This window comes from Wyeomyia smithii, chromosome 2 (assembly GCF_029784165.1).
Source record: "Wyeomyia smithii strain HCP4-BCI-WySm-NY-G18 chromosome 2, ASM2978416v1, whole genome shotgun sequence".
NCBI classification, from domain to species: Eukaryota; Metazoa; Arthropoda; class Insecta; order Diptera; family Culicidae; genus Wyeomyia; species Wyeomyia smithii.
The window spans coordinates 201,056,519-201,117,651 of record NC_073695.1 but is presented as its reverse complement, the minus strand read 5'-3'; the positions used below and the strand labels follow the sequence as shown (position 1 = coordinate 201,117,651).

The 61,133-nt window shown below is 41.2% G+C and overlaps 3 protein-coding genes across 6 annotated transcripts; 1 reads left to right on the top strand and 2 right to left on the bottom strand.

Moving 5' to 3' along the window:
• Positions 1-2,329: 2,329 nt before the first annotated feature.
• On the bottom strand, positions 2,330-27,586 carry LOC129721649 (eukaryotic translation initiation factor 4 gamma 2). Of its 4 annotated transcripts, none has more exons than XM_055674444.1 (6): positions 27,403-27,586; positions 7,549-8,108; positions 6,576-7,468; positions 4,534-6,457; positions 4,304-4,469; positions 2,330-4,240 (listed from the first exon to the last, which is right to left on the bottom strand). In XM_055674444.1, exons 3-6 carry the CDS (start codon positions 7,316-7,318, stop codon positions 4,056-4,058), a joined length of 3,018 nt encoding a protein of 1,005 aa, XP_055530419.1. In that variant the 5' UTR covers positions 7,319-7,468; positions 7,549-8,108; positions 27,403-27,586; the 3' UTR covers positions 2,330-4,055. The 4 variants fall into 4 exon arrangements, with proteins under 4 accessions (XP_055530419.1, XP_055530418.1, XP_055530421.1 ...); XM_055674443.1 differs by lacking the exon at positions 27,403-27,586 and adding an exon at positions 26,684-26,922; XM_055674446.1 differs by lacking the exon at positions 27,403-27,586 and adding an exon at positions 26,851-26,894.
• Positions 27,587-31,010: 3,424 nt separating this feature from the next.
• LOC129724750 (zinc finger protein ZFP2-like) lies at positions 31,011-33,260 on the top strand. Its single transcript, XM_055679897.1, has 2 exons — positions 31,011-31,336; positions 31,394-33,260. The coding sequence occupies exons 1-2, from the start codon at positions 31,119-31,121 to the stop codon at positions 33,243-33,245; spliced, it is 2,070 nt and encodes a 689-aa protein (XP_055535872.1). The 5' UTR covers positions 31,011-31,118; the 3' UTR covers positions 33,246-33,260.
• Positions 33,261-34,968: 1,708 nt separating this feature from the next.
• Positions 34,969-36,659, bottom strand: LOC129724751 (filamin A-interacting protein 1-like). Its single transcript, XM_055679898.1, has 8 exons — positions 36,608-36,659; positions 36,370-36,554; positions 36,184-36,313; positions 35,951-36,129; positions 35,681-35,895; positions 35,458-35,616; positions 35,207-35,398; positions 34,969-35,147 (listed from the first exon to the last, which is right to left on the bottom strand). Exons 2-8 carry the CDS (start codon positions 36,520-36,522, stop codon positions 34,976-34,978), a joined length of 1,200 nt encoding a protein of 399 aa, XP_055535873.1. The 5' UTR covers positions 36,523-36,554; positions 36,608-36,659; the 3' UTR covers positions 34,969-34,975.
• Positions 36,660-61,133: the final 24,474 nt, after the last annotated feature.

Here is a 61,133-nt window from a genome sequence, read left to right as displayed (position 1 = left end):
AATCCTAGTGAACACATTGAATCGGGTAGGCTTCCACTTCTCCACATCAGCTCTAATGTCTTCGAAATCAGGACATGTCTTCACATTTGGCATCCCTGTCATAACACTCGTACCAGGGTTATATTTCCACAGGCCAGCAGCATTTATGTCACTTTGTGCTCTGTCAGGGTTAAATTTTCCATAATCCAGCAGCAGAAATAGACCTTTTTACGTACGAATGTGTTAGTGCCATTAGTTGAGGAAAATATTTACGAATGGCTGTTTTGTTTGCAATGCTATGTTTTAGCAGTTGGACAAATATTCAGTTGAACACTCATTATGTGTTTTAATTTTGTTTCTGAATAAATGTTTTCATTCGTGTTCAGAAATCGGAAGAAGCTGCTGAACATAATCGGCCAAAAATAGTAAAATGTGATAAAAGTCGAAGCAACGAGATGCGATGATTTACAGTTTGGAGGAACCAAAAGCAACTTTACACGGGTTTACCCGTTTACTAGTGTGCGTAGGTGAAAAGTCACTTATCTCTATAGACCTTTTTACGAAACGTTTCTGAACTCAATTCATTAATTTAATTTTGACAGAAAGCTCGGAACCGCTGACACAACGCACGTAAAAGCAGCATCAATATCAGCAGGATCCGTGACACCTGTCAGTTCGTAAAATGGTCTATATCATTTTGTGCTCTACCAGGGTTACATTTTCCAGCAGCAGAAATGTCACTTTGTTCACTACTTGCCAGTAGGGGGTTTTAATTTGAAAAAATACCTGCTTTTTCTTATACTTATCGATAGCCGACCTTCCAGTAGGCTTTACCTAATTTGTCTTAGATCTCTACGAGTTTTCTTTGATTTTAAAATTGAAAAATTATATTTGTTTTAAATTTTCACTAACTGGCAAGTAGTGCACAGAGTGACATTGCTGTTGCTGGCTTTTGGGGAATATAACCCTGATAGTAAGCAAAATGACATTTCTGCTGCTGGTAAACCACTTAGAGTTGTTAAAATTCGAAATCGATTTTTTCAATAGTTTTGCTGTTTAAATTAAGAAAAATCAGTAGAAATGTTTTTATGTTTTTTTTTTATTAATTTTGTGTAATATTTTCATTTAAGCGTCTTAAAATACTTCTGTACTTGGGAGAAAACGACGTAATAATTCAATTTCTATCGAGAAAAAAATTGTAAGAAATTAATTCGAGTGAACTCATGAAATTATCACAATAAAACGTGAAATTCAGACAAATTTTATAAAAACTCGTAGATCTGTGAAACTTGACGAGTTAGAATTTTTTTTTGAATTCCGGAAATCGATTGTTCAAACCCTGAGAGCCCCAATTATTTCGTTCCGCTAGATTCCATTCCTGGCCTAGTGTGCATTGTAGCGATTTAGAGATTTTTATTCTTCATTTAAAAATCGAAGGACAATGATATAAAATTTTAAAAACATCACGTTTTGCTCAGAAAATTACACTCTTTTAGCTGATATATAAAAATCAGAAATCCTAACCCAATTAGCGAAAAGTTACATTAAACGTAACAAATTGTGATTATTCTTTATTGAAAAAGTTGCGGAAGCAATTCGTAATATTTCAAAATTTGCATGACAGAGCTATTTTTGACTTTTGTGTTTTGTGCAGAGCACTATGACTTCTTTCTAAACTTTAATTAAATTGAACACAATAGATTGATGGTTTGGAGGTTTGTCGAATTCGTGATTTTATTTTTATTTTTTTTTATATTTTTCTACTTTTTTTGTTGATTTTCTTTCTTTTTTTCACCTGCTTTGAAACACGTTTTTTGCGGCTGACTTCGCCGTGTTCAATATTTAACTATCGATTGCTGATGCAGATTTTACAGATTATTTTCTCCTTTCTGTTAATCTTTCTCTCGTGATTGGACGTTCAGCTTGATCTCATGAACGTGTACATAGACATTTTTGTGTTACTTTAGCGTAAGATCGTCGGATATGCTGAAAACGCTCCTCCACCTGGTGGAAAAGGTGAACGGTATGCAGGAAGAGCATTGTCTTGCAAAGTATCAGGGCTATATTCGCGTTACGAATAGTTTCGCTAACTATTGATACGCGGTTTAAATTATATTACCCGGTGCTTTTTGTTTTGTTGTTTTGGATATTATACAGCATATTGATGGATTAGTAATTTTGTTTGTTTTGCTGTTGTACATTATCATTTAGAAAAAAATAGATCCACAAAAGTGATACAAGAAACAGAAACTGGAACTTGTGGGATGCATGGATTTAAAACATTAGATGGCCGTTATTAACTAACTCATGTTTGACTGTCATAGTCGTTCTACATATGTCGTTCTACATATTTTGGTAGAGATCGATGATGCTAAGTTACATTACCTCTGTCGTTATGCGACTGAATGCGCCAAAAGTTCTTTTTTGATAATATGTGAACAAGCTTGTGTTGCATGAAATCACAATAATTTGTGATTCGTCTTTCCCGTAGAATGTTGAAATCGGATGAAATTCTGGTTTGATCGAGTTTGAATAAATTAGTACATACACGCAGGGAAGTGGTTTCTGATCCTAACAGAATGGTTTTTGTCAACGTGCGCATTCCTACTAATGTTAACAGTGAACTATAAGTTTTCTGTTACGATAATACTAACACTCACGTTTCTTTTATGATTTTGTTTGAACCTCCATGATGAAAGCTTGCTCGAGTTTGATGCTGCTTTGGAAATGCCGCTTTGTAGGTTGGAAAGTTGTCAAACTTATTCCGTTTATTTAATTTGCTAGATACATAATCATATTTTAATCTATCTACGAGCTACACTGTCTCAATTTAATCGATTTCCCTTTATGAACGTAATTTCATCTGTTTGCTTTTCAGTCTTCTTTTGGCAATCAACTCTTAAATGACTGAACGAGCTTCGGTCAGTGTAGGAGATCCGCACCTTTCACTTGCAAAGAAGACTTGTATAATTGCATATAAGACGCACGTTTTGCGATTGTTTTGTATGACTGTGACGTGTTGATGGTTACTCTCCAGTTTTTTTTTTACTTTCTTGAGGAATTTTAGAGTAGGCACACAAGCACTGGTGTGTTGCTCAGTTGCAATTAGATTGGCGATGATAGATTAGCTGCTTTTTAATTTATGTTACTTCCTATTCCTCTCGACGCTTTTATACGCGTGTTTCTGTGTGTGTCATTGTGGGTACTAGTGTGAACGAGTAATATTCAACGGTGCAGGACAAATAATCAAATTCTAACTTGATACTGTTTTACTACCACATTAGTTGTAATGTATTTCCTGTGCATGTTTTGCAGCATGTACAGAAGTTAAACGATAATGGCTTACTACTACTGCTACAAACACGAACACTCAAAAAAATAGTTACCAGTTCTATTTATTAAAACAAGCACATTTTAAACGCATCCGATCACACTTATCTCTTACAAATTCCTGTTTTGAAGAGCTTCAATTGCACTGTCATTCATTTACTGTATGTCCCAGTTTTATACACTGATCTCAATCACAGCAGAAAAACTAAATTGATTCTACTACTTAATTTTTGCGCAGTTTGCAAATACAAATTGTTCTATTTATTTTATTTTATTTTTATTTTTCATAACGTCACATCTTTAGTGACAGTCTGATAACACTATTATGTTTGCAATTATAGCTCTATTTGATTATAGGTTGAGTTCGACTGTTTATATTGTTCTATTATTAAGACTGCTGCTATCGTTAATTGTGTAGCTTTCCGTGTTTCTGAATCTGTAGAGTGTATGTATGGTGGATCCTGTTACACAACCTTCTCAAACCAAATTTAAAATATGATGCACTAGAGACTGTTTCTTTGTCACTCGAGAAAAAAAAAAGATACCGGACCAATGTACAAATAACAACTGCTTCAATTTGTATACAAAACATTTTGATTAATCTTTGTCCATGGCAAAAAAATGTATCCAAAAGTAAATAAAACAAAACAATTTCAGTTCACAACAAAATAAAAAATAAGCCACTTGCTACTAAATTTTTAAAATCGTTATAACCGCTAATTCTACCAGGACGTTATATCGCGCTCTTACTCATCATCCTCCTCGTCCTCATCTTCGGCCTCCGCTAGCCATGTGAGCCACTGATTCACCTGGAACAAGGCCTTACCCTTGCCTGGATACATATCGGTGACGTCTTCCTTGTAGCGCAAGAAGGCATCCTCCTCGATGACACTCAGTTCGTAGAACTCGCGGAACCAACGTAGCAGGATACCTATTGCGAGATAAATAAAAATAAATGCTCATAAAATAGGAGTAGTTCGTTAGGGTAACGCACCTTTCGGGAAATCGATGCTGTACCAATACACCTGCATGGCATAAATTGCTATTAGCTGCAGGTCGTTGTTTCCGTGTAGGAATGCGTTCAACACCGGGCAGTACTTCTTTAGGATCTCTTTCTCCTTTTCGACCGATTGTTTCTCATCCGCACATTTGGATGATTCCTGTAGAATTTGATTTAAAGAATGTAAAAAATGCCATCAAATTCCAAGGCTCATCGAACATTACCTGCGTAATATACTTCAGAAGAACCGTCATGACCGCGGTAATGAAACCCGGATCCGTGTAACAGGTGGTTTCAACGTTCTCCTTGATCCATTTGTAGAATTGCTGCGGGTTAGCATCGGCCTGAATTTGCTTCCACAGTTCCGCCTGTACCCGTAGCAGTGGATACAGGAAACTCAAGTTGCGATCTTCTAGGATTTCAGCCATCCGGTCTTTGGTGCGGTCACTCTCCGGAAGACTGCTCATCAAGTTAACCTTGCTTTGAGTGAACATTTCATGCAATTTTTGCTTGCCTAGCTGCTTGTGGAGCTGCTGTAGCACCAGCAAAAACAACGGATAGTGCTGACCATTGTCTGTGTAGTTAGAAATGTCAGAAAGTTTGCACAGCTTCGCGTTAACGGCCCGCGATAGCAGCGATGCTACAATGGTGGTAATTTTCGGGATGGTTTTCTCTTTTTCATTCATTGAGTTAACTAACGATTTGAACGATTCTAGCATAGCTCCGTTGGAAAGTTTGTTCTGTTTGCGCAATCGCTGCAAAAACTCAATGATTTTTTCGTGGAATGGGTCCGATTTGTCAAGCACTTCGTTCACAATCTTGCTGATCGAGTCACGCATGAACTTTTCCGGCACTTTTAGTTCACCAAATTCGCGTACCAACGTTTCCATGAGAGACTCGGTCGGCGTTGTCGTCGTCTGTTTATCTGCATCTTCGGATTTCATTGTCTCTGAGCCGATGTCGACTTTCTCGGAAGATTTGTCATCTTCTGACTTCTCTTTGAGATCAGCCTCGTTTACGGTATCCGGGTTTAGAGTTTTATCAACAACCTCAACAAGCACCGCTTGAACAGCTCCACCATTTTCTATCGGCTTATTATCCTGGCTTTGCTGTTGCCGTTCCTCATCGATTTGCCGCTTCAGGTTGTCCAGCAACACTTCGGCGGCAAATGCTGTAACCTTCTTCATAAACTCTTCCTTGTTTGGACCCTTATCTTTTTTGCCCTTTTTCTCAGCTTTCTCAGATGAGGCTTGTTTGATAATGACCTGATCCTTTTGAAGGATATTATTTATAGGTGTGGTAGTAGAGACAGCAATACCACCGGATGTCAGTGGATTGCTAGATTGAGATTGATGATTGTTTGTGTTGCCGCGACTCATCGCACTCTGATGATTGGACATTCCAGGGCTTAAATTTCTAGGAGCAATTTGCTGACTAGCCGAGATTGAACTACCAAGACTACCAACATTGTTAGTAACTCCTACGTTTGAACCGCCTAGGGAATTTGTTCCATAGCTATTGCCTGTTGGCAATGAAGGTTGATTGTATGACATGCCGCTGTTGCTGCCGGCGTTTGCCCCAAAAGCACTATTGCCAGTAGCGGCTGCTCGTTGCTCGCTCAGAAGTGTACGAGTGGTCAATGGTGACGGGAAATCACCCAGCTGCGATGAACCGTATGCAGACTTGCTTGATTGTAAGGACGGCGTCTGCGAAATCGGCAGCTGCGTCTTAAGGTTCATGTTCTGCGTCTTGAATAGCAGAGTGTTTGACGTTGGCCGCATCTGCAAATCCTCCACCGGATTCTGGGGAGTCATCAGATTGCGCTTGAACCGTGGCGCTAGGTCCTTGTTGCTGTTCATTATACCATCCCGGTTGTTCTGGTAGGACGAATTGTGCGAATTGGGTCCACCACTGTTCTGGTGGTGGTGGTTCTGGCCACCGCCATCTCTACCATCCCGGCCGCCGTGATGGCTGTTGTGCTTGTTGTAGCGCATGTTGTTGTTGCCACCGTTGCCATGATAGTTGCCGTGTTGATTCTGACCGCCACCGCGGTTATTGTGCATGCGATAATTACCTCCGCCACCACCACCTCCGTTACCATTGTCACGGTGATCCCGGTTGCTGTAACCGTTCTGTGAAGATGAATACCTACGACAAAGCATAAAAACATTTTTGAGTGGGATGTCATCTCAACCCTGCTAAGTATTTCTTCTCTATTACAACAGACATCTGAGCTATTACTGTAGAGGTAAAAATCAATACTCACGTTGGTGGTATCAATGACGACGGGCTAGAGGCGCTCAGCAGGTTGAAGCTGTCGTTGAAATTCAGTGGATTCAACGAGAACTTGCTAATCCAATCCCGCTGGTCTCCGCGCTCCTGGTTGCGATAGTCGCGACCGCGCATGCCGAACGACGGTCGCAACACCAGGTCATCCTCGTTTGTGAGCTCCTGAATTGGAGCCGGTCCTTCCACACGTGCCACCTTTCTCGGTGTCCAGTTGTTTTTGCGCAGCTCGATCAGGTCGCGCAGCAGAAACCGGATACGCGGTGGAAATTTGCTCGACAGGGAATACTGTTCCATCCGGTCGAAGTACTGATCCATCAGCTGTTTTCCCAGCTCTGTATCCAGATTCTTTCCGCACGTCTTGATGAGCTGTGCCAGGCATTCCATATCTTCGCAGTTTTTCTCCGTCGTCGCGCCCGACTTGTTGGTAAAGAGCGAGCGTAACATCTTGTGCAGATGTGGCTCGCCGAGCATGTCGAGCTTATACAGTTCACCGATGAACTTAACATTACCCAGTATCTTCTGTTTGGCCACATTTTTCTTTTCCTCCAAATCATCGGTAAGAGCAAGTTCTGAGTTGATGATCTTCTCACTATACTGGACACGGTTTTCAAACTTATCGCGACAAACGTTTAACAGAATCTGCAGAAAGGTATTGGATTTGCTTTTGTCGATATCGACTTCTAGTTCCTTTTCGATTCTTTTGCACAACTGTGCATACATAGACGAGTACTTGGGTTCATCTAAAGCTTTATCGAATATTAACAAAATAACACCATTCAGAATCTTAGATGAGTTCAGATCGAGCTTCAACAGGTCATCACTAAGCTTTTGGAATTTCTCTGGGGTTAATTTATTCAGAATACCGCGTACCTATTGAGAGACAATAGAAAAGCAATAACGAAAAAAGGGTTAAAAAAAACTTCGCAGATTGGCAGTGCGTAAAAACCTACTTTTCGAAAAATCGAATCAATTCTGGCCTCTTCGGTGAGTCCATGGTGCGGCCTCAGTGATGGAGGGACCCAGCGTCGGCTAGCGGGGGGGACTTGATTTTCCCTCCCCGTGGCACGAGACTCTGTCCCCGTTTGCCTGGGGTCTTCCGTCTTGGAGGTTAGCAACGGACCACCAGCAGGATACGCGCTCCGCAACCCAGCCGACGACGGAACCGCTATCTTCTCTATTTTTCCGGGAATGGTGAAAGAAGAAACGGCAACCAGTGGTTGTGTAGGATAGTGCTGCTGCTCCTGGGCTGCCTTCAAGGGCTGCTTCCGAGCCGGTTCGAAAGAGTGATACGTTGAACGATGAATCCTAGCGGCTTTTCCGGGGGACGGTGCCCGCCTGTCAAGTGAGATTCTCTGCCCCAACAACAGACGGTCGCTTATGAATGGAAGAGAGTGCCGCCTTGTGCACGTGCGTGCGGTTCCGGTGAAGCACTGGTACACTGATCTACTGTTCGTTAAATTGGGATGAATTTAACGCTCAACTGCGATTCTGATCACGGTTGATGCGGAGTCTGCAAGGAATAGGTGGAAAAAGAGCTTTCATTAGCATGCTTATTTAATTGTTCGTTTGCGTGATTGGGCATAAGTTACCATATGACTGCATACAGTGGAAGATTTTCTTTGCAAAATAATAAATAAATTGAAGAAATGAAATGGATGGATTGTGTTACAAATTGAAGAAAACGATAAATAACTTCACGAACACTTTGTCCTGATTTAGTTTTTGGGATAAGCACTGATGAGGAAGAAATCGTCAAATCAGAATGCTATTTTGTAGTCAACACAACATATTGAGAGCTGGGATAAGAGCTAGATTGACATATTGTTGTATGTTGTAAACAAATCTTATGTTTATGTTTTATGCAATTAATATGCGGTTTTTAGTTTAAAAAAAAAGTAACATTATTTAACAACAATTTCCCGTTTCTGGGTATCCCTCAGTGCACTGTGCATATTTTTTTACTTCTATTTGCATTATTGTTGAGGAACAAACAGCTCTTAATCCAAACAAAATTGAATGAACCACGGTTTAACCCCGATACCGTCCCGTTTTTTTTTGCTTCAAAAGAACCCACACATACACGAAAATTATTCGAGTATGTGCTATAAACAAAGTTTACTAAGAATCAACAGCTGATAAATTCAAGCTTCGATGTCGAGTCGCGACTTAACGCTATTGACTAACGTCCCACACAGTCAAGACAAGTGGAAATGTGTAGAAAATGTAAAACGGAATAAGTTTGCTTGAACTTTGATGACTTGAAGATGTAAAGATGTTTACTGATATCTGCTTCAGTTCGTGTTATTGAGACGAAAGGAATATTTGTTTCGAATTTACAAACTGCATCATTATTATATGGGCAGCAACAATCAGAGTACGTCAGCGGAATCGTTTCCAAGAATATCAAAACGTTTTTCGTCGATTACCTATTTGTAATCCACGACTGTGTCAACTCTGTGTACACCTTCGAGAGCAAACTAGAAGCCATGAACAAGATCAACGACGCTTGGTAATGGTTTCGATTCATACATCAAACCGTGGGCCAATTATCCTTCATCTAAAAACCTTGTATCGAGTCATTTAAGATCCGTGTAAGGAAAGGGGGCGGCGAATCAGTTTCCTCAAGTGTGTCTTTACACTGTAGTAAAAAAAAAAGACTGTACGATGAAATAATGCCGAGTTAGCGTAGACATACAATGAGCCATCTGCAAACTACATAACTGCACTTTCAGCCAAGGCTACTCTCAAAACACGAGCCGGCCACTGACGGTGACGCGTGCAGCGACGGCGGTGCAATATAACCACGTACGCAGTCCATCAAAACACAGGTCTGCTGCGCTGGGAGGTTTGTGGTTTTGCAAAAAAAAAGTAGAATGCGCGTTGCACACAAAACCAACCTTGAATCGTTCGCTTCGTATAGAACCACTTCTCACTAACTGGCTCTGTCGATACGTCAATATAATAAAAAAATCCAACTGTACAGGCGCAATAGATCGACTGTTAAGTCGCAATGGTTATATCACTTCACTTCCTAGTTTCAATATGTACTACAGAGTCTTCTGTGAGTGTATCAATTGATACACAGGGTTTCTTCTTATTGAACTTTTTTTTCTTCTTTCGAGTAACAACACGCGACCTCGAACGGAAATGAGAACCGTTTTGAACGTTCGCGACTGCTTCGGACGAATACTGTTCAACTACTGAGCAACTGGCTGCCGATCTGAGAATGCGAGACGTCGCTATTCACAGTGCACGGGTTTTATTGCGAGCAGACGACGACGACATCAGACAAGATTTGCCCGCACCAACACCTACATTGGAAAAGCAAAAAAAATGTACCTATTTCAAAGAGCTTTGGCCAGACAACAAGGGATTGAGTGTGTGCGATATACAAAAAAAAAAGTTTCTGTATACATTGAACTGAACGAATTCAAGTTGACCAACGAAAACCGATGAAACCTGCAGTCTGCTTTTGGGGATGTCCACAAAGGATGAGTCAATAGCCTGTGCATACTGTGAAATTGTGACTCATTCACGAGCGATAAAAAAATCGAATGCATTTTTTCCTGGAAGTTATTTTACTACTGTCTTTCCAACACACATTGGAGTTGGGGTTGTTTATGAAGTCGTGCGAACTAGAGGACATTGCAAAACAACTGTTTCTGAGCTAGGTTTGAATCATACTCCAACTGTGAAATATTTTGTAAACAACATATTGGTTCATTCATTCGTTTTTTTTTGCTTGTTTTCTATTGAACTTCAGAAATAAAATTTCCTGATATTTTGAGGTTTTTTTAGAAGATTAACTTAGTTTTTTAGTATACATACTCTTTTCGTACTAAAAATCACATACATGCGATTATTTATTTTGTATGTATTTACAATGAAAAACATAGTTAAATGATGGTAAAACTATGTACAATTACAGTAACTTTTAGGGTTTTTTGATATTATTTTTTTCGGGCTGCTTCCGAATTTTAATATGCGCATATAAAAACAAACAAACACTAAGCGGCTCCAACAAGTTTCAACAGCCAGAGTGCATGCAGGTTAAAGTAACACTTTTAATTTTAGCGCAAAATGAGAATATATTGAACCTTCAACTCATTTTTTTGTTCGTTCTAAGAAGGACAATTTGTTGTTCAATTTAATAAAAAGTACCGCTGCAGATACCGTTGATGCGGCTGCCATTAACACTGTTGATACCCGCTGCCGCCACTGCTACTACCCACTACTCCTTAATTAAGACCGTACTAGCCGCCATCTACTAGTAAAATGAAGTTTGGAGCAGAGACAGGCTCTTACATAGCTTGAAGAATGCATTTCCGGTTTACTAGTTGTATGATTCTGTCGACCGTGCTAGGGAAAGCAAGCGTTAAGCGACCAAACAGAGGTCGAAATCTGCGTCGTCTTGACAATTTTCAATAGCACAAAAGTTCGAATAATCAAATTACAATTTTCTGCATTGAGGCAGATACATAGATGCAAAAACGAAGGAAATCCGAATAGCGAAGGAAAAATAGCCGACTTATTGGCATTTGAATTTGGACATATTTTTACTTTTTTGTTATTAGATTGGATTTTCATTTCACATCCCTATGTAGCCGAACTTTTTGAGAGACGTGGTTCTACGTCAAAATAGATTTAGATTTACACTCAAATGACTAGGGATGAGCGAACGCCGCACGAGCCGTTCATATGAAACGGTTCTTAGAAAAGAGCGAAAGAACGAACGGCTCACGAAAAAGAACCACGGAACTGTTGGGTTCGAGCGAACCCGAAATTTATCAAGACAACACGAACTGTCAACGTTCATGAATCATTGTGAACCATGAACCGTTCATATGAGTCGGTTCGGAACGGTGAATGAGCGGTTCAGAGCCACTCTTGGAAAAGAACCGTTTCGCCCACCCGTACAAATGACAAAGGTTGGAAGGTCATCGAACATTAGGTAGTTTAAATTTTCTCAGCTTTCTAAGGAAACCAACAGAATTGAGCTAGCTACCACACTTCTTGTGCAAGACCTCGCTAAAGGCAAACATAATCGAAAACTGAAAATAGTGAATAACTCTGCAATAGTCAAATTTTAGCCATATGCGAAGAATTTTTTTCATCAAATAGGGGTCTCTATCACCTCTTGAAGGATTTTAAGTAAGCTCCCTAACATCCTGTATTTTGAGCAATCGAATCGTATATTATATTGTGAGCATATGAGTATCGAATCAATAAATAGGAACTGCATTAAAATATACATATGAGTGTTACCAATAAGGAGAAAATTCAGGGATAATGAATCCTAAAAAAACGTGTTATTCGACCGCACAAGCATAGTTCTTTTTAAATCGCAAAAATTGCCCGATTGTTTTAGGAATTCCATGGTTTTAGGGATTTTCCAGTATAAAACAAATTTCCTAATAATTTCAGGTTTTCCAAGTGATGGATACTCTGAAAAAAATAAACTCTTTCGTCTAATGCGTTCGATGCGGGTACGCCACTAACTGAGCGTCTCGACTATCCATATGCCGTAGATATTGTAAGTCGTTATACTCAGCATAAGAAAAGATGCACTCTCTTAGTTGCAAAAACAACTCCCACAAGGTAGTGTGTGCGGTTGATCGTGGCATGCAGGAACGGGACACAATAGTAGAGGACGATAGTGGTTATAGAAGAAATTACCTTCCCAAAAATAGTTGAATTGGAAAAAACACCATGCCAGAGACATAGGAGATTGTGGATTGTTTTTTTTTTCGTCCGAGTAAAACTATAAACAAACCATACTTAAATTTGATTTAAGGTCAATACTACCCATGATTTACGAATTTATCTCAACCCTCTTGATCAAATTTCCAAAAACAGGCTCAGGGATCACACTAATACCAAAAAAATGATAAATTTTGTTTGCTATGTTTTAGTTATCGTTATCACTTCATTGATAAGCGAATCGGATTTCCGCGAACAATGAACCAATCCCATGTGAACATGCGCCATGAGTAGACACCAACCATCTAGTTACCGTGATATTTTCTATATCAGTACCAAAATACTACAAGGTATACAGCACTAGAAATGGTGACGTGGGACTAAACACTGTAATTAGAAGAATTTTTAGTTACAAAGGTTACATAATCTGCAGACAGCAACAATTCGTTTGTTCTGTGGTTTACGTATTTTTTTATGCGCAGCCTCCCCATAAATTTTCTTCTTAGAAATATATTAAACAACACTCGAAAGAACTTCGATTACACTTACCGATATTGTGTAGTGTTTTTTTTTTTTTTTGTACGAACAACATTTATTTAACAAGGCGCAAGCGTGTCGTTGTTATTGTAGAAGCACCAAGAATTACTCGCAATGCGTCTGAATCAGAATTAACTCTATTTCCTCATAAACCAAAGCCAACAATACCTACGTTATCATAATACATGATTTTGTCTTATTCAACTCTGATGAAATTAAATTTATTACATAAATCTTATTATGGAAATAATGTCGAAGCTGTTACATAGGTTCACATATGTTGAACAAAATAATCAACAAGTTCCAGCTAAAAATCATAACAATCAACAATTACAAGGAAGTTGAAGTTCGAAATGATTAATTTCTGTTTTTTGTTTGACAATTTTTTTTCATTTCCCAACAATTACATTCACTGTATTACGAAGACAGCTAATATACGTAAGAATATTATTCATTAAGTTTATCTCCCAGCTGGTCTCGAGGTACGATGCTGGTCTAACAAGCCAGTCGTCGTAGGTTCGAGTCTCGGCTCGGAGAGACTGTTAGTGTCAGTAGGATCGTAGCGCTAGCCCCGCAATTGTCCTGTACACTTAACAGCTGGCTGCGAAGTCTGTGTATAATAAACAGAATGTCGAGTTCCGATACGGAATGTAGCACCAAGGCTTTGCTTTGCTTTATTATTTGTTAAGTTGAAAACAAAAATATATCATTTAACAATGTTGAAATGTAAACAAAGATTCTGAGATCCTAGTGAATCGACAAAATATTCAGAATCATTCCAGCTCTTAAACTTCTATAAATTTGTATTTTCAGAAATCTACTCTTTCGATCACGATCATTTAGTGAATATCGAAGATGAAATGCAAAAAAATAATCTAATGACCGTTGCAAAAATTAAAATTAATTTTTTTTTTTCTAAGGTAACCATATTTGTGAGATAAACTTTTAATCACTACCAATGCAGCAGTTTTTCCTTAATTTCACGGAAAAAGAAGTCGTGGACCACTGTAATGATAGACGACGAGAGACCAGCGGCGCTCTGCTCCACATAATATGTATATTATACTGTACGGCATGCTTGTCATTCTCCTCAGTATGTGAAAGGAGAGGAGAAAAAATTCACCGCGCACTTCCCTTCCAGTATTTGCCTGCGTGTAGCAAATGCTTTCACCACACTGCTTCTTTCTCACTCCAAAGTGTCTCAACCAGCTTACAGAGAGACAAACACACTTCCAGCTCACCCCACATCTGATAGAAACAAGAGGGGTGAATCACTCTACAGAGAAAACGCAGAAAAGCACAACAGTGTCCACTGGCGAGTAGTCCGGAAGGTGAAAAAAACCTACCGGGCAAAAATGTAGTCCTCGTATTGCTACGAGCGAATTCCACCAGAGTAAATTCGACCGGCACGAGCAACGCAGTCTATTTTTTTTTCTCCCAATCTCTTTTCCTCTTCTGCCATGCTCAAGAAATCAACTGTGAAACGCACCGCAGATAGCTCTGCAGTGTAATTATTGTGTGTGATGTCCACACGTGTGAGAAGGTACACCATAGTTCATTTTCTCGCAAGAGACAGATTTCAGATTTCACCGCAGTGCGTTCAGGTAGCTCAACAGATAAAAATCATTTGTCGCTCTCTTCTAGCATGAGCGTATTGTTTTGCTCTTAAGTGTGAGGTTTACTGAGGAGAAAAGACAAGCATGCTGTACGGTATTGTTGCTTTTATCAGCATGTTTTTTTTTCAAGACATCAGTTTTCATTATGCTCTGACAGCAGGTTTAGAAATTGTTCAAGTAACAGGCTTGTTTTAAAAGTTTTCGAAAGATCTTTACCTTCGAGACTTCAAATTAGTCTAAGTTCGTGGATGCAAACTTAAATTGACCTGTTGGGACGACGAAACTCTGTCAATTTTTTTTTTTTTTATATTGAAACAGGAAATATCACAAGGAATGGTTGGTGTCTATTCACATCGTCTGTGCTAGGAATGCTCGCGTGTGATTGGTTCATTGTTCGCGCAAATTTTCTTATAACTTTTATCAATTTTCACCGTTGAGTAGTGAAATAATAATGATGACTAGCGTATTATAAAACTGCTACACGTTTTATCTATCCAATAATATATTGGTTATCGTTATCCATCATGTGGTTATTATCGTTTGAAATCTGACGTAACATTTGCCAGTTTCGTTTCCTATTTTACAGAATGCATCCCAGTATAGAAAACAAAGACGTAGTCCCACGTCAAAAAAAAATGTTGGCAGAATTGCCCCGTTCCAACAGATCAACTAATGTTGATTCTATGAACCTAGATTATTTTGATGTTTCGAAGGTGAAGCATTTCTGGCAAGTTTTTAACAGCCCCCATCAGTAGACAATTCAATGATCCGCTGTGTATAAGAATGTTTTTAAAACTGATGTCTTGAAGGAAAACATTATGGTACGGGCAACAGCAATCTTGGTAGAGCACACACAGCACACCTGTCAGAGAGCCAATGCGCAATGGCTCAGAAACCGAATATAGGAAGGAATTTGGATCTAGAGCTCTATAGAAATATTTGAGAGAAAAACGAAGTGGTTACATATTATGTTGCTTGATGAAAAATTATCAAAAATTAGAGTGACCCATATTTTCGAAGAAATCAAATATCCAACTTTTTTATCCTTGTAGATAGAAAAAAAATGTTCTACAATGTTATAGCTTCGGTGATTTTAAGCAACGTTGAAGAAAAAAGTTTTATGCGTTCGATTATTTTCGACGAGATTTTGAACACAGTTACCAGGGTAACCAGGGTCTTCGTGGGATGAAACCTAACAGTATTTAGCTACGTTGCCATCAATAATATAAAACTGTAACATATTGATCTGTGCTTCTCTTAAAGTCAACGGACGATACATCTCGAGTTATTTTTTAAATTTAATTTGATTTTGAATCGCACAAACATGGTGTGTTCAACAGCAGATCTCAGCGTATATAATGTCGAATTAGTGTTTGCGGTTCGTTTTTGTTTTTCGAGCTACTGAAATTCTGGAACTGATTGTACAAGCACAGATTTATGAAGGAAGGATTTGGGGGAAACCTGAGAATCAACATGAGCATCTCACTGGACAAATGGCCTGATTCTTTCAAGATTCAAACCTACGACTACGCACTAGTCAAAGTCGACACCGTAACTTTGTAACTGAAAAGCAATCTTACTACATTGTTTAGTCCTGCATCATCATTTTATACAACGTAGAGAGCTATTTACAACAAGAAAAGGGCAGTGTTCATAAATTATTTTACCATTAGCACACACAAACAGTAAAAATAGCATTTCAAAAACAAACTATTCCAAAAATCGTTATTTTTTTCTACTTAAATGGCTAATTATGCAATTGAAATGCAGAATAAACATATTCAACCCTCTAGTACCTAAGTTAAACCCTCTAGTACCCAAGTTAATAGGACTTCGGAAAAATCGAAAAAAAGTATTGATTGAAACTTTTCAGAGGTTTAACTAAAGACCGTTTAAAGGCGGCACTGAGCGTTAAGTATGGTCCAAGTTTAACAAGCAAATTAGTTTTGTAGAATATTAAAACAATTTTGCCTTACGTTTTTGTTAGAGATATAATTCAAAAGTGGCACATAGGAATTTGTTTCCATATGTATGAGAATCTATCAATATTCTAAATGTTCTTTGCCCATTGCCCATATTTTTTTAAGTAGAAAGACAAATCGTTTTTTAGATAGTCCGTCTGTATTTTAATTACAATAAAGTTTGCACCGCAATAGTTGAATTTTTAGATAATCGTTGATAAAAAAAAACTTTATTTTGTGATCAATTTTGTAAAATCTATTAAGTTTAGTTTACCCACAGAAATAAAACATTGAATAATTAGGGAAAACTATATTGAAGTTAAATATATTCATGTTGACATAGGTACAATCGATGTTTACTTTTAACTTGCTGTTTTGTCATTGAACCTGTATTGTCTTTGACATTGCTTATAGAAAAAAGTAACAGGAATTTTAATAAGGTGGTTTCTCTTGCCACTGTCACAATAGATCCCGTGCCTTATGCCACTGTCACAACGATCGCAGTGGCTCGAGTCTTAAATTGAAAAAACCACATATCTTTGTAGAAATATGCTGAAAACAGGACCTACACAATATTGCGGAACTGGAAATTCGTGTTTTTAAATTCATAATTTTCTTGCTCAATATTTACAAGAGCGTAGCTGGGCTTGTGACAAGTTTTTATATGTAAATTTATTAGAAATGTTGCGCATGGTTACTTGTGAAATTTGAACAGTTATTTTTCGAAGATAATTGTATAATTGTTGGGCTTATTAGAACACATTTGTCTGTCGCTTCGCAAATGTTCTGTACACTAACAGCTGGCTCAAAAACCTATCGATTAGGTAGAACCAGTACCAGACATATGGCATATGGGACGTTCTTACACACATGTACAAACTGGCTCTTGAACATCCCAAATGAGGTTTTCCTTCGCCGAGATCATCAACCTTATTTTCGCAGATGTTCTGCTCATATTACATACATACAAACTTCTTGAGTGACCAACGGGCAGCCTTAATCAGGTAAAGCTCAAAATCTGGATTGCTCCACGTGCACATTAAAAACATACTAGTAATTTCCATACTTCAAGGAGAAAACTTACACACAATTCTACTTGCATCCCATCCTGGTCGAAACCCAAAGCGCAAAGTCAGTAAACTTATTACGAATTATAAACTAAAAATTCATTGCGTTCTTTGTCTCGGTGGTCTGGTCTGGACAATGTTGGTGGGATTTTGCCCCATATGTTCACGACCTGACTATCTGTGTTCAGCGCGTGACACCCGACATCCAAAATGTGTGAGTAAGAGAGGCACGGGAAGAATCGACTGGGTAAAATGCTAAGGCAGCGAAACATGTGTTGCGCGCGCTACTGCTGGTGTGTGAATCGACAGGCAATACGCGCACGTCGACCGACACTTTGATGTGTTGGCTTCGATGATGTCCTTGAACTCGAACGCGTTTTTGAACGAGGCAATACGAAAAAAAAAAATAAAACGCTTCCCGCATACAGGGATAGAGACGCGAAGTTCAATGACGCGGACGTGTGGATATCAGTTCAGGTGATCGTGGAACACCTTCTGTGGAATATACGAAACACGTACCTACGATCAGTGCGAGGACTTCTTGGCACAATGACTTTTCGTGTTGAAACTGGGTTCAAAATCTGGTGATATGGAATCGACCTACAGCGAGTTCAATCACACTCTTTGCTGAATAACCTATTACCTAGCTTTGCATTGAGGAGACTTGAATAAGTAGAAAAAGAAACAGTTTATATAGGACAGTACTGCAGGCAGCAGGCAAGATGTGCAATGAGATGGAAAGTATGCAAATCACGTGCATTTGCGTACTGGCCACGACACGTGAGAGATGGTTGACAATATGTTTCAAACAACGTGACAATATGGGGTAGTCTGATATTGTAAACCAACTCACTGGCTGTGGTTTCGTGAATCAGCCAAACCATCAAAAGGGGAACTTAAGTTCAATCCATTCCATATGTTCTATGTATGGCTCAGCATATAAACAAACCAACACAGAATTATTTGCCTAATTAGGTATTAAAATCATTCCATGTAATTAGCCTCAGTTGTGTGACCTTCAAATACAACAACTCAAAGTACCGGCCAAAAAAGAAGGCCAACAAAATCAGTGGTGCCTTTGAAGGTGTTAAATTAACAAGTTTAACATCATTGCGCGCTTTATGTGAAGAAAAAAAAAAAATCATTGCGCGCTATCTTCTGTTTTACATGCACGTGAAAATACATCAAACAGCAGGTGAAATTCCGGAGCTGGTGATGGACGGCTTCACAGCAACAGCTGGCGCAGACATCACGATAAAGAAGTCGTTTAATTATGGCGGCACGGTGACCTTTAAACTCACGTTTAATTGCCATATATAGACATTGCTTCATTTGCGCTACATTGCACAGAGTGTTTCCGATCGTTTCACACATTTTGTTATACATAAGACAGTTAATCGAATGCATTTTTAACACCTAGCCTAGCCTGTCTGTATATACAGAACTGCTCCATTCGGTCTTGATGTTTTGACATCAGAATTGAAATTCTCAAACAGTTTTCGTTTCTTTGCGGTCTTTGTTTGTTCCAGATTACTTAAACTTGCCAAGATGTAATTCCATGGCTGGTAGCTGTGCACGAGAAATAAACGGGTCCTACGTCAACACCAGAATAAAATATAGAATTATATGCCAAAGCACATACTATAATGCTAGGTTAGTAACAAGACGGCGCAGTTTCGACTCTAGGTACAGTACAGATGTCAGGGGTTTATTCGTACTGTGATGTTCAATCTGATGGAAACCACACAAAAAAAAAAAAAAACAAAACCAGGGCAAGCCACACATACAGCCAACTTCTTGCGCTTTTCGTCTTGCCAGCGAGAAACCACGGGTAACATTTTCATACGCCTTGAACTAACTCAATGGAAAGAAGAGAAGTTCTCGTTAAAGAACAACCTCGCATCTGGCAGACTGCGATAGCGACGAAGGATAAACGTGCATTCCATGAGTCATAAATTTTACCTGACCATCTTGAATATTTTTTCCTAAAAAACTATTTCTGGAATGTGAGATAATAATGTTTTCGCACAAAACAAAACCGGCAACCATTTGAATCGACCATTTTCGATACGGCTGAAATTTTGCACAAATATTTCTATGGGCAAAAAATGTCATTTAGTTTTTTTAAGTACGACATATTTTTGAGAAGCTATGTAAAAATGCTATGTAGAAAAAGTATTGGGGATTATGAATATTCTCAGGCTCAAAAACTGTTTGGTTTATTGATGTGATGTCTCCGGCAAAGTTGTAGATAATTTTATCTTTCTAAAAAAATACTTCCAAATTTTTTTTTAATAAAAAAGATAAAAATAATTATCTAAAATGTTCACTTCCTATAAACCTATTTTTTATGAAAACAAAAAAAAGCTAAATAATGAAAGCCGTTCGATCATGGAGAAATTAGCAACAAAAAAGGTTTGGTTTGATTGGTGTAACGTCTTCAATAAAGTGGTAGACAGCAATTTTGTCTTTCCAGAAAAAAATTCCACCGTGTGACTTCTCAATTTTATTAAAAAAAAACACAAAAATATAACAATAAATTAAATATCTCCAAAAATTATTTTTTTTTGTGAATCTGATATTTCTCCTACAAAAACTACGCACTGTACACTATCGGTTAGATGCTCAAAATGTTTTTATAATAGACACTCGGCGCAGGAAACAGTCCCGACGTTTAAGAACGAACGCAATCACCTTTCTGTGGGATGTTTTTTTGATGTTCTCCTGTTGAGCTAAAATTTTCAGTGTTTGTCTATTCAAGGTAGGAAATTTCACAATATTTTGAATTTTTCCATTGGGGTTAAGTGGGGTAAAACAGCACTTATAAATGGTATGTCCAAAAACGTCCAAATCAAAAAAAGTTCAATAGATGCTGCTAGACCTAATGGATGTTTCTAAAATTTGTGTTATTCTACACAAATGGTAGTTAAAAATGCATGGTCACAATATACGGTAAAAAAAGCATTTTCTTCCCAAGTTGTCAATTTTCAGGGTCTTCATACTGTTCCAATATCGCTTGAAAAAAAATCTGAATATAGCGTTCTGTAGAGCAACTCAAGAGCTTTAATTTCATGTATAAGCCAAATGCACCAGAAGGGGCAGCCCAAGGTTTTTTTTTTTTTTTTTCAAAAACCGTCAAAATCACTAAAGTCACAATATTTTTGGCTAAACTTGATAGATTTGCTGAAAACTCACTCTACTATACCAGAACTGCCCATTTTAGCAGAAAACACGCCATTTGGGGTAAAAAGTTTCCTGAATTATTTTTCCTTAAAGCCGTCAAAATCACCAAAACTGCAAAGACTCGATAGATTTGCTGAAAATTTAGAATATTACTCACAGGAACTTTAAGGGCAAGGTGACAAATAAATTTACATGACGAAAAAATATTTTTCTTGGGAACGATTTTCGGGATGCTGGTTTCACTACAGAAAAAGATCCAGAACCCGAATATAGCATTTTATGAAGAATCATGAGTTTAAATTGGTAAGCATTAGTGTTCGAAGCCATGATTTGTTTATTTTTATAGATACAACAGTAACAAGAGCAACATGATTTGTGGTCAACACTTTGGAAAAAAACATGCGAGGAATACTATGACAGTAAAATTTAAAAATAAGTTTGAATTGAAAGGTTGAACATGAAACTATATAAAAGAATAACTTACTTCATTTGCTTCAGCAAAACTTGAAATATTGTAGTTTTCCAGCATTTCTTGAAACTAAGCTAGAGTCAAGAAAAACTTTAGTTCTTTTCAGCTAGTTTCCAAATAATACATCTGGATTTGATGTCAAATAAAAGCTTTTCAATTGCTTTATAAAATGCTACGTTGCAATTCTGGAACTTTTTCTGTAGCAAAACCAGCATCCCGAAATTCGCAGCGTTTACCAAGAAAAATATTTTTTTTCATGTAAATTTATATAAATATAAATGGTATCTTACTGGTTCTAGTAGGCTAGAGTGATTATCCAAATTTACAGCAAAATCAATCATGTCTAGCCGGAAATATTGTGATTTTCGAGGTTTGTGAGAAAAATCTCTTCTCCCCCCATGAAATTAAACTTTTTGAGTTGCTCTACAAAACGCTATATTCAGATTTTTCCTAGCGATGTTGAGAAGAGTATGAAGACCCTGAAAATTGACAATTGTTAAAAGGAAAATGCATTTTTTTCGTCATGTTACCTCTCTGCCATATATTGTGACCATGCGTTTTAAGTTACTATTAGTGTAGAATAACAACACATTTTTTTTTAAAAATCCATCAAATCTAGCAGGAATTATTGAACTTTGTGATTTGGACGGTTTCCAAACACGCTTTACTTCCAGGACATCAATTTGATCTGGTTCGATAGAAAAATTAAGCTGACTTGTCGGATGACGTGGTCATGTAGCTTTTTGATCGACAGAAAACATAAATTCAAATATAGTGTACTAGTCGTGATGTCTCTGAACGATGTACTTGTGAATCTTTGACCTTATCCGAAACGACAACTTAAGCTTAAATGTATTCATCACTTATCACTATTGAGCAATTAAAAACTTAATGGAATTATTATCAAATTGCGGAAAATCTCGTCTTTCAAGATGCATCCGGATTGTAATTAATCGTTACGCAAAAATATTAAGATAATCAAAAGAATGGATGGCCGGAAACTCTGATTTATGTAAAAAGGTGGCCGCTGAAAGGTTGAACATCACGAACGTAAAATAATTTCCTAACAGCACTTTCCGTCGTTCAATGAAAGTCATATCGAACGATTACATGCATATCGCTAATTCCTACATTCCAAAGTGCAATAATGGCTACCCTTGTCTGATAGATGCGGTCGGTTTCAATTGTAGTGCACATGTGTGTGTATGTGGACGATAAGAAGTTCACGATGCTGACAAGGCATCTAAAAAGTCGGTCATTATCGTAAATGAAACTGAAGCCGTCTGACTCAGGTTATCAACTATTTCACATGGAATCAAAGAGTGGGACATGTAACCAAAGTTGATCAATTTTTAAAAATTAGCAGAGAAAATTTTTTTGACATTTTTTCCAGCACAGTTTGTTTTATGTTGATACTATCAATCAAAAACTCCGTTTACTCCTACGTATCAAGCTAGGAAATACTTAAGCCGAAAGTAGATTACTATCTAATGTGCGCTACTAGTTTACCGCTTCCTGGTACTCAAACTGAAAGGAATGGTACTTAGTCCAAGGCAACTCCCGCATTAGTCGGAAACAAAGCGGCTACGGAAAACGTGTTTCTGTAACGCTTTAATGAACAGTGAAAAAATACTAACGTTCGGCAATGGGTGGCAGTAAATCGTTGATGTGGAACAGGCGCCGCATCGCTTTGCAATTGTACACCACTACTAGTATCCTAGCGCACCCACAGCTTCATGCGATAATCAGCTGGTACGGCATCGACGTCAATCACAGTTATAGCGGTAAGCTTTCCGTGCGAGTTATACGAGTTATAGCGGTATTAGTGAAAGAGGTAGAGGTTTGATTGGCTGGATTGATGGAGTCGAAAATGTACATTTTTTCATCTGCAAGACGGATTTCTGATTTTTTGTTTTTGATGAATTGTAACGAAAAAAGAACGTCTGTAAAAATTCAATGGAACGACAAATAGCCAACGTTGCAAGATCATATGCTACAAAACCAACTAATCTGCAATAGAAAAGTAAATAACTAGTTATTTATACTGACTCCATCTTTCTTAAACCAGGATTTCTTCAGTTGGGTATTCGACAGGTAGATCATCAAATAATTTAAAAATCAGAGAAATTCCATTTGCTTTATATGCAAAAGATTCTGAGCACAATTGTCGGAACTAGTTTACTAAGTATGTTTACAGTGATATGCATTTCTCAATCTTATCAACACTTCGCGACACACTAGAAATACCTTTAGAGAAAGCGAAACTAGTTGAGAAAGCCTTAACCTGCAGGCAACCAAACCCGGCAACAAGTTCTAGGTCGTCTAGCGACCGTTACTTGATAGCATGGAAGACTCTCAGCGAAAACTGGCACAGAAATGTGCAGAAGGCAATCAGAAATGAGATTGCGCCGCAGCGCGTGTGTGTGTATATTTGGGTGCAAGAGCGAGAGTGGGAGAGACTCGGTTAGCTAATCAGCCCAAGTGTTAGCGCAGCAAGTGAATTTAAAGGCGCACTCAATCCCACACGCACATTCAGCGCATAGATTAAATAGAGAAACTGGTCGAAGCTTCAGAGGCGGTGGGATACGCAGCAAAAATGCTCAACATTGCTGTCTTAACTAAGCCAAAACGGCAAAATGCCATTACCGTTACATGGAGTTATATGTTGAGGTTAAAAATAACTACATAGATTGTGGAATATGGAGACGAAATACACTATTAGCTTTTAAACAATGTTATTCGATGTAAACCTTATAACTTGTACTATGCGTGAAAATATCACAATATTTTTTGATAATACTGAAATCAGTCATATTAACGATAGAAGCTCTAAAGGTAAGTTTCAACTACTATTCGTTTCGTTGAAAATATTATGATCGTATAAAATTCAACGCAAATAGGAAATGAATTCTACCGAAACCCTTTTGACAAAATAACAGCACGTTCAAGGAGATAAAGCAAATTGAAACTTCGTTCAGGACAAAAAAGGGAATGGTAGCAAGTATCTAATTGTGCTACTTGCTGCATAGTCCGATGTAGTCAAATATATATCTTCTTCGCAAGTCTATCTAGATCGACGTTCGATTTGCGCATCAGCAGATGTAACATGTCAAAAGTAGGTCGTGCGGGGTAAACAAAAACAACGACACCAGTAAACAGAGCTTCCATTTGCAATACCAACACGAATGGATCGCGGGATGGGAAAAATTGAAAAAAAAAAATCATAATTCCTCGTCAGATCGCGCGCATGTTGCGTTACTGCATTGAAATTTACGGAAATGACACTGAACGTTTTGTGTCTGTGTGTTTGTGAAATTTTACGGGAAAGATATTGAAATTATCATAAAACATGAGGAAAATAAATGGAAAATCAAGACCATTGCGTCAATGGAATTTCAACTGTTCACTGTTAAAATCCAACGTTGCTTGAGAGCTGATCCGCACTTAGTAAGAGCAATGATGAAAGAAATTAAGTAATCATCTCCCTTACCTCAACCCCTCACGCTACCATTCATGCCACACACAGCTTAATCGGATCATTAAACAAGTGAAAGCTGCGAAGCCTCACTCGATGATGGTGATCATGAGAACCGCTGGTGGAAAACGGACGTTGGTATTTCTCCCGAACTGTCCATTGCCAGTGCAACAGCGTCGATGGTTTCAATGTGAAAGCGAAACTTCATCGAGACTTGAAGATGCGATGTTTCTGCTTCATTCAACCATTTTTGGATATGGTTTCATGTTACACAAAATCGCAACATGACGTAAAATAATACTGAACTAATACTCCTAGACATTTACTAGAGTATGTTACAATGCCTGCAACGACTCTCCCTCGACTGACAAAAAAAAACGAAAGTGATAATACCTGTTATTCATTTTTGTCAAGTAATTTTTGTTTGTTCTACAAACATTACTCTTTGTGATGATCTTTCTACCAACATTATTTTCTCTTTCAAGTGTAACAAAAGCACACAAATATACGAAATACTTCGAATTGCCAGTTTGTTTTTTGGAGTAATTCTTTTCGTATTTTGAAAGTTGAAATATGAATAAAATATTCATAAATCATGAAAACCATCTCTATTTATCTTTTACAGTTGCTTCACACACGTTGAAGACTTCCTAAACATTAAAGGCACTTAAACACATTGCCCTCGTTCAATAAAAGAAGACGCTTTTTTACTCAAGACGAAATTATACCCAATGCTTCAGAAAATTGACATATTTTAATTCATGAAAGCTTAAATCAAAAAAACAAGAACCGTTACTAAAAAGATAAGAAATAATTTCATTCTGTTAACGCTTACGGAATTTGGAAATCTCTCATATATATATTTTTTAATTGAATAATAAACGCCCCAATTTGTTTAACCTGGGAGGTCAACGATTGTTGCATAAATTTTAGAGAAGTTCATGCTCTCTTATCCTTATTTAAGCTTTAGAGTAATTTCATGCATTATGACGCATATTTTTTCAATTTCTATTAAACTTTGCTTACTTTTTTTTATGAGATATCATTTTATGACATGTATTAGGTTCATCATCTAAGCGTTTCTCTTACTCTTACTCATCCTGTTAATCAGTTTTTTTCAATTATTTTGTTGTAATCGGCCTCATTTTTAAACTTCGTGTACCTGTTTTGTTAATTATTTTTGATAAAAAATATATTCTTAACATTGTAACAGTGAATGCTCTGACTTTATCCTTCTTTATCGACAGATTTTGCAACCATCCGCGAAAATGAAGGACTGTTACAAGGCTAGCAAGATTTCAACTCTCATCCGTTTTACATAAATTCAATATGTAAAACTTGCGAAAGTTACTTTTGATTATTTGCTTCCGGTTAAGCTATAAAAAAAATTTATGTGCTTTGTTCGAAAATAAAACAAATTACCTCTTTTAGTTAATTCCTTTGAAAATTCAAATTTAAAGCGTTCTGCACGAAAACTGAAAAACTTCATGATTTTTTGTCTTATAAGCTTTTAGTATATTTTTTTTCGCTAGATAGCGTTACAATATCATAAACCCGTGGTTCAAATAGGCTAACCTAGTGAAGTAACATTTAGCTAGGTGCAGGTATTAGATGTACGCCACATTCTACCTATTTCCACCATTTTCATACACACCAATTGAATGAAATCTCAGAATTTGACATCTTCACTTGAAAGAACATACACAATACCAACACGACCGGACTTACCAAAGAAGATTCATGAATCAAAGGGGGCAACAAGAATAAGAGATCAGGCCTCGCACACGCATTGCGAGAGCAAGCAAAGAGAAGATAAATGCGGGAGGTGAAATGGCCTGAAAAGTACTGTACACCATTTTATCGATCGATATCTAAAATTCTTGTTCCGTGAAAAGGCACACATACTTGACCGCCATTGTAGTTTAGGGTTTAGATTGGCAAATTTTCTGTGCATTTGCACTATCCGCGTACAACAAATGGATAAATATGGTTGAAATTTGTTGAAAATGCATTTTTTCATGCTATCAAATAAACTTTGCTGCCACAGCAGTCGCCATCATTTTTATGTTCACCTCACCTTGCACTTTTTTGTTTGGAAAGTTTTCGGCCTGCACCTGAATATACCAGAAACTTAGATTTCGAAAAATGGTAGAATAAAAAGCACTTTTTTTAAACTCCAAAACTCAAAAAACTAGTTTTTAAATGTAAAATATTTCTGTGAATTTCTCGAGCTTTCTCACTCACGGTTTGCCTCACAATAGTATGGAACTTCTTGCCTGCCTGACAGTCACTCTCTGACTCACATAAAATCTCGACTTCTTTGCTTCTGTACTTCGTAGTTCCGTTTGCTTTTGATTAGTTCAACTGCACTAATACGCTCGAGCGTGCCCCATGTACCGTTGCTGCGTGGCTACCGTCCACTACCGGTGCTGCCAACTCAGTGTATATTCTGGCATTTAAACACGCAATATCAAATATTTTAAATCTGCTCAATTTGTGATCAGTTACACGCAGTTTTAGTAGAATATTTTTCCCAACATTACAAAAAAGCCATTGCATTAGTAAATAAAATGTATGCGTATCTGGCATCCGCTTCAAGTAATTATCTCGAAGATGGTTCTTTCGTCTGCAAACTAGCTGTAAACAAGAGATCTCTCCACACTTCTTCAAGCAATATAACCCATACATACAGAACTTTATGGAGATTTCTTTCGCTTTCTATAATGAAGTGGATTCAAATGCCCTGATGAACTAATACGGAAAATCATTATTTGAGTATCAACGGAATTAACTTACCTATGGCGTATAAAAGCTTTCTACAACACTACGTTGAATTGAATTGGCACGTGTTTTAAATGTGAAGCACTGCAAGAACACCTTTGAAAGCACAATGGCTGAACACTTGCACTTGGAACGATACAACGATGTGATTTGTGGTATCTGGAATATAAATGTAGGTGTTGAAGAGAGCTACCTCGTTGGTTGAATAATGAAGGAATGCGGATGAGCTAAACTCAAAGTAATTTTAAATGAATAGGTATCCGATTTCGCTAGCCTTTATAGCAAAGCTTTGCACTCTAATTTATTTTACTGCAGACTATCCAGCTTTTTACGCGCCATAATGGCGGACGCTATAATGCGAAGTTTGTAATAAATTACCCACCCTTTTGACAACTCTGCTTACGTCAGTTTAAAGTCTTCATACAATTTATCAAAAGAAAAAAATATCTGGCAACATTTGTGTTGCCAATTTTTCAGAAATCGCAAATCTGACGTTAGCAGAGAGGTTCACATATTACGAACTCGCATTATAGCGACCGCCATTATGGTGCGTAAAAAGCTGGATTCACTGCAGTTGCACATCAAACGAACCAAAACGATTCCAGTTTGTCAGCATATTAGCGAATTTCTTTATTGCACTGCGTCAGGCCTCTGTCATGCCGAGTGCGGCTCGGCGCGAACTGCGTCTTTTCTCACGGTGAGGAATAATATCAGCAATGAAAACTCACGCGCGTCAGGGCAGATCCCGAACTGTTTCACCGCAGTTCACGCCGCGCCGCACTCGGCATGACAGAGGCCTCAGGCCATTAAGCAAAGACATCGCGATTTACGATGCAAGTAACGAACATTTTTGTTGCTTTAGCTCAGCCGAAACCCGCCTAATAGCAGCTTAACGAACTGCAAATCAACAAAATTGTTTGTTGGGAAATTTCACAGTGAGCTTCGAGCAGCACGGCAGGTCAAAATCAAGTGAATAAAGAAGAATTTTGACAGCAGTTAGGTTGCTTCCAGGTCAAAACGTGATGAGCCAGTGGAATGAAGAAATTCGCTATATGATTCCTATGGGGCAAAACAGTTGGAGAATTGTACATATAATATAATAAAGACTAACACTTATAGCGAATTTCTTCATTCCACCAGCTCACCTCGTTTTGACCTGGAAGCGCACTAACTGCTGTCAAAACCCTTCTTTATTTGCTCGATTTTGACCCAGTTTTGACCTGCCGTGCTGCCCGAAGCGCACTGTAAAAGTTGTCAGCTTCAACCCACCACCGCACGTGCTAAGTTCGTAAACAATTATCAAGCATCTCTTTCTTACTTGCGTCTTGAAAGGCGATGACGTTTCATTATTCCTCGGCAGTTTTACTCGCACACAGTGGAATAAAGAAATCGCTATATGTGTATTCGGGACTACCAAGGTGCTGATACTTGTTTGGTTTTTGCATGAGAAAAAGAAAGTAGGAAATATTTTTGCTTTTGTCATCACACACATTTTGACAGTCGCATATGAGAGCTCGCGTGAGTGCGAACGGCCTTCAAAATCTCTTTTAACTTTGTAGTCGCGAATATAGAGTCGCGCAATGAGAAAATCTATCGTTTCGGCAACACAGTTTTGTGCCGTTTGTTGCCAAGAACTATACAGTTCTGTTTTCCAGCATGCATAACAACAACAATATCGCACGCTTAGCCTTGGGGCTAATAGCGGTCTCTATCAACTAGACTAGTTGAGAGAATTCGTTATCGATTTTGTTTTTTGGACACATTTTGTATGTGTAGGATAAGTACAACGATACACCGTGCCCCAGTGCTGAGTCGAGAAAATTTCCAGCTCGAAAAGATCCTCGACTCGATCGGGAATCGAACCCGATATCACAACCGTGTGGGAGAACTAGCCAACCGACATCGCTAACCACAGAGCCACGGGGACCACACAAGCATTCAGCATGCATAAGCGAATCTCATTTTTTAAAATTCTTTACAAGGTACACAGTTTTGAAAAATTACACCGGTGATGCTTTGTTAAATTTAACTGAACCAGTGTACAGGTTTAATGTTGGGTTTGAAATGTGTAGTAAAACTTCAGAAAAACACATATTCTTCATCACTCTTAATTACAACGCTTTCAATCCACTCCTAACATTATCACCTTGTTTATTTACATTGCTCGATTGGTACCCTCATTTGACACTGATTTGGTTCCTTCGGTTTCATCTTTGCGCGACAATATATAATAATCATAGACTCTGGCATCGAGGGGTTCGTCATAATGGGGGTACTGTCAAACTATCCAGCTTTTTACGCGCCATAATGGCGGACGCTATAATGAAAAATTCATAACATGTTACATACCCTTTTGACAACTCTGCTTACGTCGGTTCAACTCTTCATGTATTTCGCAAGGAAAACAATCAATCTGGCAACATTAGTGTTGTCAAACCTCCAGAAATCATGAAACTGACATAAGCAGAAAGGTTCGCAAATTACAAACACGCATTATAACACCCGCCATTATGGTGCGTAAAAAGCTGGATAGGTAATAAGATTACGGTGCAAAAAAAGATGGTCATCGCAGCGATCGTGTGAAATCGATCTTGCTCGATTAATCGAGAGGCACACTGGATCGTGAATGCGTGGCCAGCTAGGGTTGGCCAACATAGATAATCTCGAACGATAACACGAACGCCAATTAGGATGAAAGACTTGCGCTTGTCACGAAAAAAGAGGAACTCTAGAAAGTTAAGACAATTAAATGCTATTTTAATGAAACATTCGTTCTCTAATAACATTCACAGTGAAGCTCATTCATCATTCGCAGCAATGTATGCAACTCACAGTTTTTGTAAATAGTTTGTTGCTGCTTCTCTGCAAATTTAGCGGATTTGCGTTTCAAAGGCCAAGACTTGAGCGACGCTAAATGTTCGCTAAACAGCTAAAAAATAAGCGAAATCACTAACCGCTAGCTGAAAATCAGCGTCGCTAATTAGCGATTAGCAAATTAGTGGAATGGTGCCCACCTCTGCGGTTCAGTGCTTCCTGTCAAAATTTATTTCATAAATTGAGTTTTGAAACGTCTCGTAAAATGGTCTACACACTTGACTCATCTCGGCAAACTTCTCAACAGTTGATCGAGCACAGCGAAATTTTCAACAGATGTCAGCAATATATTTCAGCGATCAATGAGCTAATATATAGATCTACCGTAAACCAGCAGGTATCAACATTTTGTTTGCAGAATTTCTTGAATATTCTGCCGAAAACTTGTAGAACATTTCGCTGCAACTATCAGCTGTTGAGTTCTCGGCAAAATCTTAATATGTCTAGACCATTTTAAAACTGACAGGTATTACGGATCCTGCTGATGTTGATGTTGCATTTAAGTGCGTTATGTCAGCAGTTCCGTACTTTCTGTTAAAATTTCATTAATGAATTGGGTTCAAAAACGTCTCGTAAAATGGTTTATGGATATTCAATCATTCTAATTTGTATTCGCATTGTTAACAAACAATCGTGAACGTGTAGTGAAATTTTTGTTTTTGCCAGAATGAAATAAATCTTCTACTGTATTTAAATTGCTGGCAACGCTGAAAAAGAACGAACTGTTTTTTCGCACGCTGACAACAGTCCCCGTGTTTGTTTAATAGCTCAACTGCTCAAATCAAATTTCTATTTTTAGCTGTACTGAAGTGTATATATTTATTGTTTTCATTATTGCTCGTTTTTCCGTTTAAATCATGCCCTGTTCCGTCCCATACTGTGATCCAGAAGGTCAAAGCTTCACGCTTAAATTTCCGAGAAGCCACTATCTTTTTGAGCGGTGGCAAAAAGCGATCGAGCTGGGCTCGGGTTCGCTGTTGCCGGTTGGTGTTGATCCACTGCTGATGGAAATTTGTCAACAACACTTCGAGGAGGTTGATCAGTATAGTGAACCTGTGATATTTAGAAATCAAAAGTAGTTTTGATTTAAATATTGTCAAGTGCAATTAATTTATTTATTCATTATTTCCAGTATGGGTCGGAAAATTCATCTTGCTTGCTGTCGACTATGTTTGGAATTTAACTACTCCGAGCATGTTACTTCTGCGTGTGGTGAACAAATGATAGGTGGAGTATCCATAGAGGAATTGCTTAAAACGTTATTCAATATTCAACTTGATGACTCAAGGTCTCTGGACTGTATTTGCAATTGTTGTCTTGTACGGTTAGATCTGGTTGTCAACATACGCAAACAATTTACAATAATTGCTAAACATTGGCGTAAAATGGATATTTTTATTAATGAAGAAAACCGATTAAGGTACAAAAAACAAGAAGCCCCCAAAGTGGCTCAACACCGAATGATTGTCAAATCCATTGACGAAAAAAAGTTGAGCACGTTGAATGAAGTACCAACTGCACAGGATTTGTTTTTGGATGTCAAAGTAGAAGTCGAACCGGATCTAGTAGCGATAGCATCGAACGACGATGACGCAATTAATGACACTGTTTTAAACGACGAATACTTAAAAATAGCTCCTGAACACGATAACAGCGCCATGCTTGAACAAAAAGGGAGACTTAAAAGAAAAAATTCAAATCTAAGAAAAAAATCTCAAAACTCTACAGAAAAGCGACGAGTTGGAAGACCTCGCAATAAGAGCGTCACAGGTTCCAAGCGGAAAATTTCTCTTAAAGGAATCACAGAGCGTAAATGTTATATGTGCGTTCAGTTGTTTGAAACGGCCGAAGAACTCTTTTCTCACATGGTCGCCCATATTGATCAGATACTGACATGCGAAGTGTGCAAGGAATCTTTTTCTAATCTAACAAAATATAACCGCCATTTGGCAAAGCATGATCCAATAGAACGACCTAACAAATGTGATCATTGTGAACTGAGATTTACCGATAATTTAGGAAAACGGCGCCATGAAAAGCAGCGACATCAGGTGGATCATTCAGTTACGCTTTTTACTGGGCCTCAAAAACGCAAAGGAAAATTCACCTGTCAGCATTGTGGAAAGCAGTGTCAATCTTTGGCCTTCCTCAAGGAACATGAAGATGGACATGCAGGAATCAAACGGCACGAATGTCGGTCCTGTGGCCGTCTATTCGCGAATAAGAATAATCTTGAGCGCCATCATCTGATTCACACTTCAGAGAAGCCATACAAATGCAACATTTGTGGTAAAGCTTTTCGGCAATCTCCAATGTATAAGGACCACTTACGATTACATTCGGGGGAAACTCCCTATGATTGTTCCGGATGTGATATGCAGTTTTCTTCTACGACATTGCTTCGAAAACATAAAATACGCTTCCACGGCAATTTTATATCATCCACAACGGGCTCCCTCTCAAGCGTACGACCCCACAATTCTTGTCGTTTTTGTTTGAACTCATTCAAGCGACACTCATTGCTTATCGATCATATTCAGCAAAACCACTCGCAGGAGGAAATCGAATATTTCTCGTGTCCGACTTGCGAACAGCGATTTGTAGTAAAGCAAGCATTTGAATCACATCTTCGCAACCACGATAAAAACTTTCAGTGTGATTTCTGTGACAAATCGTTCAGCACGCTGCAAGCACTCAAATTTCATCAACCTATTCATGATGAAGGTCGAGGTTACACCTGTAAGACTTGTTCGAAATCATTTACTCATATTTCTAATCTGAAACGACATGAGCTGCTTCATCTAGGAATTAAAAGGTATGAATGCGATTTTTGCGGAAAACGGTTTGCACAGTCTAATCAATTGCACACTCATCGCCGGACCCATACTGGTGAAAAACCCTACGAGTGTCAAAAATGCGGAAAACGATTTGCAGATAACAGTACATTGTGCAAGCACCGAAAGAGTGTATGCAAGTCGGTTTGAGTAATTTTAAGTTAATCGAATCATAAACGTAAAATAGTTGAAACTATACAACTTCTTTTTTGGCTTGTTAGTGTTGAAGAAGCCGAATCCGATTACGCAAGAAATTCTACAATACCTTAGTTTAATGATACAATGACAGCCTCGAAACTCAAGTCTTCCATGTCCGCTGGACCAGACGGCATTCCATCCGTTTTCCTTAAAAAAAGCATTGGTAATCTGGCTTCCCCGATGAGTCGTCTATTCGCTCAATCAATTCGCACTGGCGTCTTTCCCTCGGTCTGGAAATCGGCGTACATGTTTCCAGTGCACATGAAAGGCCATAAAAGTAACATCGACAACTACCGTGGAATCTCCGCACTTTGCTCCATATCGAAACTCTTCGAGCTCGTTGTGTTTGAACCTACTTTCTCGTCCTTCAAGCAGTACATCGTCGACGAACAACACGGGTTCATGCCTAAGCGATCAACGGCCACAAATCTCCTGACGCTCACATCCTACGTAATGGACAGCTTTGACGACCAGTCTCAGACGGACGTCATCTACACGGACCTATCCGCCGCTTTCGATAAACTAAACCACCGAATCGCCGTGGCTAAACTCGTAAAGCTTGGCATCGGAGGCCCACTGCTTCACTGGTTTCAGTCGTATTTGTCTGACCGGCGTTTAGTTGTGAACATTAATGGAGTTTTTTCGACATCTTTTTCCGCTCACTCAGGCATTCCGCAAGGCAGTCATCTCGGGCCTTTGATATTCCTGATTTACTTAAACGACGTCAATTTTCGACTTCAATGCCCTCGGCTGTCATTCGCTGACGACCTTAAACTGTTTGCCAAGGTAAAAACTCCGTCAGATGCCGCAGCGCTCCAGAACCAGTTAAGGGTTTTTGCAGAATGGTGCGCGGACAACCGCATGCAATTGAACGCTGACAAATGCGAGATAATAACATTCTCCAGAAAGCGTAGTCCACTGCATTTCAACTACAATTTGTCAAATACACCTCTGCGACGCACAAACTGTGTGAAGGATTTGGGAGTATTGCTTAACTCAAAGCTAAGCTTCAAACAACATATGACATTCATCATTGACAAGGCTAGCAGAAACTTGGGATTTACTATGCGTATCGCCAAAAACTTCAACGACATCTATTGCCTGAAGGCCCTGTATTGCGCTTTGGTGCGCTCCAACTTGGAATACTGCGCTTCAGTGTGGAACCCCTACTACCTGAATGGAGTAAACGGAATCGAGTCAGTGCAACGAAGATTTGTTCGCTTTGCGCTCATAAGACTTCCGTGGAACGACCCTTTTCGACTACCTAGCTACGAACAGCGATGCAGACTCATCGACTTGGATACACTGCGAATCCGTCGGGACATATCCAGGGCAATATTCGTCGCGGACGTGCTTACCTCACGAATAGATTGTCCGGCAATTCTCGAGCAACTCAATATTTACGTTAGACCACGCATGTTGCGAAATAGCCTCTTCCTTCACGTTCAGAATAGGCGAACGAACTACAGTAGCTTCAGCACGATAACCGGTCTCCAGCGCCATTTCAATCGTTTCGCTACAAGCTTCGATTTCGACACCAGCCGCGAGATGCTGAAGACCCGCTTTCTGACTTAAGCTCGTAATTTTTAGTCTAGTACAATCATTTGGGCCACAAGGCCTGTTGATGTAATTTTTACAAATAAATAAACAAATGCAGACAGCATTCAACAGCTCATGTTTCTTCATACAAATTTACTCTCTTTTTTTATTGGATCTCGCATCAGAAATTTGATTGTGTCATCCGCCATCTGCATAATTAGTTGTATTTCCTCTTTCAATACTTGAATCTTTTCCAAATGTTCGTCATTTTTCTCTCGTAGTTCGTCGTAGTGTTCATGTTTTTCACTGAGATCGCTGTTAAATATAATAATAAAAGAACGCATTGTAAAACAGTGATAATCATGTATACTAACGCTACAGTTTTTCGCTCCGTCTTCCGTTTTAACTTTCGCTGAATTTCTATCTCTTTCTCTTTGGCCTCAAGATAAGCTCGAATAGATTCACAATTTTTCTGTAAAGCTTCCAGAACAGTTTGTTTATTTGAGCTATCCCTTTCCAGTCTCAAGCAGTTCAACTGAAGTGTGTCAACTTCTGCCTTGATTGAACTAAAAATATTTGGCAATGAAGGAAACAGGCAATTGTTGATACGGAACGTTTTTCCTACCTTAGGGAATTATCCAGAGGATTTTGAAGTATGTCTTCTAAGACCAATATGCACGGCTGAATTTGCCCGATAAGAGTAGTGTACTCGGAGTTAGCCAACTGATACGATTTTTCCTGCCTGCCGCATTCCTCTATTTCTGCTTCAAGCTCTTCGTTTTTTCTAAACAAATACCAAAGCAAAAATTGTATATTCAATCAAGTTGCTCTTGATAATTATATCATACTGGATAAGAGCAGCCGCATCTTCATCTTCAATACGCTGTTCCTTAAGAGTAGCAAGATCAGTTTTTAATTTAATAACCTTTTCTTCATAGTCGTTCTCAGCCGATTTAATGCTGCGAATTTTATCTTTCACCTCCTCCTGCTTTTTCCGTAGTTTTTCATTTTCCTGTTCCAGCTGTGGAAGTTGATCTTTCATGCGACAAATGTTTTGCTCAATCTATAACAAAAGAACAATTATCAGAAATGTTCTGTAGTAATTTTCTGCGCCTTACATTGCTCAGTTTGATTTTGTGATTTTCTATTTCGCATCGCTGCTGATTCATCTTATCTGTTAATTCATAATACCTGGCAGTGCAATGGGTTGCCCTTTCAACCGCATCATCTTTCACCATATTTACGTACAACAGGTAGTTAAGAAGTATGTTTAAAACATGAATTGTTTTCTTCGGTGCTTAAATGAGTTAAAAATAAAAAAAAAGTTACACCTTGAACAAACAAGACTTACATGGTTTGATCAGGTCAACATAAAAGAACTGGCTTTGTTTGGAAACTAGACAGAGTTGATAGAAGTAGTTTATATGAGCTACCAGATTCGTTCTTTTCAGTAGTAATACGTCTTTGGGCTCGGTGTACATCTGTAGATAATATTTTCAGTTATTTTATTGAATGAACACAAATCAGGACAACCTACATTTTCAAATTCCGTTACGTCGTACTTCAGCATTTTCAAAAAACTGACAATGTTTCGAAACACGAAAGACTCTGTTGGGTGTTCAAGCTCCGAAGCTTTTATCTTATGTGGAATAATACTGTTCCAATTTTCAACAAATGTTGCGTTTGCCATTCCTCCAATTTGTGATGTGCTCTCAAGTTGCGCTAAAACATGAAAATTAATTCAAATCACTAGCGGCTAAATGAGCTTAACCAACGTCTGTTTGATTCGTTTGATTGATGATGATATTGATGATTGTCGTTGTTGTTTGTCTGCACGCTTGAATGATTTTTATGAATTATGAGTAGAAACTACTAGTGTGAATTTACCTACCAAAATCCTACCTACCTCAATATTTGAAATCTTTCATTTTGGTTGGTAAAGGAATCGGGTAGGTGAGTTCCGACTTCTATTATGTTGTGTGATCTTACCTACCCCTCCACAACAACCAAAATGAAATATTTCCGCTGCAAATCGTTTATAAACTAGCGCTTTTCAAATATGTGGCTAGTATTATAACCAACAATATTGGAAGATGAGATTTTGGTAGGTATATTCACAATTGTGTGAATTCACCTACCAAAATTGCCGTTCGCCAGCTACTAAAAATTCGGATTGGTAATTCTCCAATTACAATACATACAATACCATCATTTAAAATCGACATCTAGGTGCTTTGAAAAAAAAAAAAAACCATTGTAACATTGTAGTGTGCGCGACGACTTATAGGAATTCAGCAAGCAAAATTTATTCAAACTATTTTTAAAATTTAACTAAGTTCCTTAGCAACTCAAAAATGTCTAGTTATCCAGTGAGTTTTATATTTTGGTTTTATAATTTATTAATTTTTTTCCGACTTGTAGTCTTATGGAGTAACACTAGAATTTACCTATTGCAAATTCGGATATTTCGGATGCAAAATTTTGGAGGTTCGATTCGTGGTACTACCACAGAGAACAGACGTTCATCTTCTTTTCAAAAGGTGTGTAAAAACTTGCAACCGTCATTTACCACTAAGTGGTAATGCTCCCGCTATGTGGCGCTTTTGTCACTTACAAACCAAGCACTGATATCGATACAGCAATATTTATGCAGTGTAACTGGGGCACCACAAGACAGATGTCGTTAGTGTATTAACGTATTTTGACTCAAATTTTTCACACGATTTTCAAATTTCTTTATATGAACATGAATGTCTGTTCTCTGTGGTACTACCACGAATCGTGGGTACTAACTAAATGGCTAGTTTGATTCAACAATTATTCATCAGCAATCTGATATATGCAATGATACGGTTTTATTAAATTTGTTGATATCTTTACATTTAAAAAAAAATATGTCAAACGGCTCAAAAGTTAAGCAGTTCCACAAAAAATGTCCCAGTTTAAATACACTGGGGTCTTTTTTTACACGGTTGGTTGTACTGCGTTGAAAAAATCCGCGTATAAAAAAACCGCGTTATTCCAAAAAATCGCGTAAAAAAATCCATTCAATAATAAGATCCGATTGAAAATAATGGTAACGAAACACACAAAATGAGTTAATAGTGCTTCTAAAATGAAAATTCAACGAAGATCATGACAAAAACTTTTTTATAATAATTTTGCCACATGTTTAGGCTTTCGTTCCTTTATCGGAAGCTAATCGCAACGACCCTGACTCGTATCGTTACACAATTATTAATGTAGTTTTGTTTCTTCTACCCGAATCAACGGAAATTGCCTATTTTTTGACAATAACAGCAAATATATTAAAAATATGCATTATTTAGATTAATAAAACAGAATATCTTATTGTCATGAACCATACGATTGATTTTTTCGTTATTGGATTCACCTAAACATATTTAATACCGCGTAAAAATAATATTCCAAATCGCGTAAAAATAATCAGCGTTATTTAAAAAAACGCGTGAAAATAATCCGCGTTATTGTAAAAAATCGCGTAAAAAAGTCGCGTATAAAAAACCGCATAAAAATAACCCGCGTAAAAAAAGACCCCAGTGTATGTTTTTTTAAATTGTCATTTTGGATTTGGTTGAAACTTTGCATAGACGTTTCTTTAGGCAAAAAATGCCATTTTGTGCTATTGAATTAGTTTTTTGGAACACGACTTATTTTTGAGAAGCTATTGAGAAATGCTATTTTGGGAAGGTATAGATGATTACAAATATTTTAGGGCCAAAACGGCTTGTTTGATCAGTGTGACGTCTTGACAAAGTTGTAGATAATAATTTTGTCTTAACGAAAACAATATACACTTTTTTTTTCACTTGGTACTTCATAGCGGCGTGGTTTGTTGATCCTTCGATGTCGGCCCTTCCTATCATTGTGAACCAAAATTCACAAAGCGTAGGATTGTTCAACTTTTCAAGGGAACGTGAGCTGGGTATAGACCGTCGTGAGACAGGTCAGTTTTACCCTCCTGCTCTGTGCGTGGCCGCTGTCTTAACGGAACTTCTGGGCAGTACGAGAGTAACAATAGGTGCGAACCTATGGCCCAATACTATTTCGATTATGGTATAATGCTACGTTCGTTGGATTATGCCTGAACGGTCTGGTCGTAACCAAACCGAGCTGACAGTGTCTCCTATAGGTGGTCGTCGATCATGTGGCCTAGAAACCTACAAGATCTGCTAGCGTGACCATAACGTTGGCATCTTATTGCTGCTCTCGTCAGACAGAGCCCTTGCGCGGAGCCATACGACCAGTGTCTGAGATACTGGAAAGTCGGTGGCGCTGCTAAGCATCAATATATGATTTCGATACCTGAGACCTCCTACAAACAATAGGTTTACAGGCTGGGAGTTGCAAGTTGCAGAGCGGTGTACATTTCGATTTGGGCTGAGCTGCAGGCCATCACGGGTCGACGTCTGGCGACCGTCGAGGCCATGCACGCGCTGTGTGACCACCGATAGTTGTGTGATAGCATCGATTAGTCCCGGACCGGCAGCGAAAGCTAGGGAGTGGTGGGGTTTCGGGCATTGGGAAGTCGATTCCCCGTAAAAGTCACGGCAACCCGTAAGCAGCTTCGATGGAGCGCGTAGTGCCGCTCCCATCACCCAAACGCACTAACCCGCCTTTTGGGGCTGATACCTTACGGTTTTGATTATGGTGTACTGGTCGCTGTGTTTTAGGTTTTTGAGATGGAATACGGTTTTATACCACGACGTAGCGGAAGGGGTGGACGGGTTACTAAACCCGTTTGCCAGGCGAGGCATCGCACGGTCTCTACCGAGACTGGCTGATGACAGTAAAGGCGGCGCACAGGTTGGTACACATTTTGCGAAACCGACAGGGGAGTTCCGAGTTGGTGCAAAGGCGGGCACGCCTAAGGCAGCACCAACCGGAACGACAAAGACTGGCGGTAAGGTGGAAACACCTGAGACCGCCAAAGAACGGGAGCAGATCTCCGGGGCTATGCTACTCTCAGCGTTAGAAAGCCACATGAATAAGTTCCCAAGTGTAGAGGCGGTGTCCGTACAACTTGATGAAATACTCAAGTTCACGGACGAACGTAACAACATTTCGAAAGACTTGAAGCAATGTCTTCTGTTGCTACGCATGAATACACTAAGGTCGCTTTTTACGCGGTTTTTTACGCGGGTTTCTTTTTACGCGGATTCCGGAATTTACGCGGTATTTTTTTTGCGCGGATTTCGGTTTCCCTTCACTCGGAATGCAGAATTAACGCTGTTTTTTTTTACGCGGATTCCGGAATTTACGCGGTTTTTTTTACGAGGATTCCGGAATTTACGCGTTTTTTTTACGCGGATTCCGGAATTTACGCCTTTTTTTTACGCGTTTTTTTTACGCGGCATGTATCCCCTGCGTAAAAAGCGACTTTAGTGTTTTGGAAGCGCGAAATCCGAGTTTTCGGAAGCCCTTAAGCGGGCTAACGATGCCGAAAACAAGGCACTCGCGCTGGAGGCAAGGCTCAACCAGCCTAAAAAGGGAATGCTGCAGCTGTGTCTAAATACACACAAACAGCTGCAGCATCGTTTGCCGAAGTCTGCTCAACTAAACCGACCGGCAAACGTACCAGAGGCTCTCCGGGGGAATCGGTCCCCAGGAAGCAACGAAGGCGATTGTTCGGAGACAGCCAGGAGCCTGGCCTGTCAGTCCAGCCGAGCAGGGAACCGACAAACGGCGAAGCCACGGGTGCAGGTGGATGGACCACCGTGGTGGACAAAAAGCGGCAGGAGCGGAAACGACGCGTGAAGCTAGGCGACCGCAATAAGAAGCCGCAAGGGGCGAACAGGCGGAGCAAGGGCGACTCGTTCTTTTTTAAGACGGATGCGTCTAAATACGCTGAAGTCTTGAAGGCCATGAGAGGCGAGTCCAAGCTCGAAGACCTCGGTGTGGATGTCAGGTCAATTCGTCAGTCGCGCACCGGCGAGATGATCCTCGAACTCCGCAAGGAGGCAAAGGGCAAGGGCTGTGCCTATAAAAAAGGCGGCCCAGGAAGTGCTAGGCGAGGAGGTACAAATCCTCACCCCTGAAGTGACTCTCCAGCTTATAAGCCTGGACGAGATCACCGAAGGGTGCGACATAGCACAAGCCTTCGAGCGAGAGTGTGGAGTGGTAGTGACCGCGGAGGCAGTTCGTCTCCGCAGGGGCCCGGCCGGCACCCAGGTTGCTACCTTAAAGCTTTAACTAGCGGAGGGTAACAAGGCCCTGAAAAAGGCCACGTTGAAGGTGGGTTAATTGGTTTGCCTTCTGGGCACCTTCCAAGAGCCTGACGTTTACTTAGGTGCTTTGAGCAGGGGCATAAATCCTGGTCGTGCAAAGGGCCCGACAGGTCCAATTTATGCCGCCGCTGCGGTAGCGCAGGCCATAAAGCACGGGACCGCGGTGCACCTCCCAAGTGTCTGGTATGCACCGGTAAACGGGACGCCAAACACGCCATTTTTTTTAAGGTGGCGGGGAAATCTGCAAACAGACACCAGAGAAGAGAACTCAGGGTGTGGAGATGAGACTAGGGGAGAGATGCTGGGTTAGTTACACTCCCCCAGACACCTACTGATCCCTGTTCCGACCCACTACAACCCCTACAGTCTCCAGCCCTGGTCTTTCCGGAACGACGGTTAAGTATTACGTCAGGAAGTGGCTTTTGTGCGTGATGCACCCTCTTTACTCTTATAACCTCCTAGCTAACTACCTGGAGACTGGTAATTAGCTACCACTGGCGTGTTGGTGGTTGACCCGCCACACGTGTTGCAGCTCCAGGACAATCTGAGAGGCGGCCGCACTGACCGCGTTCCAGATGTCCGGGTCGTCGCACATCCTCCAGACTAAATTGTCCGGAGTAATGCCAGGCCCGCTCACAGCCATCATGTCGCTCCTCGCTCTTACGAAACGGGGGCATACGAAGAAGACATACTCAGTAGTCTCCTGCTCCTCCACGCACTCGGGACACATGGGGCCCCCGCGTGTCCGAACCTGTGCAGATATTGCCTGAAACAACCATGGCCTGACAGGATTTGTGTCAGGTGGAAGTTCACTTCACCATGTCGTCTCCCGACCCAGCCGGATATCTCTGGTATAAGTCGGTGCATCCATCTGCCCTTTGTGAAGTTGGACCATTCCCGCTGTAAGCGGAGCATCGAGAATGACCTTCTGGTACCTCGTGTGTCACGTTGGTCGAAACAGTCTCTGTCCTCCTTGATGGCGATGCTGATAGGCATCATGCCGGACAAGACACAGATTGCGTCGTATGACACCGTACGAAACGCACTCGCAACTCTCCGGCACATGAGCCTGTAGGTACTTTCCAGTTTACCACGGTAACTGTTAGTACCTAACGCTCTGGACCACACTGGCCCACCATACCTAAGTATGGACGAAACCACGCTGGCAAGAAGTCTTCCCTTGCTGCCATAAACCGCTGAGCTATTGGACATCATACGAGATAGTGCTGCAATAGCCGATGAGGCCCTCTTACAGGCACAGTCGACGTGGCTCCCGAACGTGAGCTTGTCGTCGACCATAACCCCCAAGAGCTTCAACGAACGGTGATGGTGCTGTCTCCGACTCTGACCACCGCCTGTTGCTCCGATTTACGGTTGTTCACAACCGTGACCTCCGTCTTATGGTGCGCGAACTCCAGTTTCCTCGAGCGCATCCAATCCTCGACCTTGCGTATGCAGTGCGCAGCCGTCAACTCGACCTCTTCGATCGACTCGCCGTAAACCTCTAGCGTTCTGTCGCCTGCAAAGCCGAGGATCACAACCCCTACAGGAAACTTTAGTTAACACCCCGTCATACATGACGTTCCACAACACCGGACCCAGGATGGAACGTTGCGGAGCCCCTGCGGTGATTGGAACGTACTTCTGACCCTCCTCTGTGTTGTAAACCAGTACTCGATTCTGGAAGTAGTTTTCCAGAATCTTGTACAGCGACACCGGTACATGAATGCTCCTGAGCGCGAGTGCTATGGAGTCCCAACTGGCGGTATTGAACGCATTCTTCACGTCGAGCGTAACGATTGCGCAATAGCATATTCCCCTTCTTCGCGCTGGAGTGCTGTCTTGGTGACGGAGGCGATAGCACCCAGCGTGGACCTGCCCTTCCGGACCTTCCGGAAGCCGAACTGGTTGCTTGCCAGGCCGTTTACACCCTCTGTGTACCTCACCAGTCTGTTGAGGATAATCCTCTTAAGTACCTTGCCCGCCGTGTCTAGCAGGCAGCTAGGCCTATATGCCGATGGGTCACCTGGTGGTTTCCCAGCCTTCGGCAGTAGGACCAATCTCTGCCGCTTCCACCTATCCGGAAAGAGGCAATCATCCAGGCACCTCTGCATGACTACTCGAAACAGCCCGGGGGCCGTTTTTATCGCCAACCTGATTGCCAGGTTAGGGATACCATCCGATCCCGGTGCCTTGGTCACCTTTAGAAAGTTGGCGATCACGATGAGTTCCTTCTTCGCAACCCTTGCCTCCTCCTGAACCTCGACACGGCTGTCGTCGCCCACGGATTGGATGCTCGACAGGTTGGCCGACCATCCCCCGTCTGTGCCTGAGATACTGGAAAGTCGCACGTGAGACTCGACCGCCGGAGGCCAAGGACTTGGCTCGTGGCGCGGAAAGAGTCCCTCGATGATTCGCTCCAGCATCGCTGGTGATCGCTCTGCAGGTGCCAGCGCGCCTTTGGTCTTGGCCATTACGATCCTGTAGGCGTCACCCCACGAGTTCGTATTGGCACTCGCACATAGCCTATCGAAACAGGCCCTCTTGCTGGCCTTAATCGCACTCTTCAGCGTCGATCTGGTAGAACTGAATGCTGCGTGGCGCTCTGTCCTCTGTTCGTCTGTTCGCGCACGCTGCATCCTCCGTCTCGCACGAAGGTACGCACTGCGAAGGTCCGCTATCTCATCAGTCCACCAGTAGATCGGTGGCATCCCATTCCTAGGTTGGCGAGTCCTAGGCATGGTGGCGTCGCACGCCCGAGATAGCATAGCAACTAGTTGGTCAGGCGTCGGGCGAAGCCGGCTGCCCTCCTCGCGCTCTCGTCTCATCTCCTCTTCAAATACCTCGGCATCGAAATGCGTTGTCTTCCACCCGCGGGCGAACGGAGTGTTGGCCCTACTCGTCGCTTGCCGCCTCTCGTTGTTGTCTACACTATAGCAGACCGGCTGATGGTCACTATTGGTGTAGCCATCGTCTACTCTCCAGTTCATGATCAGTCCTGGGCTGGAGAACGTCACGTCGATGATCGACTCCGCGCCATTTCTGCTGTATGAACTTTCGGACCCAACGTTGGCCAGGTCTAGATTGAGCTTTGCCAAATCTTCCAACAAGATCTGGCCCCTCTGGTTCGTGGAGCGACTCCCCCACTCGACAGCCCAAGCGTTGAAGTCGCCTGCCACCACCAACAGTGTTAGCCCCCTTAGCTCCATGGATAGCAGGTCGAACATCTGTGCGAACCTTTCGGTAGACCAACGCGGCGGAGCATAGCAACTGCAGTAGAACACTCCGTTCACGTTGGCAACCGCATACACTTCTTCTGAGGTTGAAACAACCTCCTGAACCGGAAACCTGCCCGTCGTCCATATGGCCGCCATGCTGAACCTATCCGCAACCCAGTTACCGTTTCCGGGAGGGATTCGGTAGGGGTCCGATACAATAGCGATGTCCGACAGCGACTCAGTGGCTGCTTGGTATAGCAGCTGCTGAGCCGCGTAGCAGTGGTTCAGGTTCAGTTGCCTCACCCTTACGCCCGTGGTTTCGTAACCGGCTTGCCGGTTGGGCACCTGGGGCCTCCCATGAAGTGTTTGGTGTCCCGTTTCCCGGAACACACCATACACTTGGGAGGCTCCCCACAGTCCTTTGCTTTATGGCCCGCACCACCGAAACGCCTGCATAAAGGCTCCTGTCGGGCCCCTTGCAGGTCCAGGACTTATGTCCTCCCTCGAAGCACCGGAAGCAAACGTCCGGTGGCTGAAGTATACCCAGGGGGCATACTGACCAGCCAACCTTTAGCTTACCTTCCTTCAGTGCCAGGTTCGCGTCCGCCGACGCTAACCAAAAGGTGGCCACCTGGGTTCCCGCTGGACCCTTCCGGAGGCGGATTGACTTAGTGGCCACCTCCACCTAACACTTCTCCTTGAGGGCTTGCGCAATGTCGCACTTCTCGGTGATTTCATACAGGTTTTTAAGCTGGAGAGTCACCTTCGAGGTGAGTACCCGAACTTGCACATCCTTGCCGAGGATCTGCTTGGGTACCGACTTGTAGGAAGCGCCCTTGTTTTTCGCATTCTTTCGGAGCTCAAGGATCATCTCGCCGGTGCGAGATCGGCGGATGCTCCGCACATCCGCCCCCAACTCCTTGAGCTGGGTTTCGCCCCTCATCTTTTTCAATACTTCCGAGTACTTAGACCCGTCGGTCTTGAGGATGAGGACGTCCTCCATGCTCTTGGCCTTCTTGGCCCTTAGCGGTCGTTTCTTCGCCGCTCCGTCTTGGCGTTTTCTACCTTCCTGGCACCCTTTTCCTACCATGGTAACCCAGGGGTTTCCCGCAGTAGCCGCTCCGGTCGACACTTCGGCCCTTGTGCCTGCTGGTGTGCTGTCCCACGTGTATAGTGCCACCAACCGCTTTTTCACATTATCGGGGGCCGCTTCCCCCGGGGACTGCCGCGTTCGCTTAGTGGTCTGCCCCGTAGAGCAGATCGCTGCGAACGTGGGGGCATCAGTCTGAACCCCTTTGGATTCAGTTGCCCTCTTCTTCCCCACCTCCTTTTCATCCGCTTCGGCCCGCGCCACGAGTTCGGTGTACTCCTGTTGAGCTTCATCAATGGTGGCCCGAAGCAAGAGTAGGCTCTGTTTCAGGTCCCTGGCGATATTGCTCCTATTCGCCGCGAACTCGATGATCGCAAGCTGTTCGGAAAGCGCTGCCACCCCTGGCCGCTTGTCCCTACTCTTCTCGATGGCCTTGACAAGCAAGGGACCGTCGACCGTTATATCCGGTGTGGAGACTGGCGTGTTATCTTCCCGCCACCGGAATTTACTGCATCCGTCTTCGCCTTCTTCTACGGAGACTGCTGGATGCCACCTCTCGCAAAGGAATTTGGTAGTCCCTCCACGCTTGTCGCTTGTTTTTTGCTGTTAAGATTCATTTTTTTTTATTCTCGCTTATTTTCCGTCGGTCTAGTTCCGCCACTGTTGTGGCCAATCACCGACGCCCAGAGAGGCGACTCCACACCCAGGACCCTAACTCACGACCCGTTTATTAACGGACCGGCGCCAACGGCTTTACTTCCTCATGCGGTGGAAGGCGTGATCCCAGAGATTTTTCGCCTCAGAAAATCTCCCGGTGTCGGCTAGGATTGAATCTAGACCAGTTGGGTTGGTTGTGAGTGGATCACGCCACCTCACAACCATCGACACCTATGTCGGCGGTGGGATTCGAACCCAGGCGTCGAGCGTGGTTGACGGAGACGTTACCAACCACACTAGGCCCCCGCTCATATTTTAATTGGGTCCCCCTTCAAGCCGCTATCCTTGTCCATAGAGGAGAAGTCGCTTGTATGGTCCCATGGTAGTCTATGCCGAAGCAGTGAGGCCATAGATAAGAAAAGGTCACCATAGCACCTTATGAGAACTATGACACCCCCGCCTGCGTAAGTCAGGAAAGGGGCATCTTGTCCTAGGACTAGTCCACCCCATCTGATCCTTCTCTGCTTGATTCCCACCAGGCAATGGACGCGGAACGTACTTGAAGGCCTGCCAGGTTTTACGGGACGGAGACCCCTGCACCGGGTACCGGTGCCGAACACGCCATGGGAGGCCCCAAGTGTCCGGCTGCTCGGCCGGCTACTAATCCGCAGGCTTGAGGGTGATACAATTGAACCTGAACCACTGCTATGCGGCGCAGCAGTTGCTACACCAAGCAGCTGCAGAGTCGTTGTCGGGCGTGGCCATCGTTTCGGACCCCTACCGCATCCCAACCGGAAGCGGTAACTGGGTATCGGACAAGTCGGGGAAGACGGCCATTTGCACGACAGGCAGGTCCCCGGTTCAGGAGATTGTGTCGAGCTCCAGAGAGGGGTACGTTATAGCCAACGTGGACGGAGTTTTCTACTGCAGTTGCTATGCACCGCCAAGTTAGTCTACTAAAACGTTCGCACAGATGGTCGATCAAGCAACCGTGGAACTGACGGGGCTATGGCCGTTGGTGGTTGCGGGTGACTTCAACGCTTGGGCTGTCGAGTGGGGAAGTCACTGTACAAACCAGAGGGGCCAGATTTTGTTGGAAGATTTGGCAAAGCTCAAGGTAGACCCGGCAAATGTCGGTGCAAAAAGCACCTACAGCAGAAACGGCGCGAAATCGATTATCGACGTGACGTTCGGCAGCCCCGGAGTGATTACAAACTGGAAGGTAGACGACGGCCACACTAATAGCGACCACCAATCGGTCAGCTATAGCGTGGACACGAGGCGGCAGGCGACGGGTAGGGCCTTTCGCGGCTGGAAAACATCGCACTTTGATGGCGATGTATTTGCGGAAGCAATAAATTGGACCTCGAAGAGGAGAGGGCTGCCTGGAGGGCGGACCAACTTGTTGCTATATTATCACAGGCGTGCGACGCCATCATGCCTAGGTCTTATCAGCCTAGAAATGAACGGCCACCGGCTTACTGGTGAACCGACAAGATAGCAGACCTCCGTAGCGCGTGCATGATGCGACTACTAAGGTAACTAAGGTAACGCTTAAGAGGCTAGTAAACGAGCCTGCTTTGATAGACTTCGCGAAAGTGGCAACACGAACCCATGGGGTGACGCTTATAAGGTTGTTACGGCAAAGACCAGGGGCTCGTCAGCCCCGGCGGAGCAACCACCAGCGATGTTGGAGCGGATCATTAAGAGACTCTTCCCACACCACGAGCCAAACCCCTGGCCTCTGGCTGCTGAGTCACCGCAAACAGCGAATGACGGCAGCCGCGCAGAGGCCGAGGATGTGCAAGGGTGACGAACAGTGAACTAATTGAGATTGCAAACTCCCTGAAGGTGAGTAAGGCACCGGGACTGGACCGAATCCCGAACCTGGCTATTAAGATGGCCATTAAGGTAACTCCCGAGTTGTTCAGGGCGGTCATGCCGAAATGCTTAGCTGACTGCCTATTCCCGGATGAGTGGAAGCAACAGCGACTGGTTCTATTGGCAGGGAAACCACCCGGTGATCCATCGAATATGGACCAATTTACCTGCTAGACACAGCGGGCAAGGAGTTTGAGAGGGTAATCCTCAACAGACTTGTGAGATTCACCGAGAGTGGAACCGGTCTGCCAAACAACCTGCTCGGCTTCCGTAAGGGTAAGTCCAAGGTGGATGCTATTCTCTCCGTCACCAAGACGGCTGAGGTAGCACTCCAATGTAAAAGGAGAGATATTCGCTATTGCGCGATTGTCACGCTAGACGTGAAAAACGCGTTCAATAGCGCCAGCTAGGATTCTATATCCTACGCGCTTCGGAGTCTCGGAGTGCTAGTGCCACTGTACAAGATTCTGGAAAACTACTTTCGAAATCGAGTTCTAGTCTACAACACACATGAGGATCAGAAATGCGTCCCGATTACCGTAAGAGCACCGCTAGTTTCTATCCTGGGTCCGGTACTGTAATGCCATGTATGACGGAGTGCTGAAGCTAAAGCTCCCATCGGGAGCGGTGATCATGGGCTTCACAGACGATATAATTCTAGAGGTCTACGGCGAGTCGATCAGCGAGGTCGAGTTGAAAGCCGCGCTATGCATAAGCGTAGTTGAGGGTTGGATGCACTTCAGGAAACTGGAGCTAGCACATCACAGAACGGAGGTCATCGTGGTAATCAACCGCAAATCGGAACAGAAGGCGGCGATCAGTGCCGGTGAATGCACTATCGCCTCGAAGCGATCCTTGAAGCTCTTGGGGGTGATGGTCGATGACAAGCTCACGTTCGGGAGCCACATCGACTACGCCTGCAAGAAAGCTTCCACGACTATAGCGGCATTATCGCGCATGATGTCGAATAGCTCGGCGGTCATTATTCAGCAGGCGTAAGCTGCTAGCTAGCGTTGTAACGTCCATACTCAGGTATGGCGGACCCGTGTGGTAGAAAGCGTTGGGTACTTTCAGTTACCGCGGTAAACTGGAAAGCACCTACAGGCTCATGTGCCTGGGAGTCGCATGCGCGTAACGAACCGTGTCATACGAGGCAATATGCGTCCTGGCTGGCATGATGCCTATCAGCATCATTGTCAAAAAAGACGTAGAGTTCTTCGACCAACGTGACACGAGAGGTATACGAACCATCAGAAGGTCAACTTCAGCGGGAATGGTCCAATTCTACCAAAAGTAGATGGACACACCGACTCATCCCGGAGATAGCCGGAGTGATCGAGAGGTGCCATGGGGAAGTTAACATCCACCTGACATAGATGCTGTCAGACTATGGCTGCTTTGCGCAGTGTGCATTAAAAGCACACTCGCCCTTCTTCCTGAAGCAATGCTTACCGGCGATTCCAGGGGGAACAGGGTGCGAGAAAAATGGAGAACCGTTGACTAAACTCGAAAAATGGTTAAGAGCACTGCTGCGGCGAAATGGCTTCATGTGAACACCACTGACAGACTGACCGCATAGGCTTTGAGTGAGCGATAGCGTTTTCCGAAAATAGCAAAAGTGGTAAGAATTTTGCGGAGGGTAGCGGTAGATAGAAAATGTGTTCCATCGTAATAAGCGACATTTTCCGTCTTATTAATGAACAGTAGTTAGGGACAAAAAAATAAAACAAATTGTTCTGACGTGCGGGTTGCAATCAACCACGAAAGGCTAAAGCCGTACACTACGAGTCAGCTACATCGGTACGATGACGATGCTCGATCGCGCGCGCTAGTGGAGTCATACACGGCAGACCGGCTGTTGGTTCGCTAATGTCGACCACAACGATGCTCAGCGGAGCCGTACACTGCGAGCCGGCTACATCGGTACGATGACGATGCTCGACCATCGCGCGCGCTAGCGGAGACATACACCACAGACCGGCTGTTGGCTCGAACACTGATGCACGGTAGGGTGATGGTCGACCATGCGATGCCGTGCTAGCCGGTCCGTACACTACGGTTCGGTCTGTGGGCGCGGTATGAGGGTGCAAAGCAAGTGTCGAATTCTGTTGTTATTTTACATTTTCGTGTCTATAGGAGGGTGTCTGACTCTTAGGTTGGTACGAAAAAGTACATCTCACTGACACGGTGTGTGCATACACAGGCAGGGTGGCATGTGACCTGCTGCATCAACCTCTGTCGGGCGTACACAGCGCGACGACGGTGCTAGGTGTGTTGTGTGTGTGGCGCGCGCGGGCTGGTGGGTAGTCAATACCAGTTCACTCACTTACACTCCGCTTACCCGCTCTGACGCTGGTCGGCTGGCTGGCTGACTGGCTGGTGGAGACAGGCAGGCGTGCACGTGTTGCCTGTGAGTGGGTCGCAGTTGGTGTGGTGGTCTCACAAGTGCGCGAAGAAGGAGAAGCATGAATGTTATACGGCTACCACGTTATGGATGTAGCGGCAGTAGCATGTATTATGACCCCAGTCGAAAATACCGGCACAGTGTGTGTGTGTGTATGGTACGAGAGAGAGAGCGCCCAGCGGGAATCTTCTGACGAGTGTTGTGCTTCTGATTTAATGCGCGGCGGTGAAGGCATCGACGGTAGGCGGAGGCGGACAGTTCGGCGTTTGGTCTTCGCTGTTTGCTGTCCACCGCATACCACGTCCGCACGCACGTCCCCGTGTTAAAGTCACGGATCGGATGCGAACTAGAGAGCAAATACGAATACGATGGTAAAGCATTGCAACCTCACTTCGACATCCACCAACCTCACTGCGTTCGGAGCGACATCCACCACCAAACGAGAGAGAGAGAGATAGAGATAGAGAGATAGAGAGAGAGAGAGATAGAGATAGAGAGATAGAGAGAGAGAGAGATAGAGATAGAGAGAGATAAATAGAGATATATATATATATATATATATATATATATATATATATATATATATATATATATATATATATATATATATATATAGAGAGAGAGAGAGAGAGAGAGAGAGAGAGAGAGAGAGAGAGAGGTACGACGCACACAAGGCTCTCTATCGCGTTAGCGATGGCGAGTGCTGGCATCATTGCACTACTCAATATGGGACAGAGCGCGCGCGTTTCCGCGCTGCCGGACGCCGCGCAATCGACCGGGGAGCGCCGGACATTTGTGAGCACACACCCGCACACCCATAGATGATGATGATGAATTCTGGTCCATCCATGCATGTCTAAGTACAAACAGATTTAATGTGAATCCGCATAAGGCTTAGTATGTACGGCGCGTTTGAGGGTCGGTGTGCGTTTGCGTGTGCGCCGCGTTTGCCCGCCGTTCAGTAACTTCTGAAGCCTTAAAAGTTAAGTTTTAAAACTAGTTTAATTAAATTTGGCTTGGGGAGAGTTTCTCAATTTACGATAGGGTGGACCATGTTTCATGTATGAGGGAAAACCAGTATATTTTCACATATGCCCTCATGGTCGCAAATATCATACTCCCTCAATGTCATAGTGTTTTTTGAGTAGCCTAGGATCTTAGTTAAGTTTAAAAAATAGTTTGATTAAATTTGGGTTGGGGAGAGTTTCACAATTCACGATAGGGTGGACCATGTTTGATGTATGAGGGAAAACCAGTATATTTTCACATATGCCCTCATGGTCGCAAATTTAATCAAACTATTTTTAAAACTTAACTAAGATCCTAGGCTACTCAAAAAACACTATGACATTGAGGGAGTATGATATTTGCGACCATGAGGGCATATGTGAAAATATACTGGTTTTCCCTCATACATCAAACATGGTCCACCCTATCGTGAATTGTGAAACTCTCCCCAAGCCAAATTTAATCAAACTGGTTTTTAAAACTTAACTAAGATCCTAAGCTTCTCAAACAACACTATGACATTGAGGGAGTATGATATTTGCGGCCATGAGGGCATATGTGGAAATATACTGGTTTTCCCTCATACATCAAACATGGTCCACCCTATCGTGAATTGTGAAACTCTCCCCAACCCAAATTTAATCAAACTATTTTTAAAACTTAACTAAGATCCTAGGCTACTCAAAAAACACTATAACATTGAGGGAGTATGATATTTGCGACCATGAGGGCATATGTGAAAATATACTGGTTTTCCCTCATACATCAAACATGGTCCACCCTATCGTGAATTGTGAAACTCTCCCCAACCCAAATTTAATCAAACTATTTTTAAAACTTAACTTAGATCCTAGGCTACTCAAACAACACTATGACATTGAGGGAGTATGATATTTGCGGCCATGAGGGCATATGTAAAAATATACTGGTTTTCCCTCATACATGAAACATGGTCCACCCTATCGTGAATTGTGAAACTCTCCCCAACCCAAATTTAATCAAACTATTTTTAAAACTTAACTAAGATCCTAGGCTACTCAAAAAACACTATGACATTGAGGGAGTATGATATTTGCGACCATGAGGGCATATGTAAAAATATACTGGTTTTCCCTCATACATGAAACATGGTCCACCCTATCGTGAATTGTGAAACTCTCCCCAAGCCAAAATAATCAAACTGGTTTTTAAACTTAACTAAGATCCTAAGCTACTCAAAAAACACTATAACATTGAGGGAGTATGATATTTGCGACCATGAGGGCATATGTGAAAATATACTGGTTTTCCCTCATACATCAAACATGGTCCACCCTATCGTGAATTGTGAAACTCTCCCCAACCCAAATTTAATCAAACTATTTTTAAAACTTAACTAAGATCCTAGGCTACTCAAAAAACACTATGACATTGAGGGAGTATGATATTTGCGGCCATGAGGGCGTATGTAAAAATATACTGGTTTTCCCTCATACATCAAACATGGTCCACCCTATCGTGAATTGTGAAACTCTCCCCAACCCAAATTTAATCAAACTATTTTTAAAACTTAACTAAGATCCTAGGCTACTCAAAAAACACTATGATATTGAGGGAGTATGATATTTGCGACCATGAAGGCATATGTGAAAATATACTGGTTTTCCCTCATACATGAAACATAGTCCACCCTATCGTGAATTGTGAAACTCTCCCCAAGCCAAAATAATCAAACTGGTTTTTAAACTTAACTAAGATCCTGAGCTACTCAAAAAACACTATAACATTGAGGGAGTATGATATTTGCGACCATGAGGGCATATGTGAAAATATACTGGTTTTCCCTCATACATCAAACATGGTCCACCCTATCGTGAATTGTGAAACTCTCCCCAACCCAAATTTAATCAAACTATTTTTTAAACTTAACTAAGATCCTAGGCTACTCAAAAAACACTATGACATTGAGGGAGTATGATATTTGCGACCATGAGGGCATATGTGAAAATATACTGGTTTTCCCTCATACATGAAACATGGTCCACCCTATCGTAAATTGAGAAACTCTTCCCAAGCCAAATTTAATCAAACTAGTTTTAAAACTTAACTTTTAAGGCCTCAGAAGTTACTGAACGGCGGGCAAACGCGGCGCACACGCAAACGCACACCGACCCTCAAACGCGCCGTACATACTAAGCCTTATGCGGATTCACATTAAATCTGTTTGTACTTAGACATGCATGGATGGACCAGAATTCATCATCATCATCTATGGGTGTGCGGGTGTGTGCTCACAAATGTCCGGCGCTCCCCGGTCGATTGCGCGGCGTCCGGCAGCGCGGAAACGCGCGCGCTCTGTCCCATATTGAGTAGTGCAATGATGCCAGCACTCGCCATCGCTAACGCGATAGAGAGCCTTGTGTGCGTCGTACCTCTCTCTCTCTCTCTCTCTCTCTCTCTCTCTATATATATATATATATATATATATATATATATATATATATATATATATATATATATATATATATATATATATATATATATATATATATATATATATATATATATATATATATATATATATATAAATATATATATATATATATATATATATATATATATATATATATATATATATATATATATATATAGAGAGAGAGAGAGAGAGAGAGAGAGAGAGAGAGAGAGAGAGAGAGGTACGACGCACACAAGGCTCTCTATCGCGTTAGCGATGGCGAGTGCTGGCATCATTGCACTACTCAATATGGGACAGAGCGCGCGCGTTTCCGCGCTGCCGGACGCCGCGCAATCGACCGGGGAGCGCCGGACATTTGTGAGCACACACCCGCACACCCATAGATGATGATGATGAATTCTGGTCCATCCATGCATGTCTAAGTACAAACAGATTTAATGTGAATCCGCATAAGGCTTAGTATGTACGGCGCGTTTGAGGGTCGGTGTGCGTTTGCGTGTGCGCCGCGTTTGCCCGCCGTTCAGTAACTTCTGAGGCCTTAAAAGTTAAGTTTTAAAACTAGTTTGATTAAATTTGGCTTGGGGAGAGTTTCTCAATTTACGATAGGGTGGACCATGTTTCATGTATGAGGGAAAACCAGTATATTTTCACATATGCCCTCATGGTCGCAAATATCATACTCCCTCAATGTCATAGTGTTTTTTGAGTAGCCTAGGATCTTAGTTAAGTTTAAAAAATAGTTTGATTAAATTTGGGTTGGGGAGAGTTTCACAATTCACGATAGGGTGGACCATGTTTGATGTATGAGGGAAAACCAGTATATTTTCACATATGCCCTCATGGTCGCAAATATCATACTCCCTCAATGTTATAGTGTTTTTTGAGTAGCTCAGGATCTTAGTTAAGTTTAAAAACCAGTTTGATTATTTTGGCTTGGGGAGAGTTTCACAATTCACGATAGGGTGGACTATGTTTCATGTATGAGGGAAAACCAGTATATTTTCACATATGCCTTCATGGTCGCAAATATCATACTCCCTCAATATCATAGTGTTTTTTGAGTAGCCTAGGATCTTAGTTAAGTTTTAAAAATAGTTTGATTAAATTTGGGTTGGGGAGAGTTTCACAATTCACGATAGGGTGGACCATGTTTGATGTATGAGGGAAAACCAGTATATTTTTACATACGCCCTCATGGCCGCAAATATCATACTCCCTCAATGTCATAGTGTATTTTGAGTAGCCTAGGATCTTAGTTAAGTTTTAAAAATAGTTTGATTAAATTTGGGTTGGGGAGAGTTTCACAATTCACGATAGGGTGGACCATGTTTGATGTATGAGGGAAAACCAGTATATTTTCACATATGCCCTCATGGTCGCAAATATCATACTCCCTCAATGTTATAGTGTTTTTTGAGTAGCTTAGGATCTTAGTTAAGTTTAAAAACCAGTTTGATTATTTTGGCTTGGGGAGAGTTTCACAATTCACGATAGGGTGGACCATGTTTCATGTATGAGGGAAAACCAGTATATTTTTACATATGCCCTCATGGCCGCAAATATCATACTCCCTCAATGTCATAGTGTTTTTTGAGTAGCCTAGGATCTTAGTTAAGTTTAAAAAATAGTTTGATTAAATTTGGGTTGGGGAGAGTTTCACAATTCACGATGGGGTGGACCATGTTTCATGTATGAGGGAAAACCAGTATATTTTTACATATGCCCTCATGGTCGTAAATATCATACTCCCTCAATGTCATAGTGTTGTTTGAGTAGCTTAGGATCTTAGTTAAGTTTAAAAACAAGTTTGATTATTTTGGCTTGGGGAGAGTTTCACAATTCACGATAGGGTGGACCATGTTTGATGTATGAGGGAAAACCAGTATATTTTCACATATGCCCTCATGGCCGCAAATATCATACTCCCTCAATGTCATAGTGTTTTTTGAGTAGCTTAGGATCTTAGTTAAGTTTTAAAAATAGTTTGATTAAATTTGGGTTGGGGAGAGTTTCACAATTCACGATAGGGTGGACCATGTTTCATGTATGAGGGAAAACCAGTATATTTTCACATATGCCCTCATGGTCGTAAATATCATACTCCCTCAATGTCATAGTGTTGTTTGAGTAGCTTAGGATCTTAGTTAAGTTTAAAAACCAGTTTGATTGAATTTGGCTTGGAGAGAGTTTCACAATTCACGATAGGGTGGACCATGTTTCATGTATGAGGAAAAACCAGTATATTTTCACATACGCCCTCATGGCCGCAAATATCATACTCCCTCAATGTCATAGTGTTTCTTGAGTAGCCTAGGATCTTAGTTGAGTTTTAAAAATAGTTTGATTAAATTTGGGTTGGGGAGAGTTTCACAATTCACGATAGGGTGGACCATGTTTTATGTATGAGGGAAAACCAGTATATTTCCACATATGCCCTCATGGTCGCAAATATCATACTCCCTCAATGTCATAGTGTTTTTTGAGTAGCCTAGGATCTTAGTTAAGTTTTAAAAATAGTTTGATTAAATTTGGGTTGGGGAGAGTTTCACAATTCACGATAGGGTGGACCATGTTTCATGTATGAGGGAAAACCAGTATATTTTCACATATGCCCTCATGGTCGTAAATATCATACTCCCTCAATGTCATAGTGTTTTTTGAGTAGCCTAGGATCTAAGTTAAGTTTTTAAAATAGTTTGATTAAATTTGGGTTGGGGAGAGTTTCACAATTCACGATAGGGTGGACCATGTTTTATGTATGAGGGAAAACCAGTATATTTTCACATATGCCCTCATGGTCGCAAATATCATACTCCCTCAATGTCATAGTGTTTTTTGAGTAGCCTAGGATCTTAGTTAAGTTTAAAAAATAGTTTGATTAAATTTGGGTTGGGGAGAGTTTCACAATTCACGATAGGGTGGACCATGTTTCATGTATGAGGGAAAACCAGTATATTTTCACATATGCCCTCATGGTCGTAAATATCATACTCCCTCAATGTCATAGTGTTGTTTGAGTAGCTTAGGATCTTAGTTAAGTTTAAAAACCAGTTTGATTGAATTTGGCTTGGGGAGAGTTTCACAATTCACGATAGGGTGGACCATGTTTGATGCATGAGGGAAAACCAGTATATTTTCACATATGCCCTCATGGTCGTAAATATCATACTCCCTCAATGTCATAGTGTTTTTTGAGTAGCCTAGGATCTGAGTTAAGTTCTAAAAATAGTTTGATTAAATTTGGGTTGGGGAGAGTTTCACAATTCACGATAGGGTGGACCATGTTTGATGTATGAGGGAAAACCAGTATATTTTCACATATGCCCTCATGGTCGCAAATATCATACTCCCTCAATGTCATAGTGTTTTTTGAGTATCCTACGATCTTGCTTAAGTTTTAAAAATGGTTTGATTAAATTTGGGTTGGGGAGAGTTTCACAATTCACGATAGGGTGGACCATGTTTCATGTATGAAGGAAAACCAGTATATTTTCACATATGCCCTCATGGTCGCAAATATCATACTCCCTCAATGTTATAGTGATTTTTGAGTAGCCTAGGATCTTAGTTAAGTTTTAAAAATAGTTTGATTAAATTTGGGTTGGGGAGAGTTTCACAATTCACGATAGGGTGGACCATGTTTGATGTATGAGGGAAAACCAGTATATTTTCACATATGCCCTCATGGTCGCAAATATCATACTCCCTCAATGTCATAGTGTTTTTTGAGTAGCCTAGGATCTTAGTTAAGTTTTAAAAATAGTTTGATTGAATTTGGCTTGGGGAGAGTTTCACAATTCACGATAGGGTGGACCATGTTTCATGTATGAAGGAAAACCAGTATATTTTCACATATGCCCTCATGGTCGCAAATATCATACTCCCTCAATGTCATAGTGTTTTTTGAGTATCCTACGATCTTACTCAAGTTCTAAAAATAGTTTGATTAAATTTGGGTTGGGGAGAGTTTCACAATTCACGATAGGGTGGACCATGTTTCATGTATGAGGGAAAACCAGTATATTTTTACATACGCCCTCATGGCCGCAAATATCATACTCCCTCAATATCATAGTGTTTTTTGAGTAGCCTAGGATCTGAGTTAAGTTTTAAAAATAGTTTGATTAAATTTGGGTTGGGGAGAGTTTCACAATTCACGATAGGGTGGACCATGTTTGATGTATGAGGGAAAACCAGTATATTTTCACATATGCCCTCATGGTCGCAAATATCATACTCCCTCAATGTCATAGTGTTTTTTGAGTATCCTACGATCTTGCTTAAGTTTTAAAAATGGTTTGATTAAATTTGGGTTGGGGAGAGTTTCACAATTCACGATAGGGTGGACCATGTTTCATGTATGAAGGAAAACCAGTATATTTTCACATATGCCCTCATGGTCGCAAATATCATACTCCCTCAATGTTATAGTGATTTTTGAGTAGCCTAGGATCTTAGTTAAGTTTTAAAAATAGTTTGATTAAATTTGGGTTGGGGAGAGTTTCACAATTCACGATAGGGTGGACCATGTTTGATGTATGAGGGAAAACCAGTATATTTTCACATATGCCCTCATGGTCGCAAATATCATACTCCCTCAATGTCATAGTGTTTTTTGAGTATCCTACGATCTTACTTAAGTTTTAAAAATGGTTTGATTAAATTTGGGTTGGGGAGAGTTTCACAATTCACGATAGGGTGGACCATGTTTCATGTATGAAGGAAAACCAGTATATTTTCACATATGCCCTCATGGTCGCAAATATCATACTCCCTCAATGTTATAGTGATTTTTGAGTAGCCTAGGATCTTAGTTAAGTTTTAAAAATAGTTTGATTAAATTTGGGTTGGGGAGAGTTTCACAATTCACGATAGGGTGGACCATGTTTGATGTATGAGGGAAAACCAGTATATTTTCACATATGCCCTCATGGTCGCAAATATCATACTCCCTCAATGTCATAGTGTTTTTTGAGTAGCCTAGGATCTTAGTTAAGTTTTAAAAATAGTTTGATTGAATTTGGCTTGGGGAGAGTTTCACAATTCACGATAGGGTGGACCATGTTTCATGTATGAAGGAAAACCAGTATATTTTCACATATGCCCTCATGGTCGCAAATATCATACTCCCTCAATGTCATAGTGTTTTTTGAGTATCCTACGATCTTACTCAAGTTCTAAAAATAGTTTGATTAAATTTGGGTTGGGGAGAGTTTCACAATTCACGATAGGGTGGACCATGTTTCATGTATGAGGGAAAACCAGTATATTTTTACATACGCCCTCATGGCCGCAAATATCATACTCCCTCAATATCATAGTGTTTTTTGAGTAGCCTAGGATCTAAGTTAAGTTTTAAAAATAGTTTGATTAAATTTGGCTTGGGGAGAGTTTCACAATTCACGATAGGGTGGACCATGTTTGATGTATGAGGGAAAACCAGTATATTTTCACATAAGCCCTCATGGTCGCAAATATCATACTCCCTCAATGTCATAGTGTTTTTTGAGTAGCCTAGGATCTTAGTTAAGTTTTAAAAATAGTTTGATTAAATTTGGCTTGGGGAGAGTTTCACAATTCACGATAGGGTGGACCATGTTTCATGTATGAAGGAAAACCAGTATATTTTCACATATGCCCTCATGGTCGCAAATATCATACTCCCTCAATGTTATAGTGATTTTTGAGTAGCCTAGGATCTTAGTTAAGTTTTAAAAATAGTTTGATTAAATTTGGGTTGGGGAGAGTTTCACAATTCACGATAGGGTGGACCATGTTTGATGTATGAGGGAAAACCAGTATATTTTCACATATGCCCTCATGGTCGCAAATATCATACTCCCTCAATGTCATAGTGTTTTTTGAGTATCCTACGATCTTACTTAAGTTTTAAAAATGGTTTGATTAAATTTGGGTTGGGGAGAGTTTCACAATTCACGATAGGGTGGACCATGTTTCATGTATGAAGGAAAACCAGTATATTTTCACATATGCCCTCATGGTCGCAAATATCATACTCCCTCAATGTTATAGTGATTTTTGAGTAGCCTAGGATCTTAGTTAAGTTTTGAAAATAGTTTGATTAAATTTGGGTTGGGGAGAGTTTCACAATTCACGATAGGGTGGACCATGTTTGATGTATGAGGGAAAACCAGTATATTTTCACATATGCCCTCATGGTCGCAAATATCATACTCCCTCAATGTTATAGTGTTTTTTGAGTAGCTTAGGATCTTAGTTAAGTTTAAAAACCAGTTTGATTATTTTGGCTTGGGGAGAGTTTCACAATTCACGATAGGGTGGACCATGTTTGATGTATGAGGGAAAACCAGTATATTTTCACATATGCCCTCATGGCCGCAAATATCATACTCCCTCAATGTCATAGTGTTTTTTGAGTAGCTTAGGATCTTAGTTAAGTTTTAAAATTAGTTTGATTAAATTTGGGTTGGGGAGAGTTTCACAATTCACGATAGGGTGGACCATGTTTGATGTATGAGGGAAAACCAGTATATTTTCACATATGCCCTCATGGTCGCAAATATCATACTCCCCCAATGTTATAGTGTTTTTTGAGTAGCTTAGGATCTTAGTTAAGTTTAAAAACCAGTTTGATTATTTTGGCTTAGGGAGAGTTTCACAATTCACGATAGGGTGGACCATGTTTCATGTATGAGGGAAAACCAGTATATTTTTACATATGCCCTCATGGCCGCAAATATCATACTCCCTCAATGTCATAGTGTTTTTTGAGTAGCCTAGGATCTTAGTTAAGTTTTAAAAATAGTTTGATTAAATTTGGGTTGGGGAGAGTTTCACAATTCACGATAGGGTGGACCATGTTTGATGTATGAGGGAAAACCAGTATATTTTCACATATGCCCTCATGGCCGCAAATATCATACTCCCTCAATGTCATAGTGTTTTTTGAGTAGCCTAGGATCTTAGTTAAGTTTTAAAAATAGTTTGATTAAATTTGGGTTGGGGAGAGTTTCACAATTCACGATAGGGTGGACCATGTTTGATGTATGAGGGAAAACCAGTATATTTTCACATATGCCCTCATGGTCGCAAATATCATACTCCCCCAATGTTATAGTGTTTTTTGAGTAGCTTAGGATCTTAGTTAAGTTTAAAAACCAGTTTGATTATTTTGGCTTAGGGAGAGTTTCACAATTCACGATAGGGTGGACCATGTTTCATGTATGAGGGAAAACCAGTATATTTTTACATATGCCCTCATGGCCGCAAATATCATACTCCCTCAATGTCATAGTGTTTTTTGAGTAGCCTAGGATCTTAGTTAAGTTTTAAAAATAGTTTGATTAAATTTGGGTTGG

Coding starts and splice junctions, on each gene's coding strand:
- LOC129724750 (XM_055679897.1), top strand. CDS start 31,119: ATGCCCTGTTCCGTCCCATACTGTGATCCAGAAGGTCAAAGCTTCACG. Junction 31,337..31,393: donor GTGATATTTAGAAATCAAAA/GTAGTTTTGATT, acceptor CATTATTTCCAG/TATGGGTCGGAAAATTCATC.
- LOC129724751 (XM_055679898.1), bottom strand. CDS start 36,522: ATGGCAAACGCAACATTTGTTGAAAATTGGAACAGTATTATTCCACAT. Junction 35,399..35,457: donor CCTCTGGATAATTCCCTAAG/GTAGGAAAAACG, acceptor AAATATTTTTAG/TTCAATCAAGGCAGAAGTTG. Junction 35,148..35,206: donor ACGGAGCGAAAAACTGTAGC/GTTAGTATACAT, acceptor TATATTTAACAG/CGATCTCAGTGAAAAACATG.
- LOC129721649 (XM_055674444.1), bottom strand. CDS start 7,318: ATGTATGCACAGTTGTGCAAAAGAATCGAAAAGGAACTAGAAGTCGAT. Junction 4,470..4,533: donor TTCTGAAGTATATTACGCAG/GTAATGTTCGAT, acceptor CAAATTCTACAG/GAATCATCCAAATGTGCGGA. Junction 4,241..4,303: donor CAGCATCGATTTCCCGAAAG/GTGCGTTACCCT, acceptor ATCTCGCAATAG/GTATCCTGCTACGTTGGTTC.